We start from the raw sequence: 72,089 nt of genomic DNA, 5'->3' as shown, positions 1-72,089 counted from the left end.
TTCTGTACATTATCATTTGTTCAATTAAACTAAACTCCTTCATTGTAAATAACTCGGAAAAATATATCCTATCCCTAACAATTTCTATTTGCCTGATTGAATTAAAACCAATTTAAAAACGAGAAGGAAAAAAATCTGGTTTTTCGGTGAGATATCCACATGGATACCAGGAGATGATCCTCCCGCAGCTACTCCTTGGACTTTCTTAGGCAGCATCGCAGTTCGATCGTGAAGGCAGCTTTTACTCTTTCTTCCGGATTTCCACCGTCTCTCTTTCGAGGCAAGAAGTCGTTTAAAAAGTTGACCACCAGAAGGGATAATAAGACCTCTAAAATCCTAGCTTCTTCGGAGAGATAAAGGTTTGTAAGCTTAAGGGATAAAGGGTCTATAGGATATAATCACGGTGGAAAAGTTATGTGTGAGCGTGGCTTCACAAACATCTATGAAAGCCCTTGGGATATATTTGGCAATGGAATGGAAGGATTTGGGAGTTTTTCAAGCCCAAAGGAAAAGTTGAAAAATAACATAAGGGTTTATAGTTGGGGAAAAAGGGGTGTACGGGGTCTAGAAAGGGCTTAGGAGTGTACAAAAGAAAAAGAAAATATGAGGGTAAAACACGGGGTCAAACACAAGACGGGACTTATGGTTTTAGGCACGGGGATTAAGGGTTTTCTCTTCCTAGAGTAAGGTGATTTTTAAGGGACTTGGCTTTAATGCACCCCGAAAAAGGTTTAAGTCTACCCCGGAAAAGGGGTTAATGCACCACGGGAAAGGGGGCTTGGAAGGAGGCCTTTAGAAGTTTCTAGAAGCTTCTAAAGCTTTTGGTTACAGTTGTGGCAGGGAGAGGAGATGGGATGATGACATCCAACGTGGCCAGGCGGACGTGACCTCAACGGCACATGTGGCGGCTCTTCGTGCCAACGGCAGCTCTAGGCATCATCGGGGGCGACGGGAGCCCACGTTCGGTCCTCCTCTCGGCCTTCCACTCACGACACGGCCCGCGGAGTTCCTCCTTGTCCCTGCCTGCGTGGATGCATCCACTCAGCGATCGATCCACCAGCCTTTCACCACGACCCTCTTTCCTTCTCACCCCTTAGAGGGGGTATTTATAGGAAGGGATAAGGCCTTCCCTTCCCCCCACGTGTTTGGCCGCATGTAGACTCTCCCCTCCACCTCATTCACTCTCCCATTTTAGTACCATTCCCTTCCCTCAGCCACGATTCGGGTGGGGGAAGGTACTAAAAAAATTTGCATTAAATCAATATTTATCCCTTATCCTCCCCCCAAGAGGAGGTTCCCATGAGAAATGCGGGGTTTTGCTAAGCTATGTCTCAATTGGGCTCGGTGGCGAGTGTATTGGATTAACCCATCCCAATGTAACATTGTCACTTTCTCGAGACTTCACCTGGCCTTTATAATATATATATATATATATATATATATATATATATATATAACAAGAATATTACATTCTCTCCCCCTTAGAGGAATCGAGATGTCCTCATCTCGAGATAAACTAGGGATATTGATGGTTGAGAGCGCCTTCATCTACCCAAGTGGCATCCTCCTCGGGATAATCTTTCCACTGGACGAGATATTCTCTCAAGGTTTTGGATCTTAACTGTCTCTCCCTAACATCTAAGATCCTATCCGGCCTTAGTTCAAGGATTCCTTGACTAGGCATTACAATTTGTTGGTCATCAAGTACATGGTTAGGGTTGGGTACATATTTTTTTAATAGGATGATATGGAATACATTGTGAACCTTTAGGTTCTCAAGGAGTTGTAATCTATAAGCATTGGATCCTAGGCATTTGAGGACTTTGTACGGCCCACAATACCTTGGACTTAGCTTCTTGCAATCTCCTAGGGATAGGATTAGGGTTAGGTCAACAACCCCCTTGGTTAGGGTTAGGTAGGCAGTCGGGGGTAACTGAACTGCCTCTCCCTTCACGATTTCAACCTGAAGTATAGGTATTCATTTAATTTGTAATTCTAAATCAAACAATACTCTAAAATCTCTAGCAAGCACAAACATTTCCATTAATCGACCTTGTTGTTTGGCAAACTGCTAAGGAATTATTCTTTCCTTTTGAATGTATCAACACTCGTTCAAAAGTGTCTTGCAACTTGGCAAGATCCTTTATATTCTGGGTTAGGGTGTACCTTATTAGCCCAACTTGGTCAACCCTAATTTCATTGGGTACTTTAGTTTCCAGTTTATAACTTTCCTTATTTAGAAGGATATCCAAGAATACATCCTTTTGCAAGATAACTTGCATAAGGTTCTACCATCCTTGTTGAGGGTATTTACCCTTTCTTCTTGTGACTCAATCACAAGAATATACGACTTCGTACTTGTTGTGCAAGTCCTGCGATGAAATAATCCGTTTTAGCTTTTTTAAGTTGATGTATGTTGGATCTAGGGTCTCTTTTTAAGAACCTCAGGAACAAACCCTAGCTCTTTTATCTTTATGAATTTATTGACCCTACAATCAGGGAAAGTAGTCAAGTGCTTAAGGTATAAACATTTCTTTGGTCTTTAAATCATTTCCGAGGCGTATTTTTCTCTTCAGCATGGTATTTCTAAGTTTAGATTGGTTTAGTTATCTTTTGGAAGGTAATATTGATCACCTCATCACGATTTGTTATCCTTGTGACAATTGATTTTTCAGTCGATGAATTCAATTTAATCTTCATTTTTCCTTGCAAACGAAACTCATGCCAAATAACAATCTTTTCCTTGCTAAGATATGTAATTAGCAATGATAACTTCCTAGTAATTTGAGTAACGAAAAAAAAAACCTCTCATGAATTTCATGATGAATCGTTGCTAAAGGAATAGGGTTAATGGTGCAAGATACAATTTTTATACCTTCAGGATTTAACTGAAATATACTACTATAGTAAGTAGATAATCTTGCTCGTGATTCGTTATAATGCAAGATGCTATTCGAAGGAAACTATGTTCTGTACATTATCATTTGTTCAATTAAACTAAACTCCTTCATTGTAAATAACTCGGAAAAATATATCCTATCCCTAACAATTTCTATTTGCCTGATTGAATTAAAACCAATTTAAAAACGAGAAGGAAAAAAATCTGGTTTTTCGGTGAGATATCCACATGGATACCAGGAGATGATCCTCCCGCAGCTACTCCTTGGACTTTCTTAGGCAGCATCGCAGTTCGATCGTGAAGGCAGCTTTTACTCTTTCTTCCGGATTTCCACCGTCTCTCTTTCGAGGCAAGAAGTCGTTTAAAAAGTTGACCACCAGAAGGGATAATAAGACCTCTAAAATCCTAGCTTCTTCGGAGAGATAAAGGTTTGTAAGCTTAAGGGATAAAGGGTCTATAGGATATAATCACGGTGGAAAAGTTATGTGTGAGCGTGGCTTCACAAACATCTATGAAAGCCCTTGGGATATATTTGGCAATGGAATGGAAGGATTTGGGAGTTTTTCAAGCCCAAAGGAAAAGTTGAAAAATAACATAAGGGTTTATAGTTGGGGAAAAAGGGGTGTACGGGGTCTAGAAAGGGCTTAGGAGTGTACAAAAGAAAAAGAAAATATGAGGGTAAAACACGGGGTCAAACACAAGACGGGACTTATGGTTTTAGGCACGGGGATTAAGGGTTTTCTCTTCCTAGAGTAAGGTGATTTTTAAGGGACTTGGCTTTAATGCACCCCGAAAAAGGTTTAAGTCTACCCCGGAAAAGGGGTTAATGCACCACGGGAAAGGGGGCTTGGAAGGAGGCCTTTAGAAGTTTCTAGAAGCTTCTAAAGCTTTTGGTTACAGTTGTGGCAGGGAGAGGAGATGGGATGATGACATCCAACGTGGCCAGGCGGACGTGACCTCAACGGCACATGTGGCGGCTCTTCGTGCCAACGGCAGCTCTAGGCATCATCGGGGGCGACGGGAGCCCACGTTCGGTCCTCCTCTCGGCCTTCCACTCACGACACGGCCCGCGGAGTTCCTCCTTGTCCCTGCCTGCGTGGATGCATCCACTCAGCGATCGATCCACCAGCCTTTCACCACGACCCTCTTTCCTTCTCACCCCTTAGAGGGGGTATTTATAGGAAGGGATAAGGCCTTCCCTTCCCCCCACGTGTTTGGCCGCATGTAGACTCTCCCCTCCACCTCATTCACTCTCCCATTTTAGTACCATTCCCTTCCCTCAGCCACGATTCGGGTGGGGGAAGGTACTAAAAAAATTTGCATTAAATCAATATTTATCCCTTATCCTCCCCCCAAGAGGAGGTTCCCATGAGAAATGCGGGGTTTTGCTAAGCTATGTCTCAATTGGGCTCGGTGGCGAGTGTATTGGATTAACCCATCCCAATGTAACATTGTCACTTTCTCGAGACTTCACCTGGCCTTTATAATATATATATATATATATATATATATATATATATATATAACAAGAATATTACATTCTCTCCCCCTTAGAGGAATCGAGATGTCCTCATCTCGAGATAAACTAGGGATATTGATGGTTGAGAGCGCCTTCATCTACCCAAGTGGCATCCTCCTCGGGATAATCTTTCCACTGGACGAGATATTCTCTCAAGGTTTTGGATCTTAACTGTCTCTCCCTAACATCTAAGATCCTATCCGGCCTTAGTTCAAGGATTCCTTGACTAGGCATTACAATTTGTTGGTCATCAAGTACATGGTTAGGGTTGGGTACATATTTTTTTAATAGGATGATATGGAATACATTGTGAACCTTTAGGTTCTCAAGGAGTTGTAATCTATAAGCATTGGATCCTAGGCATTTGAGGACTTTGTACGGCCCACAATACCTTGGACTTAGCTTCTTGCAATCTCCTAGGGATAGGATTAGGGTTAGGTCAACAACCCCCTTGGTTAGGGTTAGGTAGGCAGTCGGGGGTAACTGAACTGCCTCTCCCTTCACGATTTCAACCTGAAGTATAGGTATTCATTTAATTTGTAATTCTAAATCAAACAATACTCTAAAATCTCTAGCAAGCACAAACATTTCCATTAATCGACCTTGTTGTTTGGCAAACTGCTAAGGAATTATTCTTTCCTTTTGAATGTATCAACACTCGTTCAAAAGTGTCTTGCAACTTGGCAAGATCCTTTATATTCTGGGTTAGGGTGTACCTTATTAGCCCAACTTGGTCAACCCTAATTTCATTGGGTACTTTAGTTTCCAGTTTATAACTTTCCTTATTTAGAAGGATATCCAAGAATACATCCTTTTGCAAGATAACTTGCATAAGGTTCTACCATCCTTGTTGAGGGTATTTACCCTTTCTTCTTGTGACTCAATCACAAGAATATACGACTTCGTACTTGTTGTGCAAGTCCTGCGATGAAATAATCCGTTTTAGCTTTTTTAAGTTGATGTATGTTGGATCTAGGGTCTCTTTTTAAGAACCTCAGGAACAAACCCTAGCTCTTTTATCTTTATGAATTTATTGACCCTACAATCAGGGAAAGTAGTCAAGTGCTTAAGGTATAAACATTTCTTTGGTCTTTAAATCATTTCCGAGGCGTATTTTTATCTTCAGCATGGTATTTCTAAGTTTAGATTGGTTTAGTTATCTTTTGGAAGGTAATATTGATCACCTCGTCACAATTTGTTATCCTTGTGAAAATTAATTTTTCAGTCGGTGAATTCAATTTAATCTTCCTTTTTCCTTGCAAACAAAACTCATGCCAAATAACAATATTTTCCTTGCTAAGATATGCAATTAGCAATGATAACTTCCTAGTAATTTGAGTAACGAAAAAAAAACCTCTCATGAATTTCATGATGAATCGTTGCTAAAGGAATAGGGTTAATGGTGCAAGATACAATTTTTATACCTTCAGGATTTAACTGAAATATACTACTATAGTAAGTAGATAATCTTGCTCGTGATTCGTTATAATGCAAGATGCTATTCGAAGGAAACTATGTTCTGTACATTATCATTTGTTCAATTAAACTAAACTCCTTCATTGTAAATAACTCAAAAAAAAATATCCTATCCCTAACAATTTCTCTTTGCCTGATTGAATTAAAACCATTTAAGATCGAGAAGAAAAAAAAAACCTTGTTTTTTGGTGAGATATTCACATGGATACCAAGAGATGATCCTCCCGCAGCTACTCCTTGGACTTTCTTAGGCGGCATCACAGTTCGATTGTGAAGGCAGCTTTTACTCTTTCTTCCGGATTTCCACCATCTCTCTTTTGAGGCAAGAAGTCGTTCAAAAAGTTGACCACCAGAAGGGATAATAAGACCTCTAAAATCCTAGCTTCTTCGGAGAGATAAAGGTTTGTAAGCTTAAGGGATAAAGGATCTATAGGATATAATCACAGTGGAAAAATTATGTGTGAGCGTGGCTTCACAAACATCTATGAAAGCCCTTAGGATATTTTTGGCAATGGAATGGTTGGATTTGGGAATTTTTCAAACCCAAAGGAAAAGTTGAAAAATAACACAAGGGTTTATAGTTGGGGAAAAAGGCGTGTACCGGGTTTAGAAAGGGCTTAGGAGTGTACAAAAGAAAAAGAAAATATGAGGGTAAAACACGGGGTCAAACACAAGATGGGACTTATGGTTTTAGGCACGAGGATTAAGGGTTTTCTCTTCCTAGAGTAAGGTGAATTTTAAGGGACTTGGCTTTAATGCACCCTGGAAAAGGTTTAAGTCTACCGCGGAAAAGGGGTTAATGCACCACAAGAAAGGGGGCTTGGGAGGAGGCCTTTAGAAGTTACTAGAAGCTTCTAAAGCTTCTAGTTATAGTCATGGTAGGGAGAGGAGATGGGATGATGACGTCCAACGTGGCTAGGCGGATGTGACCTCAACGGTGCATCTGGTGGCTCTTCGTGCCAGCAGCAGCTCTAGGCATCAGCGGCGACGGCAGCCCACGTTCGGTCCTCCTCTTGGCCTTCCACTCACGACACGGCCCGCGGTGTTCTTCCTTGTCCCTGCGTGCGTGGATGCCTCCACTCAGTGAGATGGATCCACCAGCCTTTCACCACGACCCTCTTTCCGTCTCACCCCTTAGAGGGGGTATTTATAGGAAGGGATAAGGCCTTCCCTTCCCCCCACATGTTTGGCCGCATGTAGACTCTCCCCTCCACCTCATTCACTCTCCCATTTTAGTACCATTCCCTTCCCTCAGCCATGCTTCAGATGGGGAAAGTTACTATAAAAATTTTCATTAAATCAATATTTATCCCTTATCCTCCCCCCAAGAGGAGGTTCCCATGAGAAATACGGGGTTTTGCTAAGCTATGTCTCAATTGGGCTCGGTGGCGAGTGTATTGGAGTAACCCATCCCAATGTAACATTGTCACTTCCATGAGACTTCACCTAGCCTTTATAATATATATATATTTATTTATTTAATAAGAATATTACAGAGGGGTATCCTTCTCTCTACCTTGTGCCCCCCATGCCTCATATTTATAGTGAATTAGAGAAGAGGGGTTGTGGCCGAGAAAAAGAGTTCTTTGTGGACGGGATCTTGGAGAAGTCAGTGATCTGATGCTCAAATCATAAATCTGATGCTTCCATTAGCTCCGAAAGGGGGAGTAAAACCCTAAGACACTTAGTTAGAAATCTTTTAGATCACTCCTTCCTTTTCTCCGTGTTCGAAGTGTTGTTCACTACTTGTAGACTGTGATCGTGGCGCACACGATTTCGCAAAGCTCTATTTTTTTGTATTAAATCTCCAAAACTAGCTAGAAATCACTTGCTTTTTTATGGCATCCTGCTCTAGAAATTTCCATATCTTTTTATAATATTTACAATAATTAATATCTAAAATATACTAGTTTTTACCCAAAAATCTAATATTTTTGGAGCATCCATACTATACATATTAATACTAGTGATTAATATAGCTCGTAACTCTCATTCAAGTTGTAACTTGTCTAAAGGATAGCTATGGTCCTTGTTAATTTGGAAAAAATATCGGATTACGACTCGGTTTTTTTAAAACATATATTTTTAATTAAATAAAAATAGTTAGTTAGTTTTTACTTTAGCTAGTCTTTAGTTAGTAATCTTACTAACTTATTAATTGACTAACTACTTTTAAAATAGCCAACTAGCTTTTAATTGCGTGGAACTATTACATCCTCCTCCACTTAGAGAAATTGAGATGTCCTCATCTTGAGAGAAACGAGGATATCATTTTGGAATCTAGGCTTTCATTGCACTACTCTGATCACTCATAAGTATGCAGTCTTTTGAAACAACAAGCTATTGTATTTGATATACCCGAGTCTAGCCAACTAACTTAAGTTTGGCTATCATTGCTTGATTGGTAGCAATAGTTTCGGAAGCAGAGAAATAATCATCCATTGACTCAATCCATATCTCCGTCTTGGCTGCGACATGTATTCCTTCTCCATCAAACTCAGGTGCCTTAATTTACTTGAGAATAAATTTATTCTCTTGCATATTAGCATTCGTGGGTGCAGAAGGTGCTTGATAATCAAGTCATACCTCTTAGGTTACTCTATTTAGAATATGCCTACGAACCTTACATTAATCAATCATGCATCATTACGAAGTTTTGCTCTGATACCAACTGTAATGTACCTACCTATCGGCTGTCCAAGAATGTTTTAGAGGTCCATGGAGAAACAAATCTAAGCGTCATTGTCCGGCACTCCCATGGAATATTCTAGGTTTTTCCACCTAGGGTTTTCCAAATCCGCCTCACAACAGAACATTCGTGTGGCTGAACCCACTAGTATCAACCTGAAATCTAGGCTCCTAGTGGCCAAGATCTCCTAATAGCATTCTAGCGTTGGGTCCTAGACATCCTACTTTACACAAAGATACCCACGCCAAAGCTGACCCATACCACACTTGGCTCAAAGAGAATGGGAAACGAGAGGGATGCACTGCTCGACCTCTTTGCTCGTAGGGCATAGTCCCATTCCGATCCCCTAAAATGGTATGAACCGGGGTTCAATCCTTACAATTTCCCAGTTCTCTAGGACCACCGTGCTATACGACAGACTCATCGAGGGTTTCGCCTACTCGCTTCCCTCAATAGTCATTCTTTAGTTATCTAATTAGGTCCTACCACATTTATGGTGACATTTAAAATTAGTTTTCTTAATTAAGCCTTTTAGGAAATGGGGTTCGTTTGTGTAATTTACAGCACATACAAGAATACAGAGCAAGCAATCTATTGGCAACAAGTTCACACAAGTTCCTTAACTTATCTTCAAGTTAATCTTTGTCTCTTGCCCATAAAGGAGAAATTATGTATCCCTTTTGCCCAATAGAAGTAACTATTTCAAATCACATGGCACCACAAATCCTATCCTTTATCTAGAATAGGATCTCCCAACATGCCCAGATGTTGGGGCCATGGAGTTCTTCAACTTCATTCTAGACCTAGCAAGGGATGTCCAGAGCTCCACTTGACTCGCAAGCTGTCTAGGAGTGAAACATCATTCCCATGGTTGGCCTTTTCACCACTCGACCTTTGGCCCATGAATCGAGCAGTGCCCTCCTCGGGTTAATCCGTGGTGTGATCATGGAGATGATCCACCCGTGCAAATTATCCTTTCTTAATTAATCCAGTTAAGAATCAAGCACAAACAAGGAATTCAACCCTAATATCATTTATCCAAGAAAATATTTATTTATTTCCATGGCAACTTGTCATCATAGAACCTCGCCACGCATTTATCATAAATCACAAGCACTTGGAATAATCATCCAAACAACAAATCAACAACCATTTGAATGTAAAATAATTTTGGATGTTGTTCAATCAACCAACAAAAAACCAATTTGTATTCTTCCCAAACAATGCAAGAATAGTTGCGATAACATTTCCATCGCATATTTGCTCTTTCCCTTGAGATCAAAGAGCGATTCTATGTAAAAGTTACTTAACAGTTGTATGTACAATTTAATGTCATTATTTTTACGATTATGCCATTCGTAACCCTTGACCGATTCTCCCTTGTAATTGATTTATCAAGGAATAAGCCATATGCAACTAGGTGCAATTAACTTCCCTTGATACATGGACTTTGCAAGCTCCATCTTTCAAATGTATGAGACGAAATTTATCATTTCCGATGATCTACACTCATGCATCATAGTATGGGGCCTAAGGTATCTCATATGAGAATCAAAGCAATCATCTATTAATTTGGAAATACATTACTTACGACTAGTACCGTATTTGGATTGACAGTGATACCTTCACCCAAATCTTTGTTGCTGGTTGTAGGATAGCCATCCCCATGTGACATTCTTTGCTTGTGGGCCATTATCCGTAAGTAGATTCAAGAGATAAGGAAGGAATGGATTTTGAGATGGAATAACGTAAGAGAAGATGGCTTAGTCGAAGATCAAGAATAGGGAAAATTGAGCTAACTCTCTCCCTTGCAGCCTCTCGGGGTAACTCTTCTCTCTCTCTCTCTCTCTCTCTCTCTCTCTCTCTCTCTCTCTCTCTCTCTCTCTCTCTCTCTCTCTCTTGTTCTTTCTCACAATCTCTTGGAGGGGTATCCTTCTCTCTACCTCTCTCTCATAGTCTCAATGGATCTCCTTGTGCTTCCTTGTGCCTCCCATGCCTCATATTTATAGTGAATTAGAGAAGAGGGGTTGTGGTTGACAAAAAGAGTTCTTTGTGAAGGGGATCTTGGAAAAGTCAGTGATCTGATGCTCAAATCATAAATTTGATGGTTCCTTCAAAAGGGGGTAAAACCCTAAGACACTTAGTTAGAAATCAATTAGGTCACTCCTTCTTTTTCTCCCTGTTCAAAGTGTTGTTCACTACTTGTAAACTGCGATCGCAGCGTACGCGATTTCACAAATCCCTCTTTTTTTGTATTAAATCTCCAAAACTAACTATCAAATTACTTTTTTTTCATAACATCCTATTCTAGAAATTTTCATATCTTGTTAGGATATTTACAATAAATAATATCTAACATATCTAAAAGATGCTAGTTTTTGCAAAAAAACCTAATATTTTTGGACCATCCATACTATACACATTATATACTAGTGATTAATATAGCTCTTAGCTCTCGTTTATGTTGTAAATTCTGTGAAGGGTGGCTATGGTACTTGTTAATTTGAAAAAATATCAAATTACGAGTCTTGGTTTTTTAAATATATATTTCAATTAAATAAAAATTGTTAGTTATTAAGGTTAGTTAGTTTTTACCTTATGTAATCTTACTAACTTATTAATTGACTAATTACTTTAAACTTAACCAACTAACTTTTAATTACATCGAAATATTACATCCTAGGAAAGTGGCTCTAGATGCAAAACTTCGGACCAGTGGGCTACATGCATTTTTTTCCAAAAAAAATAATTTCGGCTCTTGGCCACCTAGGAAGTGCACATGTGAAGTTTCATTACATTCCGATAAAATGTTATGGATTTACGATCACACGATGGATAGTATGTATGAAGCTGCATTAACCCGGTTTTGGAATTTAAAAGGATTAAAAGTTCAATTTTCTTCTCATTTTCACAACTTGGTTTCTTTGCTTCCTCCATTCTCACACTCCCAACCTCTATCTCTTCTCCATCTTGCCCTCCTCGAGCTTGCATAATGGCACCTACTACTAAGCAAGCATATCATTGTTTAGACCCTAGGAAGACCTCATGCCAAGACCTGCCACCTGAAGCACAAGGTGGAGCCTCCTCTAATGCAGCACAACAGCACAATGACCACCACAAAAGAAGAGGAGATGGAAACTAGGCATTGTCGTTCTTTAGGAGATAATGAGAATCCAACGTGGATATAAGCTTCTCATCTTGAAAAGATATTTTCATAAGGTTGTTTGGGAAGTCATGCAAGACTTGGAGAGCTAAAAGGGATGGGAGGATTTTGGGCATGAGTGCGGGATGGCCCACCAGCAGGACAGTGGACTGCTCCAGCTATGGAGGCCCTACAAACAGTTGTAGAGGAGTTTCTCATCGACTTGTTTGATGATACACAACTAGCGGCCATCCATGCAAAGCGTGTCACAATCAAAGATAAAGACATGAACTTTATCATTCGGCTTCGACACGGCAAGGGGACTCCTCCATAAGTTATGAGATTAATGATGCAAGGTTTTATAATGAGTGTTACAGTACCATAGCATCTTGGAAGGTCAAAATTTTTTGTATACTTTTCCATATTTGAATATTTATTTATATATACATAATATCTCATGCGATGTGTACTGAATTCAAATAATTGAGTAAAGTTGTTTTATTTTGTTTCTTAAAACGCACAACTCTTAATTTATGTTTAACGTACAAACACATCAAAAGTAGTCATATGTACAGATATGAGTCACGTTATTACTTATGCACAATTGCAAGTACAGTACTACGCATTGACATAATTAAATTGGATTACGTTAACGTATGCGAATGTGTCATTCACTTATGACATATTATCATCACACTTACATGAACCACACATTTATTCAATAAATATTTATTTATAGGGACAAAGTAAAATATCTTATATTAATCAAGAAAAATACATGGGATGGCTAATAGTGATGGCAGATACAAAAAGTCCATAGCCAACAAGAACTCTCAATTGTTCCTTGGCTTTTTAATTAGTGGAGAGGAGGGGCTAGCTTCTGATGAAAAAATAAGTTCCTACTTTGCCTCAAAAATTATGTGCTCCCCCTTCAGCTCTTTCTCTAGGAGAAGTGGATCTGAAACTTTAGCAAGGTTACCTAATGTAGCAAGCACACACATTGCTCCACCACAAATTTGATCAAACAAGTAAAGAAGCTTTGACCGCTTGATTAGCACCACCTTCTCCAAGCTAGATGTCACATGTATCACTCGAAAAGGTCCAAAATTGGTCAAAGCTTGAATTTTCATGATTATTTATTGTCCTCGTGCTGAGCATTTCTTATGGAAGACCACCAAGTATAAAAACAAGGTTGTCAATGTATTCGCTGAGAGCTGAATCCTTTCGTCAATTCGCATGCCGAGCTTTTGTAGGCATCATTTTTTGCCAAGATGTCACCGGTGGACTCCTGGGGACCCGATGCACTCTACCATTAAGTTTTGTCGGATAAAAATATATGGTAGCTAGAAATTTCACGTTCTCTGGATCATCTTGTATCTTCATTCGCAGGACGGACCCAGGGTCACATCCACCGCACTTTCATCGGGTTTCTTTAGTTATCTAATTACCTACCACATTTAGTTTGACAAGCAAAAACAACTTCCTTAATTAACCAAATTAATCATTGGTTCCTTCATGTAACTTATGTACTGACACAGAAAACAATGTCAAGCAAGTTCCTTTTCAATATTTGATTTTTATTTGTCTATCTTTGGAATACATCAAATAAACGTGCCCGAAGGCTATTCCAACAATCCTCAAGGATTGCTATTTCAAGTTCCGCCGGTTAACTAGTATGTGGGCCTCGAGATCCCATCTCGAGTCATGTCGGCCTCTTGTGCAGGACTGGCACCCAAGCGTCCTCCTACTCCAAGTAGCACCCACGGATAGACCTCTCGTGGCGGGTTCGGTCCACATACTTGGCGCTGCTAACAACCCCCTTGGATAGGGTCAGGCAAACAGTCGGAGGTAACTGGTACTACCTCTAGGCTCCAGGCCTTCAACCTGAAGCATTAGTTATTTTTCCTAAATTAGTTCCTTGAGCAAAGAAGTACACAGAGTGCACCTAAGTGTACAATCACAAGCATTCGAGTGGCTATTTGTACAGCCAACTGCTAAGGTATAATTCCTTCTCCTTGAATGCTTGCAGCATTCGATCCTGGATCAATCGCGACTTGGCAAGTTCCCAAGGGTTTCGTAAGCTGAGTTGCTTGTTTACCCTCTTTCCTTGGGTTAGGGTTTATAACCTGTTGACCAAAATTGTCAATACCTTAGGTTTCCTTATATTAAGGTCAATAAATCCTCGTCAACCTCGTCGCCCTAACTTGGTTGATAAACTGCTTTCTTGGCAATTCATTACTACCCTAGCTTGGCAAATCACTCCCAAGGAAGAGTGTTGTAGCAGGATGGCTACTCAATTCATAGGAAATTTAACTTGCAATTAGAACTCACCAAACTTGGTCTAAGGTGTAGGGGTTCGATTTAGTGATTTAGACACAAGCGCATATGACGTTGCAGCTTGTTGCACGAGATAGGTGTCAATACCTAGCTTGTGCGGATTATATATTTATTCGTATGGTATTTTATTATCAAGAATACATTTGATCAAGATAAGGGCTTGGGAGTCCTCTTGACCCATTCCAAACCCTAACCCTACTTAGGCCGATAGTTGTTTTGGCCCTAGGGTTCCTAGTTTCCTTGCGGAAGTCTAGCATTTGGTCAACTGATCCTTAGGGTGAGGACACTAGATCGTTCTTGCACGGGTGATTAGATAGTCCTAACATTTCGAGAATGTGGGTAGGATCTTTGCGATCAGAAATATTAGATCGGCATCCCAAGTGCAATACTAAGCAGAATTTTAACATAGCTTAACTCTACCTAGCACATTGAGGTGATCGTCATATGCTAACTAATCATACCTTTATGATTCTCATGTAAGCTACTCAGTTATATGTGAATTACTTAGTTGATCTAACCAACCCACGATTTTAAGATGATCTTCCCCTTAAAGATGCAAATACTTTCTTCTAAACTTGCAAGTACTTTCCCTGAAGGATGTAAGTGACTGCAAGACGTGTGAGATGTATCATTCCATGCAATTTCACGACCATAGACCTTTTTTGCCTTTATGTAACTAAAGGATTGACATTCAGAGCTAACTCTTATAAACCTTACGTTGATGCATCGAATTCAAAGCTTTAATATTTTAATGAAGATGCATTCAAACTTTGATAAAAGAACTCCACATGTGAGTGAATGCCATGAGTCCATCATTGATTTAATCCTTCATTTAGCACTTAACCCAACCTAAAATGTAACTATCATGGCATGCAATTTGCAAAGTTCATAAATCCGTTCCATGCATTGGGACTATTTGAATATCATTTAATGACCGTCTACGATTATCTTCTACATGAGCCACAACCAAGAATTTATTTCATAAGTGCATTATGAGACATAAGCCCTATCCTTTGCGCGATGCAACAAGGATGCCTTTGCACAATTCCGTGTTTTTACTTATGCATCATACGTTGAGAATTTCAACTACCCTTGACCATGGAAGTGCAAGCAAGTGCAAATACACGACATGCAACTAAACTTGTAGATCGAATGAGTATACAAATTTCCCAATGTGTTTAAACTTGCCTACGAGAATTAAACATGCTTAATGCATCCTTCCCATGCGGAATTAATTTTTGCAACGTGGGCATTCAAAGTTGGGGCGTTATCCACTCTCGTACTCGGGTTGGAAGCTCTCGCATGTGCTCCTCTCGACTTTTGCTTAGGAGCCATCGATGACATAGATCTCGACTCAGCAAACTCTCCTTTCCCTTTATCCCATTTCTAGAACTCCCTACTGCCCGAGAATTCTTTCCTTGCGCAGAAATTTGGGCCTTGCAAGACACGGTTTTAAGAAAAACCGGAAGCATGGGGTGAACAAGGCATAGGGAAGCTTCCAATAGAAGCTTCCAAGCTTCTATACACAGGCAGATGATGCGGAAGGTGGGGATAATGATGGTGAAGATGATGATGACGCTGATGGTGAAGAAGATGATGATGGTAATGATGATGACGAAGATGACGGGGGGGCGGGTGCAGCCTAGCGGCGTGGGAGTATGGCGACAGTAGGCAAAAGGCGGCGGGTGGCTCTCTAGCAGGCAGCAGCTTCATGACGACGGGTAGCTCCACCATGGCCCCTCCAAGCTTGGGGGGGGTTATATGCTAAAGGTGGGGGGGTGGCCACACAAGTGGCAATGCATGCTTCCCTCCCCCATAACACCTACTCCCACATACTCATACTCCCTCTCCCCGCCATGCAACGGCTGAAGGGGAGGGGGTTTAATAAAAAAATTTACACTTAATTCATTATCTTTTTGTCCCATGAAGGGGTGTTCCCGCAGAGGCCTACGATGGCTTGCGGTTTTTCGAGCCACGGTTGCATATGCACTACGTGGAAATGGTATTCTAAATGCACAATGCTGGAGCACTTAGGCCAGTGTATCTTTATTCCGGGAGATTACTTTGGGTTGTTTTTTGCATGGGGTGTGTGGGGTCTAGGGTTGTTAATATTTTGCTACAGAAATATTACATTGTGCTGCTATGATGGCACTCACAGTATCTAAGCTTGTGCCATCATATCTTCCAATCTCTGCCATTGTCAGATGCACATCCATGTAATCATAGTCGATCAAGTCTTCCGTCGAATCCATGACTAGGATTGGGAATAACTCTTCTTCCTTCATTTCTAAGTATTGCAGCACATCTGATAGAAGCAAGTATTGTACATCATCTACTTCAATGGGCGTCAATGAGGCAAGGTTGGGTTAGTCGACTTGTGGTTGTTCTGAAGAAGATGGCACCATGAGAGTCAACCCTTGCTTTGCACCACCCAATGTTCCTTTTCAACATTTATGAGCTCTTCAATTAGTTTTTCTCCCATGTATGTGATAACAACAACCTGTGGAGTTGTATCTTCATTGCTCTCCTCCTCTAGGGGTGTATCCAATGCGATGAGGTAAATTGCCAATGTGCAATCACACTCCACGAGATCAAAAGGTGTTGTACCTGGTGCATTGCCCATGGGAATAGTGCATACTTTATGTGAAGGATCCATGTGGGCTAGATACATATTCACCACTTTTTGGTGATTCTTCCATGCTTGAAATACCATGAGTTGTTTGAGAGGCACCCAAGTCATGTCCGATCCCTCGATGGAGTATGTGCATGTAGCAATGGTGCTCAAAAAGTCTTCCAAAACCTGAAGGGGGGAATCTAGTGATGAGAGCACGCTTTCATGGTTGAAGTTCTTAGAGAAAACCTGAAATATCTCATCACCCTAGCTGACAAAGATAGTCTTGTGGATCCACTTATCGATGTGTGCGCGAGCATCCATCGTAGCACGTAGGAGGGAAAGTGTGAAATGAAACAATGAAACAAGAACTAAACTAGTTCTACCTTAAAAACCTTAAGTTTTAAACTATTAAGGGTTGTTCGCATATGATATTTAGTTATGTATTTACGTACGTCTTTGCAAAGTTTACATGCATACGTAAATGTGTTGATGTGGAAAGTGTATAACAAGTTTATGATTTTGCATAAATACCATAATTTTTAAATATTACAAGTTTACAAGCGACAATATTCTATTGACCAAAAAAATCAAAAAGTTTATAGATGTTGGATACTACAACTTGTGATGTTGGGATTTTTAGGGTACAATTTCTAAAATATGTAGAGCCGGTAACAGTATCCTCAACTTGGCTTTGAATTTTCATACCATCCAGTTTAAAATAGAAGTTAACATGTGGATTCTACATTAATAGTATAATTATCTAGCATATTATACCCAAGGATTTTCCATTTGCAACACTTCGGGCTCGCGGCCCTCACAAATGATAGTAACATCCACACTTGTACTTTCACTCATGTCTTGATCTAGGCACAACCATTTACCTTTGAGCATCCTCCATCTATGATTCTTGAACACTAAGCATAAAGTCTGTTGTGTGACAAAGTACCTGTAATTGGAAAGGAAAGTTAGCCGATTCATCCTAAAGTAAGATAATAGTCAACTAAGAGAGAAAATTTTTACCTAAAAGCCATGTCCCTTGTTGTGACTCGACACTACACTGTGTCAGGACTGTGAGTCATTTTTTATGTCCAAGATTTTCCTAGAATCCTTGTTACATAATCCTCTAATACACTTTTTATGATGTACGTGCTTTTGGTACGTCTCAAACCCTTACATTCCTTGAACATGTGTGCAAAAATTACAATCGGTATGAACTAGCTTAGTTGTACATTCTTTGAGTCGGTGCTTGGCTTCATGGAATTCAATATGCCTACTAAAATTTTTGTGCTACACATGTGCAAGATGTTGCTACTACACAAAGGTCATTCTATGCTATTGAGATTAGATATGTGGATAGACTCAAGGGTTCCATATTCTTGACCCCCCTTGGGAAATATGTACTTGGAGTCATAGAAAAAAAATAAGGTCCTTTGTGAGTTGCTTAGCTATACGCCCCTCAAAGAGTAATCTACCAATTTTGAGGTGGTATCACTTACACTAGAAGAGAAAGGCCCTATAGACGTGCACTGTACATGCGAAATAGCGGGCGCATTTATAAGCGCGTGTATCAGTGCGTCTATTCACGCTTGTATGTAGAACGCGTCTATATACCCGTGTTTATAAACACGTCTATATATGCAAAAATAAACATACACATTTTTCATTTCTCATAAAGTCCCTAAATATGACCAAACACCTTAACAGCTAGTATTTGTTTGAATACATTACCAACTTTACTTCTTTCTGAGTATTACAAATATACATCCAATCATTCAAAGCTAATTATATATGCTAAATGAATGATCAATCTCATCTTCAATGAGATTGGCCCTTGCTAGACTATCTACCTCTAGGTCTATGTTACCAATAGGCAATAAAACAAATAAGTCTATCCCACTATCAGATATATTGCTATGCTCAATTTCTTCATCATCATCTACAACCATATTGTTATCCTCTTCTGCGCTTCCTTGAGCATCCTCGCAGGAATCATGTTGCATTGCATCATGTATATCATCGATCATGGCATCATCATGTGCATCATCATTGATTGTTGGATTGTCATCAATTATCTCTATGTTGGTAGCATTGCCATATATTGGTTTTGAACGATTAGATATGGAGATGACATGCCACCATTGGTTCTTTTTTACCATTGGGTGATACACAATCTGCATTTAAAAAACAAAAAGTAATTAGCAACTTATATATTTATTGTATTTTGAGAATGTATCAAGAAGTAATATATATAAAAATAAATAGCTTCTAATATACCTGCTCACATTGTTGAGGTAGTACGAATGTGTCATTCTTGCCTTGGTGAAATTTTGTAGAGTCAATCACTACAAAACCACTTGGATGACGTCTAATTGTACAATACTCACCCGTTGTTACTACTTCTTTAAACCACTTCACATCTAGCACATAGATAAAAAATCGCCTAAAGTCAAGCTTCAAAATATCTTGGATCAAGCTACAATAACCTTCCATGGTGCCATTGGTATCCTGGAAGTTTGCAAGGATACCACAATCCTGGGTATTTCTCTTATCATCTATATGTTGAGTTCAAAAATGTTTGCCTTCACACCAAATAGCATTGAACAATGTACACTAGTAGTACATTGTTGAGATCATATTAATAATTTAGTTAAAGATGAAACATGTGAAATTATTATATCATATATAACTAAAGATAATTTAATTATAAGTATGTCTCACCTTTGATAAGCAACCTTGTGCGTATTCCCACTCCTCTTGCGATATATCCATCGCCTCCTCTTTTTCCATATTCTCCATTTCTTCATGTAGCCAATCTATATCAATATGGCATGGAAGTGCACTTAAATGTTCTGGATATGGAACATTACGTCCATGTCTAGCACGAAATGCTTGCCTTTCGCTTACTCTTCTTGCCCTTGCTTCTTTATATAGTGTCACCCATTTACTCATTACTTCGCTGTTAAGCACACAAAATACATTTAACTTACGAAGTTCCTCTTTCATTAGCACTTTGCTCCTTCCTTTTCCTTGAGGTACTATAGAGGTCATCCTCAAATCTTCATCATCTTTCCATAGTCGTGGTAAAGAGGAGTCCAATTTAGTAAGATATTCAGAGATTTGTACAAGGGATGATTGCACTAACCAACCCTCAGCCATGCTTCCCTTGGGCCGTGCATTTTGCCTTACAAAATCTTTTAGGGTTTTCATAAAGCGCTCTAGAAAAAACATCCACCTTGCATGAATTACCCCACAAATTGCGATCTCATCAATCAGATGTACGAGTAAGTGTACTTGAGTAGTCGAAATGGAGCGAGGAACAATTTCCTCCACCAAACAAACCACCTCAATGGACAATACTCGAGCCTCTTGCAACGTATTTGGATCGATTTCCTTCAAACTCACAAATCTACCAACATGCAATTGAGAATGATGATTAGTTTTGTCCATAAATTCAAGCGGGTTTACCATGTGATGTACGTAATATGTAAACTAAAAAATATATATAAAGTATATATACCCCACGAGCTCACCCATCTTGTAAATGATATCACTCATATCTTTCGAAACACAATGGGATATGCTAGTAGGAAGGATGAACTGTATGTAAATATTCATACATTGTTAATTAGTCTACATAGTTACTCCACTAATTAATATATTTATGGCTATGAAAATCCTTACCTGAATCATTTTCTGCCAATCATGAGACTTTAAATTGGATAGTTGCTCCACACCTCTTTTCTTTTTCTTTATGAAGGCTCCCTTGAGGCATCTCATATATCCTGTGGGAGTTCGAAAGCTACATATTTGCTACTTCACCATCTTTTCTTCGATCTTCGACAACATTTCCTCTGGGTCTGATGTGTGGCCAAGCTCGTCTCATACGTCCAATGCTACGTAAATCCTCCCTTACATACATTGACAGAATCACGAGCCCCGATTAAGTGATCCCATAACGTAGAGGCAACATTCTTGAATATATGCATGGGGTCCAACAGGTGATTGATCTTGAGTTCAGTCCAATATGGGAGATGAAAAAATATAGAGAATCTAAGGCACAAACAATATATTATTTCTTGTTCTCATAATGGAGTGTACTTTAAAGATAAACAAAAGAAGTAAACTAGTTACCGACTCATTCCGAGTGGAGGATGATCATTGGCATATGTCCAAGTGGCCTTCCAATCTTGAATGGTCAGAGATTGTGGAGTTCTTCCATTAGTAGGGGGTGCATATTTGGGGTGGTCAATAGGAAGAAAATGATGATGATTGTCATAGATAACCTTCTTCAAGCGTGTCGGTCTGGAAGAAACCAGAGAGGGACCGCAAATTGGACATGCATGATATCTTGATGTAGTTAAACCTATAAAAATAAGTGGATTAATGATGACATATATTTGATTAAGGGTAAGAATGAATAAAATAGAGTACGCAACTACCTAAACACTCTCCATAGCCTAGAAAGTCATGCATGGTCCACAACAATATGCCCTTTAAAGTGAAATCTCTAGAGGACAATGATGCACTCACATCTTGCACCTCAATACCTCTCCACAGCATTTCTAGCTCCTTGATCAAAGGCTCTAAGTAAACATCCATGTTTTTTACTTTGTGTTTTCTAGGAATCAAAAGGGACAACATTACATGTCCTTTTTTTATTGCCATGGACGGAGGGATATTATAGTTCACCAATACCACTAGCCATACACTATATGAGGCGCTTTTGATGCCAAATGGATTTATTCCATCTAATCCTAGACCAAATCTCAAATTTCCGGGCTCTTCTTTGAAAGTAGGCCACAAATTATCTACGTGTTGCCAAGGTGGTGTGTCTGAAGGAATTCTCCACTTTCCATCACTTGAATGGTGACTAACATGCCATGACATGAGTCTCGCAATAGATTCACACTTAAACATAAGTTGAATACGTGAAATAATAGGGAAATGTCGCAAAAACTTACGAGGCACATCCATTGATTTCATCTCCTGGTTGTATCTTGGTTCACCACAAATAAGACACTGTTGTGCAGATGCATGATCCCCACGAAACAAGATGCAATCATTGACACATGCATGGATTTTAATGTAATCAAGACCTCCAAGAGATGTCAGGAAATGCCTTTCTTGCTCCATCCACCATCCATAAATGGTTTGTAAGTTCAGTATCTCGAGAGATGCACGTAGAATGGAGTAGGTGCAACCTTCGTACAATGGAGTTTTTGACGCTATGTGTAGCGGGTCATGTGTCTCTCTAGTGGCACCCTCCCCCCGAACCTCATGGGAAAATAAATCGTGCACCATGTTGTCCAAAATCTCTTCCTCCAAAACTTGATGGGGCATTTGAAGAGAGCTGCTATCGTTATCATCAGTCTCTACTCTTCTTGAGGACTCCACCTCCTCGCGTTGACGCTTCGCAGCCTCTCGACGCCCTGGAGGGACCATTTAAGGATGTGGTACCACATCCTACTCAATTAAAAAAATGAGGTTTTGTTTAATGGTGAAGACGCAACATAGACCAATAATATTTGTGCAAATAAAGCAAAAAAATTTACTGGGTCTTTTTCTTGGTCCCACTCTCCGTACATGCTGAGGTGTGACATTGTGATTTGACGTGCTCGAAAAAAACATCCTTGACAACGATCGCACATACATTTGATTTTCCGTCGTAGCCAAGCGTCTTGATTGTGAAGACTCAATGTCTCATCCTCACTGGAGGATGTACTATTTAGACTCAGCATGTCCCATACTAGTAGAAGATGATGACATAATTACACCTGGATCATAAGGACAAATGTAATTTCATTTGGTATATCTGTCATATTCCCTAAATGCATGCATTGATACTTACAACATGGAGGCAAACATTTTGATATTGAAAGACTAGGAAAGTCATGTCATGTTGATCCAAAAACAACCAAAAGCTAGCATCTAATCAGTTTAATTGTTACTGCGCGTCTATCAACGTATTATCTACGCATATACACACGCAATTACACACGCTTACAGACGCGCCACACAAATATTAAAAAAATTTAAAAAAAATTGTGGCTTTCTTTTCAAACCAGTGCTTTCCTACGTTTTTTACGAGTTTTCTGCAGTTCGAGCTCGACATCACTAATCATGTTTATCTATCACTTCAAGCTCGACATCACTAATCATGTCTATCTATCACTTCACGAAGACAATGAGGGAAGTAAATAAGAATAAAAAGAGGACAGGAGGAAGGAAGAGCCAAAGAGTAAAGAACAAGAGCCAAACAGCAAGGAAGAGAAGAAGATTCAAGCAACTTACCAAGGGAAGGGAGAAGGAGGACAAGGAGCTTGCAACCTAGCCGCCACCCGTCGGAACAAGCAAACAAGGTGAGTTCTTATTCTCTCTCTCAATCTTGTTTGCTTTCTCTGTCTGTTTGTCTCTCTCTCTCTCTCTCTTTACATGCTATAGACTATCATCTATGGAGGTTTTTTTGCACATTTTTTAACCAAGTTTGAAAAAAATGGTCCGATAGTGCACGTTCGTCAGCGCGTCTAGATGATAGTGTAGACGCAGGTATAGACACGAAAATAGACGCGTTGACACACGCACACAAAGATGTAGAGAGAGACACAGATATACACACAGCATGTAATATGTTTTATGTGCACAAGGTAATATGATTTTTCTTGTGTAGATGTGGAATCCTGGATCTTCCAACATTGATTCTGAGTTGGAACGCATGAACAACACCTTAGCAAAGTTTTCTAGAGGTGTTAGTAGATTTTTTGGAGGTTTTCCAAACAAGGAGCAATTCATGGGGGAGATGACCAATTATCTTGGTTGCCCTCTCACTGTAGAGGAGGTTTTCAGTGTGATGTCTAGGACACCTATCACATCTTTGCCTAGCACTGCCGCACAAACACCAAACCTTGGTACACCTCTACTAACAGGTACTCCACGCACTATGCATACACACAGATCAGCTGATGCATAGGGATTAGTTTAAGTACATGGATTGGCCAAAGCACATGTATTTGTAGAAGCACGTGCATCGAGTGAGGTAGAGGGTAGTGCACGTCGAGGGAGGAGGGAGAGTCGTGCGGGAGGACGAGGAGGTCGAGGGCTTTGTGGGGGTTGCCTAGGAGGTGGCTCTCGATCACCCTCACCGGAAAATGAGAGAGGTGAGCCTCCACAAATGTACTACTCTATCACTGATGTTGGTGGTATCTTGCATGACTCTGAGGGGAGGGAAGTGATAGCCTACTTGAGGAGTGTCGTGCAAGCCACATACAAAAATTACATGATTCCCTTCAAGCACCAAAAAATGGTTTGTGGCAAGAGGTGCTGCGGGCAGTACATAGAAGGTACCCTAGTTCCGAGAATTCACGATTCTCAGATGATTGGGGACGGTCAAAAATGAGAGACACACTTCATAACAAGAGGTCTCACCTTATGACGTGCGCCAAGGAGTCACTGTGGAGACAAGAGCAGGGGCGCCCTGGATATGGCCAACCACCCAATTGCCACCGTAGGGAGTGGAAAGAGACCAAGAAGAGAGCAGTAGAGAAAAGGACAAGTCGCTAGCATGCAGAGGTGCGACGTATCCAGATGGCAACCATGGGATCGTTCATTATGGATCGGGTGGCAGGGAGTCATGGGAGGATGAGTTTGTAAGTATTATTTGATTTTTAAAAAAAATGAAATTTTGTAATTTGTTTCACTTCATTATGTAGTGTGTTCTAATACATTGTATGTTCAAATTTTTTTGTAGTATCATATCGTTGGTAGGATGCCTACTCCTAGAGAGGTAGGCTACCATCGAGGTCATAACCGAGCGTCCACTTAGCAACATTTCTACGAGGAGGGACTCATCACGGAGGAGCAATATAATCGTGCCATGAGGATTCCACAACCAGAAGAGGTATGTTTTATTTTTTACATGAAAAGTATAGGTAACTCTAATTTATTGTTTGTAATGGTATTTATATACCTTAATCCTTTGTGTGGGCGAACCCTGATGCAGTTGAGGATAGCGAAGGGGGGACTAGCAGTAGTGGTGGCGGCAGCGGCAGTGGCACAGGCAGCGGTAGTGGTAGCGACGATGATGCCTCTTCTGAGGAGATGTAGAGGAGCCCCATGCATGCATGCCTCCCCTTGGCTTGTAGTTTTCATTTTTGATATGTATTACTTTCAGCTAGTGCTTGCGACCATGACCATGCTTGAGGTCACAAGCACTAGAACTCATCATGTAAAAACGTTTCATCTATATATATGAAATTTCATGTTCTGCATACATTGTTTTGTTTTCAGTACAAAAATCTTCGAAATAATCTTTCTCTGTTTTTTCTAAGCATAAAATTTGATGTTGATGGGGGGGGGAAAAACCAGAGAGTCAATACGTGCGTCTATATGTGTGTCTATATGGGCGTGTAACTCTCACTATAAGCGCGCTTTTAGATGTGAAATTTTAGACACAGCAGTAGATGCGGTAATAAATGTGCCCGACATTTTTTAACACAGTTCAAATATTACGTCTACCAGCGCGTCTATGGAGTCTTTTTGTTGTAGTGTTAAAAGAACTTGTGAAACTCTTAACATTTTTCCACTCACAGCAATTCGAAGGGTATACTTATGTAAATACGAGACAAGTAGTTACATAGATATCATGAAATTTCTCATTCTCAATGAGTTGCAAATACTTACTGTTTGCAATGTTTCATTCAAAGGGCACAATATTAGGCGCAATATATATTTTGTTTTTACATTAATATATGTTGTACAAGCTCCTCTGTTACAAGGTGAGAATAAACATTCCTTTGATTAAGAGCTAAAAGTTTACCCTTCCAGTGCTTTGATACATCTCCAATTGTAGATGCTTTCAACCTGAAAGCTCCCTTCATACTTGGACGCATATGTATGCAAGATGAGCAATGATATGTATCAGTGATCCAGTTCCCTTTATATTTTTTGTTACGTACTTCTATCAAGAGGATACTTGTTCTTCTCTCAGGCAATATAACATATGCATTAGATGTAAAGAAGTATGTATTAACCCCTAAATAATAAGCATTTTAAGTTTGTCTAGTAATCACCAATATGCCATACAAATCAAAATGGCATTAAGAGATGTTTACACTTTTGTAAAAAAACACAAACATCGATATTGAAATGCATGTGGATATATACATCGACACAAAGATTCAATTTCAAGGCATCACTTTAATCATACCATTTACATGAAATATAATGAAAAGAACTATGAGAATTTTACCAATTTTTTTAAAATTATAATGATATTTTATAATGACTGATTTGACTCAATACATTGTATGAAACGTGGGTATGATAGAGTAGTTGTTACAAGGATAGATGCCACACATGGCATGCAAATCTTAATAGGCACATTGGATTGATACCTGAGATATTCTATGACTCAATACATTGTGCATTATATGGATGATATAATACAAGAGTTGCATGGATCATTGCCAATTGGCATGGAGATCTGAATGGATATATATGACCAATAAAGCAGAGGATTTTTGAATCATGGACTTCTAACAGATCCATATAATCCAACACAAAGGAATCACTCACCACATCAAAAAAGTCAATCGAGAATTATGTGCTTCATCTAGATCTTATACAATATGTGCAAGAAAATACATGCATGAATCTCTTTTAATAAAAATACTTGCATGAATCCCTTTTCACAAAAAATATCTAGATAACTGTATGAATAGAAGCAATACAATATAGGGCCAATTTACCTATAAGCTGATCTGTTGAAGATAAGATTGAATCGTTTTGCTGATCAAAACCCATTGCAAATGATGGATATAAGAAAACATCAACCCATCAAACATAAAAGTCACTAATTAAATGAATAAATTTTGACACCACAAAATATGGTAGATTTATCCGTAAATTGAGATACAAAATCTCTACTCTACCTTGTATTAAGTGCTGCAACAACAATTGATCCTTAAGTTAGAACTAGCATTAGACCCTATTGTAAATATAATAGAAATGGGATAATGCAGAGGCGAAGAAAGAGAGAGTGTGTGAGTATGTGGGAGAGAGAAAAAAATGAGCACCTATCCAATCTTGCCAAAATTGATCTCTGCAAAAGACAATAACAGGAGTTAGTATTTACATGAAGGTATACTGAAAAAATAGTAGAAAAGAGAAAACATGGACAGAGAAAGAGGGCGGGAGAGAGAGATGAGCACTTATGCAATGTCACCCAAAATGATATCTACAATAAAACAACAACAAGGATTAGAACTAACATCATGTTGTATTGAAAAGATAGCAGCAAAAAAAAACCAAACAGAGAGAGAGAGAGATTAACACCTTTGTCTCTTGCTCCAAATAAACTCTGCAAGAAAACAATAGTTAAAACCAACATCAAATTCTATTGAAAACACAACATAAACAAGAAACAACATGTCATAGACAGAGGGGGGAAACAAAGGAGAGAGAGAGAGAGAGAGAGAGAGAGAGAGAGAGAGAGAGAGAGAGAGAGAGAGAGAGAGAGAGAGAGAGAGAGAGAGAGAGAGAGCGCCTCTGCCTCCTACCCAAAACAATCTCTGTAATAAAATAACAATAATTGTAAGAAATGACATCAAACCCTATTGAAAAAATAGCAAACAAGAGAAAATGCAAAGAGACACTTGTGTTTTGCCCAAAATTTGCAGCTGTGTGGAGAAGAAATTGCAAAGGTAAGAAGAACACTCAAGAACCTAATGAGAGCAGAATTTTGGTGCCGAGAAGTGCTTAAAAATAGGTAAAAATTATGAATATCAAGGGGAAAATATTCAATGTCGAAGGCGGCAGCTCGATCTAGGATGATTTTAAGCGCCAATGTGCTTTAAAGACGCTCGAGCAACACTTGTTGATTTTTCATAAATTTTCAAACTATCGTGCAAGTTGACAAGAGTTACTGGCCAATGCGGGATGCCAAGAGGGACGCCCAGGATTTTTCAGAGCTCAATTCCGAGTTCGGACGGGGAAATGGCCAAGAAATGGTCAAGATTTGAAAGGGTGGCCACAACATGGACCAAAGGGGGGGTGCCCTTTGGGGGAATTTTAACCCCCCAACCAAAAGGCATGCAAATGAAAGAGAAGAAAATCGTGGAGAGAGAGGAGAAGAAGGCGCCATCAACAGGCGTCGAAAAATGCGCCATCGATGGGAGGAGGCAATCTTCAGCCTCAATGCAACCCACATCACTGATCTCACTGCCCTTGCTTCCCTCCTAGATGCCAATCATATCGCCGCCTCTCGCCCGAGAAATGGTGGTCTTTGCGAAGAATTCTGATTTCAGTCTTTCTCTCTCCTCCCTCTCTCTCATCTAAGGGCAGATTCATGTGGTGAAGAAGAAGAAGAAGAATGGATGAGGGATGCTTGTCCAATGAAGACCGGATTGCTCCGTGGTTCAAGAAGAATGAAGATTGTTGATTGTGGACTATCATGAGCATTAATGGTGGCTGGAAATCAGTCGCGAGATATGGCAAATAAAAACCCACAACCCGCAACCCGCAAAGAACGGTAATCTCATTTTTACAAAGGAAATTGATGTTTTATGCAATTTGCTTCATGAATATTTGTTCCCGTAGGATGATTATGCAGTATGATATTGTTTGCAATGTCTTCCAACTATTTGAAATCAGAAAATCAGAAAATCATAAGTGTTGTGGATGAAATTAATAGTGTAAAACCCGTAAAACACGAGAAATATGGGGAAATTGGGTGTTTTTGATATATTAATGGAAAATATAATAAGACACACCAACTAAACTTGTGTTTTTTCTGCAAATGAACCTAAGGGCCACAGCCCATAAATCATTTTGAATTTTTAGTCATTTAATATTGCAAAAAATATAAGAAAAATAGAAAAAATATGGGAAAAATGGATTTTGAGTGCCGAAAATTAAGGAAAAATAAGAACCATGTTTCTGGATGTATGGGGGGTCTGAAGTATGAGGTTTAGTCTCAGTTCAGTCCTATCTTTATGTTTTAGTGAGTTTTTATGGCTTTTTATACAATAAAAATGTGGAAGATGAAACCTAAACCTATGCACCATGCACAACCTAAACGGGTCAGGGGGTAGAGTGTATAAAAGGTGTCTAAATGCTGAATGAAATGATGAAAAGCTTTCTGGTTTTACGCATACCATTTAGGTTGGTCGATGATTAAAAATTAAGAACCTAGTAGTACGAGGGTTTCTCGGTGCTAGGTTTATGCAACGCCGCATACGAGCAATAGTCAAATCCATTGAAAGAAATGTTTTCCATATGTGCACCAATGCTGATTTTCTTAATTGTTTGAGCACGTGGGCATTCACAATTTGCATGAAGCATAAAATGATAAAAGGTATCATACAATATCTCCTGGATGCATGGCAATTGCTTTCTAGAGAAATATGACCAACGTTGAGTGAGTAAGGTTGTCCAAGTTGTAGGCTAGGCGTTGGGTCTAAGGGAAGGAAAATGAGATATGGTACATTTCTGGATACGATCAATTGGATACCTTGAGTGGAAGTATGTGTGATATTGTCTTATATATGTTTAGCGATGCATCGAGGGGCCAATCCCCAAGATGTAGGAGAGTCACAGTGAGGTAGCAGTAGTCAGCCGTGGGAGGACCTCCTATGTTTGTGCTTTGTGCTATTTGGCAATGTGCTAGGGACTCCCTCTGAGGAGTGTTAATTGGGTTAGAGTTGGACTAGAAGACATGATACAAACACAAGATGTTTAGGAAGATGATGTATGTGTCATCCACGCTCCTGGCCGCGAGGCCGTGGGGTTGTTGAGCGCATGATAGATGTCCGGCTAGTGCATGAGCCAATGTTGGCCTGTTTGAGGTCCCATCAGTGGTGCGTTTGCCAAGAGCCACTTAGAAGTGGCGGTCCTCGAATCCTGGTTGTCTAGGGACCAATTAGCAGTTTATGCCAAAGGATACTGAGATTGATAAGTTATTCATCGATAAGCATCGTCTAGCCGAAATCCAAAAGCAAGAGAGAGAAGAAAGAGCTAGGCGACGTGCTGAAATTATTAGGAGGTATTCCCCTAAGCGTAGCGCTATTGAATCCTTAAGAGGGAGTGGATCTAGTGGTGTTGGTGCCACAAGCAGTAAGTTAGGAGAAGGTGGAAGCTCTAGTGCTCCCCTTCCTTCCATAAGGCAGTCTACATTAAGTGTGGGAGGTGTAACCTTACTTTCCCCTATACCTAGTGAAAATCCAATTCTCGTCATGGCGCAGCCTATTGCAATTCCTACAGGAACGACGGATTTTCCGGCTCTAGGTTACCCACCACCCATTTTTAATGGGCTAGTTAAGGAAGATGCGGAACTCCACATCAGGGAGTTTCAAAAGCTGATGTTTAACTGTCGCATCCAAGAAGAAGGACATTTAATGATGTTCTTCAACATGACTCTCAAAGGAAGAGCTAATATATGGTATCATGGTTTAGAAGCCGAAACCCTATTGAATATTGATGCATTTTATGGAGCTTTTCGAAGGGAGTTTGCTCCTGAAAGGGGTGGGCAATATTGGTTGCGTGTACTTAACGTGACCCACCAAGAACCACACGAGGATATTCGTGCTTATGCGAAGAAACTAAAAGAGGTTTTCTGTAAGTTGGACACCTCTATTCCTATCCCCGTAGCTGCCCATTTGCAATATTTTCTACATGGTTTGGACTTTAATATCCAGTTGCAGTTGAGTAGTGTCCCTTTGGGGGATATAGATACTGCCATTACACGAGCACAAGAAGTGGAATCCCGACTACAAGCAGCCTATGCCTCTCGAGGCAATTCGAGTATGGGTCTAGCATTGGAAAATAACATGGCGATGGACAATGGCAGTAGTAGCCAAGGGATAGCGATGGCTAATTTTAATGGGAGAGGAAACATGATGCAGAATGTGCCTTTATTACCAGCTCCCCCTAGCATATCGATGCCTACGGGCAATCAAATGGCTCCAAATGGTGGAGGCCAGGCAATTAATCCTAATACCATGCTTGTGGCTCAACAACCAATGCCTAATCGAATTGTTAGGCCGATGGAATGACAGGGGTAATGATCAAGGCTACGAGTCGAGCGCTTCCAATGTTCTTGGCAAGGTTAAGGACATGATGAAGCATTATACCGACATGATTACGAAGCAGTATCGACAAATAGCCGTTGATGTTAACTTTCTTAAAAAACAACAGAATTTGATAGGAAGTAGATACCCAGATGAGGGTGCACCTTCGAGGTTTAGCTGCAAATGGTGTGATGGGCAACATTATCCACGAAATTGTCCAAATGTCAAGTGCAAAATCTGTGGAAAATCCGGCCGTTTAGCAGCCACTTGCTGGAGTAAGATTAGTTCCCTCCAGCGAGGCAGTCGGCAACCAGGGCCTGTTAATCATCGTGCGCAAGGAAATGATTCCCAGCGAGAAGACGGACCTAAAGAAATACTCCAACGACCAAAGACTACAATAGAGGAGCTGCCTAGTGGTAGTGGGGTTAGTTTGATTGAGGCTGTGCGCGTTAATGATGCTGAAACCTCTAATCTGCGAGCTATCCTTACAAGAGGTCAAAAGGATAGAGAGGCCGACAAGGATAAGCTTGTCAACGGAAACCCTAAACAAGGCGACAAAGGGACGCAAGTTCTGGATCCTGCCATGGAAGGGGGACCTCTGAAGCCCGTGGAGAGTGAAGCCGATGTTAAGAAGGATAAGGAACCACCGAGGAAGAAGGTGAAAGTTAAAAAAGAGGCAATAAAGCCGGTTTAGCGACCTAAAGAACGGATGGTTTGGCGTGAAAAGCGAACTCTACCGAACTATCATGAATTCAATTTGGCGAGCTCTCTTTGCGAAGTCAAGCCGAATGTGAACCTTTTACAGCTTATTAAGCTTTCCCCAGGAGTACGCAAGGAATTTAGAAAGATCCTGTGTACCAGGTATATCATGGACCCTTTAGGTATTGCGTGAGTTGGTGATGACTAGTTCGAGCATGCTGAGAAGCATTGCCCAAGGGTTGCAACCTATGTCGATGGGATATTAGTAGATTATGCCATTGTCGACACGGGATCATCTGTTAACATTATGAGTTCTGAACTGATGGAAAGGTTGGGTCTTGCGATCCAGAAAGATACCTCCAAAATTCTCAGAATGGCAGATGATAGTTTGAGACAACCAAAAGGCTGCATTACTAAGGTCCATGTCACTGTTGCAAATGTAGAATGCCTGTTGGACTTTAGGATAATTCATTTTGCAGGGCATCCAAGTTACCAAGTATTACTTGGACGACCTTGGATCTTGCAAGCGGATTGTCAAGTGGATATACCCGTCTTTCGGCTGATATTCGACAGAGGTGCTCAATGCATGGTGATTGATGCCTATCCTGAGTCCCTGCAGAGTGAGAGAGCTCCTCTATCTTCTACAGAATTGGAGACATTAGAGGATTTATCTGCCAGTGAGACATCATCGAGTGATGAGTCCAAAGAGGGATCCACCACGGAAGACATCTATCAGATCACTTTGAACGAGCCGATAGAGGCCCAAGATTGTATAAGAGATGCATATGTTATCAAGTTAGACCTTGGTACGCGTGATGAGTCGCGACCAATCAAATTAGGTTCTATGCTCAGCTCAGCAGAAAGGGAGGACTATGTGTCCTTGATTCAAGAGTTCCGCGATATCTTTGCCTGGAGTTATGATGAGTTGAGAGGCATTCCTCCCAGCCTGGCTACTCATATTATTCCTGTAAAGGAAGGAAGCCGCCCTATATGACAAAAAGTAAGGTGTATGCCTTCGGAATTGAGGGACGGGCTGTTTGAAGAGTTACAGAAGCTTCGAAGAGCGGGTTTGATTTTTCCTGTGCAACACATAGAATGGTGTTCACCAGTTGTTATCACGAAGAAGAAAAATAATCAAATCTGATTATGTGTGGATTTTAGAGAGCTGAATAAGCAGACAGTTAAGGATTACTACCCGCTGCCATTCATTGACCAGATTTTGGATCAATTAGCGGGTAGGGAGATATATTCGTTTATGGATTGCTTTGCAGGATATAACCAGATGGCAATTGCAGAAGAGGACAAGTGAAAAACAACTTTTATTACTGTCTTTGGTAATTTTGCGTACCATGTGATGGCCTTTGGTTTATGAAATGTGCATGGTTTGTGGCAACAAGCAGCAGATAAGACATTCGGTGACATATCCCCTAAAGAGTTGAAGGTGTTTATTGATGACTTAGGGGCCGCCATCGTGAGAGAAAGGTAGTTGATCATTTTAAGAAAATGCTTTGAGTGCTGTAGGCAATTTCGTATCGCTCTAAACCCACGGAAGTGTGATTTTGGCGTACCTTATGGTCTATTGCTGGGCCATGTGGTGAGTTCGGTAGGAATTACGACAAATCCTGAGAAGGTCAAAGTCATAGTTGCCATGGGTCCACCACACACTCTGAAAGAAGTTCATAGCTTTCTATCTTCGGTTGGTTATTACCGTAGATTCATAAACGCCTTGGCAGAAAGAACGTTGCCGCTTACAAATTTATTGTCCTTTAGCTGTTTGTTTGTATGTAGTGACCCCTGTAAGGTAGCTTTTGAGGATGTGAAGCAGGACCTAGTAAAAGCTCTAGTTTTAAAAGTACCTAAAAGCGGTGAGATGTTCTATATATTTTCAGCAGCCACCATGCATAGTATTAGCTGTTGTTTAGCCCAAATTTGGGAAGAAAAGTGGTATCACCCGATTGCTTTTGCTAGCCAAAAGCTGGGGGTATCAGAGATCAATTATACCTACATGGAGAAGTTGTGTATTATGATGGTCTTTGGGACCAAGAAATTCAGGCATTATATTCTCTATGAGAAAGTTGTGCTTTATACGAAGGTGGAGGGGCTTCGATTATTGATGAATAAGCTGCAGCCGCCTGATCGTCTAGCGAAGTGGTTAATCACTTTGCAGGAGTTTGATTATGTAATCAGGAGTAAGCCACCAAGATTACAGGGTATTGTGGAATGTCTTGTGGACTTTGGGGAGCCGAAAGAATCTGGGGCTAAAGGTAGTGACATAGAGATGTTATTTAAAATAGATACGTCGTCTATTCCCTCCTGGTATGCTGCAATAACGCATTATTTATCGATAGGAGAGGCTGGATCCGAACTATCTAAAGCTCAGAGAAGGAAAATTAAGCAGCAAGCATTAAAGTTTGCTTTGATCACATGTACATTATATCGGCAAGGGGTTGATGACATCTATCGCCGATGTGTGATACTTGACGAGGTGCCATTCATTTTGGAAGAGTGCCATGACTCCACTTGCAGAGGTCATTTTGTCGAACGACTTATAGCACAAAAGGCTTTAAGAGTAGATTACTGGTGGCTTGCCATTTTCCAGGATGCGTTCGCGTATGTTAAGAGATGCAATATTTGTCAACGACATGATAGTCGAGAGAATAGGAAAAGACCACTCACCCCTATTATGGCAATACTTCCATTTGAGAAGTGGGAAATAGACTTTGTGGGTCCTATTACTCCGTTGTCGACTATGCAAAAGAGGTATATTATTGTAGCAATTGACTACTTCACAAAGTGGTCAGAAGCACGTGCAATAAGGAAAGATAATGCTACAAAAACTGCTAGTTTCCTTTTAGAATAGATAATATGCCATTTTGGTCCCCCAAAAGAGTTAGTGTCAGACCGTGGAACCCATTTCCTGAATAAGGTGATCAAAAGCTTGACTGAGGCTTGGCAAATCAAGCACAATAAAATGACTCCTTATAATCTGCAGGCAAATGGGGAGGTTGAAAGTACCAACAAGCAGCTTGTGGGTATCCTATTGAAAGTCGTATTTGAAAAGAAAAGCGACTGGGATAAGAAGCTATATGTGGCAGTATGGGCATATAATACCACGCTCAAGCGAGCCACTGGCCACATGCCGTTCAAACTAGTTTATGGTGAAGAGTGCGTTTTACCCTTAGAAATTGAGTTGCCTACTATTAGATTCGCAATAAACCATTCTTTGGGTAGTGAAGATGCCCTATTAGAGCGATTTACGACCTTAGCACACCTAGATGAAATTAAGTTGCAAAGTCTATTACATCAAGAGGTGGCTAAACGTCGCATGAAACAGTTGCATGACCTAAAAGCGAAGAAGTATACCTTTAAGAAAGGACAACTGGTTTTGTATTACGATGCACGTAGGGAGCTTTTCCCAGGAAAACTGGAGCCTAAATGAGATGGGCCCTACAAGATTGTCAGGTTAGGGAAGAACAGGTCTACAACCCTATTACCTGATCTACAGGGAGTAGAGTTTAAGAATAAGTTTAATCTTAATAAGATTAAACCTTATTACTTCTAAGTATGCTAATACAAAGAAAATGCATTGCAGGTCCATGCTAGGGATGATTTGAGACCTGCGGAAAAGAGCTTAAAAGACGGTTGATGGGTTGGTTAATCCCTTATTTGGAGCACCCATATCTAGAGCGAAGATACCATCAGGGGAAACTTATCTGGTGGAGCAAAGGATATAAAGTGATTGAGCAAGAAGACGGAACCTTTGTGTGGGAGATTAAAGTCTTTTGTCATCACTGCTTACGATTGTTGATGAGTATCCCTGTTGACTACAATGAAGAAGGTGGGATGGAGCCGTCAGTTCATCCTCTCAATATACTAAACTTTGATTACCATAATTACAAATAGAGGAGTTTGTGATGGCCGACTGTGTAAACCCATTGTGGACGTATACACTATATTTTAATGGAGCGTCCAGGGGCCCTAATAAAAAAGGAAGTGTTGGAGTAGTAATCCGCGACCCCTGAAGCAGAGTGCGATGAAGTTAGCTGCTTATCTCGGGGTAGGATTTACTAACAATATGGTGGAGTATAAAGCCTTGATTATGGGATTGTATATTGCCAAGCAAGGTGGTATTCATCGACTGTTAGTAAAAGTGGATTCCCAGTTGATCCTGAATCAGCTAGATGGGACATACACAGTGCGGAATCCCATTCTTTGTATGTATCATCGAACTGTTATGACCCTACTTGAGGAGTTTGAGAGAGTGTCTTTTCAGCTGATCCCACGTTACTGGAATCATTTTGCGGATTCATTGGCAAATCTTGCTTATGAAGAAGACCTCTTCTTTAATTGTGGTCCTAGTCTAGATATTGTTATCAATGATGAAACAGGACCTGGTCACTTGTGGGGTATTTTATCAGAACATGCAATATATGGTAGACGATGGTTGATATGGGTGATGCAAAGAGTAGCTGAGACCAATCTACCGTTATTATCTGGGACCCATAGGTTGATTAGACAACATATTATGCGTATGCCTCTTGCTATCTATGAAGGAGGGATGGGTCATAACCTTATGCATTTAGTCTAGGGCTACGAGCCTGTTTTTCCTCCTTGGAAGGGAGCGTATTATTGTATGTCTGGATTCTTCCAAGGAAGGATGTGTAGGTGCTATTCTGTTTGATCTCGTTAGGCCAAGAGGGCCAATGTTGCGAGGTTTTGAATGCTTTATTTCATTAGGCCAAGAGGGCCGATTTAGTTTTGTAGTGAAGTGTTTTATTTCATTAGGCCAAGAGGGCCAGTTGTCTATTTAGTGCAGGTGCAGTTAATGGTTTCTTGTTTGAGTTCTATGCTAGACAGGTTTGAAGAAGTGCTTGGAAGGAGCCTTTTGTTGCGTGGGAGCTTCTTGTGGGCCTCTCCAGGTGATATCTTTCCTTTATGAGTATTGTGGTTTTTCTGTTATATGTGTTTGTGTACTTGTTAAGGGGGTTTTCCATTTCTTGTTAGGGACCGGCGTCCAAGGCATGAAGTCCCGAGGTTTAGGTTCAGTATGTTTGAGGGAGGTCCAAGTAGTTGTTGCCTCCTAAAGACATTGTCAAGCACCAGAAGACCTGTTTTAGAAGGGAGTCCTAGTGACCCTGTTCTGCTAGCCTGCTAGGCAGCCGTTCTAGGAGTTCTTGTTAGTTGTGAGGCTGTTAGAGAAGCCTACCCGAAGGAAAATAATGCTGATAAAGGGAAATAAAACCCTGAACATCTGACAAGATAATAAATATATACAAACGTGTGTAAAAAGGGGTTCTAACCCCTATAAAAATAGAAAAGCAAAGAAAGAAAAATGTATACGCAGTTGATCATTGCCTAGTGAAGGCCTGGTAGGTTCCTGGGAACGAGTCAGACCCGGGGCCGATGCCTTGTCTTCCTAGGGGTGGCATCTTGCTGGAAAAGAAGAAATTAAGAAAGGTTGGAGTGAAAATAAAAGTGAGCGTCAGAAAAGGATTAAGTGTCGCCTTGCGAGGGCTTGGTAGATTCTTAGGTACCGAGACAGGACCTGAGGCCGATGCCCTGTTCTCCTTAGGTCACTATGCTTAGCTCCCTCATTTTTACATACCTGAGTATGAAACATAAAACCCTAAATAAAGAGATGTACTATAAGAAAATACTTCTTGATCAAGCTATAGGAGTCCTCGCCTAGTACGAACTCCTAGTTGTGTTGTCCTTAGTTAGGTAGGTTGTTCAGACCACCACTTAGGGCAACCTCTTTGATAGTTCTTTTTAGTTTGGCCGTGTTGGAGCAGTTGGTTAGTGACTAGCTTCGAAACCTTTTATCAGATTATGCTAGGCCTACTCCTTGTGGATTTCATGCCTTGGTTCTGTCAGGGGGTAGGGTGAGCATTGTGCTGTGTTTAATATGTATCTATTTTGTATCAGCTTGATGCTTCCTTTGGTTGTTTTGTGCAGATCTATTGTGGGATTCGACGGGCTGAGTCGCCCTATCCCATGGTCGCCAATCAGAGTGGAATTTTGGTGCCGAGAAGTGCTTAAAAATAGCTAAAAATTACGAATATCAGGGGGAAAATATTCAACGTCGAAGGTGGCAGCTCGATCTAGGACAATTTTAAGCGCCAAAGTGCTTTAAAGACGCCCGAGCGACACTTGTTGATTTTTCATAATTTTTCAGACTATTGTGTGGGTTGACAAGAGTTACCGCCAATACGGGATGCCAAGCGGGACGCCCAAGATTTTTCAGAGCTCAATTCCGAGTCCGGACGGGGAAATGGCCAAGAAATGGTCAAGATTTCAAAGGGTGGCCACAACATGGACCAAAGGGGGGGTGCCCTTTGGGGGAATTTTAACCCCCCAACCAAAAGGCATGCAAACGAAGGTGAGGAAAATTGTGGAGAGAGAGGAGAAGAAGGCGCCATCAACAGGCGCCGAAAAATGCAACCCACATCACTGATCACTGCCCTTGCTTCCCTCCTGGATGCCAATCATATCGCCGCCTCTCGCTCGAGAAATGGTGGTCTCTGTGAAGAATTCTGATTTCAGTATTTCTCTCTCCTCCCTCTCTCTCATCTAAGGGCAGATTCATGTGGTGAAGAAGAAGAAGAAGAATGGATGAGGGATGCTTGTCCAATGAAGACCGGATTGCTCCGTGGTTCAAGAAGAATGAAGATTGCTGATTGTGGATTGTCATGAGCATTAATGGTGGCTGGAAATCAATCGCGAGATATGGCAAATAAAAACCCGCAACCCGCAAAGAACCGTAATCTCATTTTTACAAAGGAAATTGATGTTTTATGCAATTTGCTTCATGAATATTTGTTCCCGCAGGATGATTATGCATTATGATGTTGTTTGCAATGTCTTCCAACTGTTTGAAATCAGAAAATCAGAAAATCATAAGTGTTGTGGATGAAATTAATAGTGTAAAACCCGTAAAACACGCGAAATATGGAAAAATTGGGTGTTTTTTATATATCAATGGAAAATATAATAAGACACACCAACTAAACTTGTGTTTTTTTTGCAAATTAACCTAAGGGGCATAGCCCATAACTCATTTTGAATTTTTAGTCATTTAATATTGTAAAAATACAAGAAAAATAGGAAAAATAGGGAAAAAATGGATTTTGAGTGCCGAAAATTAAGGAAAAATAAGAACCATGTTTGTGGATGTATGGGGGATCTGAAGTATGAGGTTTATTCTTAGTTCAGCCCTATCTTTATGTTTTAGTGAGCTTTTATGGCTTTTTATACAATAAAAATGTGGAAGTTGAACCCTAAACCTATGCACCATGCACAATCTAAACGGGTCAAGGGGTAGAGTGTATAAAAGGTGTCTAAATGCTGAATGAAATGATGAAAAGCTTGCTGGTTTTTATGCATACCATTCAGGTTGGTCGATAATTAAAAATTAAGAACCTAGTAGTACGAGGGTTTCTCGGTGCTAGGTTCATGCAACACTGCATACGAGCAATAGTCAAATCCATTGAAAGAAATGTTTTTCATATGTGTACCAATGCTGATTTTCTTAATTGTTTGAGCACGTGGGCATTCACAATTTGCATGAAGCTAAAATGATAAAAGGTATCATACAATATCTCTTGGATGCATGGCAATTGCTTTCTAGAGAAATATGACCAACGTTGAGTGAGTAAGGTTGTCCAAGTTGTAGGCTAGGCATTGGGTCTAAGGGAAGGAAAGTGAAATATGGTACATTTCTGGATACGATCAGTTGGTACCTTGAGTGGAAGTATGTGCGATATTGTGTTATATATGTTTAGCGACGCATCGAGGAGGCCAATCCCCAAGATGTAGGAGAGTCGCAGAGAGGTAGCGGCAGTCAGCCGTGGGAGGACCTCCTATGTTTGTGCTTCGTGCTATTTGGCAATGTGCTAGGGACTCCCTCTGAGGAGTGTTAATTGGGTTAGAGTTGGACTAGAAGAAGTGATACAAACGCAAGATGTTTAGGAAGATGATGTATGTGTCATCCACGCTCCTGGCCGCGAGGCCGTGGGGTTGTTGAGCGCATGATAGAGGTCTGGCTAGTGCATGAGCTAGTGCCGGCCCGTTTGAGGTCCCATCACCTAATTACTCTTAGTAGGGGTGGAGACAAAAACTCATGAGTATAGAGAAGAGAGGAAAAGTGATCTGTTGCTCAACTTTTGGGTCAAATTGATTTCATGAGAGGGAAAAAAATTGAAATTGAAAATTTTCAAAAAAAGAGAGAAAAATACGAGGTGAGAGAAACTCAAATCTTTTACACTATTTATTCTCCTTTTTTTAAACTCTCCCACTATCCCTTTTTTTAATAGAAAACCCAAGATTTGAAGAGAGAAGATTCACCCTCCATGAATGTCAATATCTAGCCTTCCTATTTTACAATCCCAAAGGCCCACATCTTAAACTATATTATTTTTAAGAGCCAATTTGTGTGTTCATTTTTTTCCTAATAGAAACACGATTTTTAGTATAAGCAATATTGTAAAAAAATAAGCAAGAAGAAAAAAAGAAAGCCTTACAAAGTCCTCCACATAAGTCTTGTGGCCGCCACTCCTAAGATGATGGACCACTCCTACATCGAGTCGTTCCCTTACTGCCTTGCGCTGTTGTCTCCAATGTCCTGGAGAATTTTTAGCCTCCTCCCTGAGTTGGCGCCAGTCATCTACATCTAGCCACTCGAGCTTTGAGGCCTCACTATTAAGTGCCTTGCATGCGTCCGGATCATTTGTGTGACATGCATGCATGTATGCACTGCATCATCTAGCCTGTGGAAAACCTATCTATTGTGGTGGGTATGGGAAACTCCTCATGCAAGGATGCTACTATGTAGTCCTTGCTCCCCTCTAGTATGTTCTTCCAATGATCCAAGATGTTGTGCCAAAAAACTTGTTGGCACAACTCTCTCATACGAGCCATCACCCTCCTCCCCTCATCATTCATGATGATGGCTCATGTCCTATCATCTACAAGGTATCCATACCCCTCTGGGGTATGTCTAAGATGTGTCCTCTCCCACCTGCAAATGCACTCTTGGGCATATCCAAGAGACCTCTCTACATCTGATGTACCCACGGGGGTCATATCTCTCAAAGTAGCACCCATAGGTATCCATACCCCTTTGGGATATGTCTAAGATGTGTCCTCTCCCACCTATGACCGTGCTCTTGGGCATATCGAGGAGACCCATATACATCTGGTGGTGTATCCACGAGGGTGGTATCTCTCAGAGTAGCACCCACAAGGGTGCCACTTGTGGATAGCTGAGCAAAAGCTGGAGTGATTGGAGTAGACGTCGCCACAAGTGTGACAAATCCCACATCTGATGCAACTCCAGCAGAATGACAAGACAAAAACACTGCATCGGTACCTCCACAACAACCACTTGAGCCACCCTCTCTCCAACCTACACAAGAGCAAGGAGTAGTACTTTTATCTCGATCCATCCACAAGCTCATCACATCCACGTCTCCACAGCATCCCCTAGAACTTCCTCCATCTAGCCCAAGTTTGGAGCATCAACCTCTTCTATTGAAAATCAAAGCATCAGAGCATGCTAGAGTAGATCTAATGAAATAACATGATGGTATTTGAGATAGCTCCACCATATCTTTGAATTGAGCCATCTGATCTAGAGACATATGTGTGAAGATCTTCTGTAGCTCCTCGTCGCTCATCCCTTGACTTATTGTACTATTCAAATATCCACAAAGGTCACCTGCATAGATAAGAATTGATGTTATCATAATCAATATAAGGATTTAAGAGAAGCACCGTAATATAACTCAAAAATAATAATCTTACGTAAAATGCATATTCTAGAGTACCCTTATAAGCGATTCATCAACGAATTGAGTAGGTGGATGCTCCAAGTATGACGTAGCCTATGGTCCCATATCAAACTCTTGACACAACTCCGCATATATTGGAAGGTCGATAGAAAGGTCACCGCAAAAGGATGAGTCCACCTATTTCTCAAAGAATTTCCGGCCTCCTTTCTTTCCATCATTGTTACCCAATTCTTCCTCCTCTACATGCTCCAAGCTTTGGGTGACCTCCACCCCTTGCAATATCAACCCCTCTATCTACATATTGTCCTCATTGACACTAGAAGCATTGCTTTCATCATATACTCTCACACTTCGGGGAGTTGAAGGTACAACATACCACCATTAAGGTTGTCGAGGATTTGGATAGAAAATTATCTATTCAAAATCACATACAATAGAGATTTAAAATTTGTGATATATACCATGTCGTAATAAAATTTTAAAAAACATGAGTTCATGCACCTATTCACAATGGATCGGCAATACAAACGTGTTGCAAAAATTCGTCCACCTTTTTTTCGAATATATTTCAAAAATCTGGATGGACCTCATCGAACAATTTCCTCGACTCCTTCCAATACTACTTTGAACCACTACACATTGAATAACATCATGGAGAAGCTACGGTGATCCACCATGATAATATTTTGCAAGTTTCTAAAATACTCCATCTCATCTATAATGGTGTTTGAATCCATGGCTCGCCGTTGGCTCTCTTGCTCAAACTTTGCCATGATACCACAATCCGTTGTGGAGCGCATTTTGTCGATACGCTCTATGCGGAAATGTTCTCCGCACAACCACACCACACTATATATTTTGTATTGTGCATTGAAATAGTTATCTAGTTGTCACATATAGAATATAGATACAACAGCTTATAAAACATGTGGTCACCTTTGGACTATATCCCCACCAGAATTCCCACTCCTTAGTTGAGACCTCCACCCCTTTGTGAGAGGCTATGATCAAAAAGCTCCATGTAACCATTGCATTGACATAAACTATGACATCTCCTCCATGCCCTAGGTATATCAAATTGGTTGATGGTGTGTATTGCGTCGAAATTTGTATCGTGCTTCTTCCTGATCTTTCCTGGCTTGCTCCATACTAAGCGAGCCACATCTCCATGGAGGAATGGTGCAACATACAAAAACGATTCACTTTCTCTTCCATTGCAGCATCCATCCTTTTTTCTATCCCATTTCCAACCACCACATCTCCAATCAGTCTATTATCGTCCTTTAGCAACCATAGCATATTATTGTCTGAATCCACCATTGGTAGCCACTGTGAAATATGCACTAATGCCTCAAACACCAACCAACCTTTAGCCATGCTACCTTTTGGTCGAGCTCGTTTTCACACAAAGCCTTTTAGGGTTTTCATGAAGCACTCCAAGAATAACATCCATTGCATATAGAAAGGTCCAATAATCTCCACTTTGTCTACAAGATACACCAAGAGGTGGATTTGTATTGTGAGCATACTAGTAGGCAGGTACTTCTTAAAGAGACAGACCGTCTCCACTGCTCCCTGCCTTGCGGATTTAATAGAGGATGTCTTGATCTCATTCTATGAGATCCATTGTACTAAATTTGACAACTTGTAAATTGCCCCACGTATTTCTAGAGTAAGACATCCTGCAATCGTAATCAGTAGTACAAACTTCCATAAATAAAGAAGCATTACGAACAATGACTACACTCCAAATAACAAAATACGTAGGCCACTTACAATCCATTCATAGTACAAACCTGACATATCTTATGCCAATCATGGGATTTTGGCCCTGATAATTGGTCATCTTTGGAAAATGCAGATCTAAGAGAACACTTCATACCCGTGGGTGCAGATAAACGTGATAATTTGCTTCACAAAGTGCTCTTTTTAGTGGATAAAACCTAAGGAGTGTGAGGTACTTACAAGCAACCACCATCAGCACTCGACTACGGCCAAAGCACCTCCATCTTGCCTACCTCCTTAAAATCCATTCGTGCCCTTGCAGTGTCTCTCTTTCTTGTGATGTGGTCCCATAGTAAGCTACGCACACTCTTGAAAATATGCATTGATCTGTAAATGGGTCCAATACGCCAACTCGTAAAAATTTGAGAACCACCACATTCCATTTGGATGCGACTCCATGTGGACCATTTTCAGCTCATACCAACTTTGGGCATTTATTCATGTTGGAGGTCGTCCAAGAAAACCTTCCCTTAGTTCATGACCCTCCTGAAAGAAAGCAGCGTGTCCTTGATATACCATATTCTTCATGGCTCATGACCTTCGGGAGTCTAACTCACTACAAGATAAAGGCCTTATAGCGATGTTAAAAGCGATGAAAATGTTCATAAATAAATTTACCTCCGTCATTGCAAAAAACATTGTTATTGGCGACGCCATAGAACAATTGGTATTAGCATCATTATCAACGTCGGTATCAGCATTGCAAATAGCAACGCTGATAATGACACTTTGTGACACATTTTGCAATGCTAATAGCGACATGTGCAGTAAATTTGCGACGCTAATAGCGACAGTAATAACAGGGAAAAAAAATTTGGTGGATAAAGACAAAGTGTACTTAAATCATAACACTGATGCATGAAATAAATACATGATCGCATAATGAAAGCAACCACTATAATTATGGCAAAATACTACTACTATATGGAAAATGTCTACACAAATCACGTGACCAAAAAAGAAGGGTATGTGAGCTCCAGGGATCCAAGGACAAGCTATAGATCCTCACCATCTGAAACCTTGTCTGGCCACAAAGAAGCATCAAATGGACTCTGCAAAAAAAAAGAAACAACTATACATCAATTCACCATACAATAATGCATTCTAATTAAACTTAGTAACTACGGATAAGAAAGATGAGTGACTTACAGGGCCGCCATGTCCATACAATCAGTTGATCAATGCAGTGAGACTGTTCCTCTCTATATATTGATATCCAGCCGGTAGAAAATCTATCTACTGCGGCTGGTACTGGAAACTCCTCATGCAAGGATGCTACTATGTAGTCCTTGCTCCCCTCCGGTATGTTCTTCCAATGATCCAGGACGTTGTGCTGAAAAACTTGTTGGCACAACTCTCTCATGTGAGCCATCACCCTCCTCTCCTCATCGTTCATGATGATGGCTCTTGACCTATCATCTACAAGGTAGGCACACCCCTCTGGGGTATGCCTAAGATGGGTCATCTCTTACCTGTGACCATGCTCCTGGGCATATTTAGGAAACCCTTGTACATCTGGTGTATCTACTAGGATAGTATCTCTTAGAGTAGCACCCATAGGGGTGCCACTTGCAGTCGATTGAGCAAAAGCCGGAGTGACTAGAGTAGATGTCTCCACAGGTGTGACAAATCCTGTAGATGATGCAACTCTAGTAGAACGATGAGATAGAGACACTGTGTCGATACCTCCACAACAACCACTAGAGCCATACTAACTGCCACGAGAGCGAGGAGTAGCATCTGTATCTCGAGCCGACCTGTGGACTCACTGCATCCGGATCTTCGCAGTATCCCCCTGAACCACTAACTCTGTCTGGTCCAAGTCTAGAGCATCGACCTTGTCTACTAGAAACTAAAGCATCAGAGCACGCTGAAGTAGATCTAATAGAGCAGCTTGATGGTGTCCGAGATAGCTCTTGGTCTACCATATCTCTGAATCTCCACATCTAATCTGGAGACATATGCGTAAGGATCTCCTGTCTTGGTCCGCCATATCTCTAAATCTCTCCATATGATCTGGAGACATACATGTAAAGATCTCCTGTAGCTCCTCGTCTCTCATCCCTCAACTCATCATGATGATCTAAATATCCACAAATGTCACTTGCACACAGAGAAAAAATGATGTTAGCATAATCAATATGAATCATACAAAGCACGATAATATAAATTTTAAGAAAATGATCTTACTTAAAATGCATATCTTATGTTCCCTTATAAGCGATTCATAAAAAAATTGAGTAGGTGGATGCTCCAAGTATGAAGTACCCTATGGTCCATGTCAATCTCCTAGCACAACTCCACATACACTGGAAGTTCGATAGACATGTCACCACAAAAGGATGAGTCGACCTCGTTCTCAAAGAATTCTTGGACTCCTGTATTTCCATCATTGTTACTCGATGCTAGCTCCTCTACATGCTCCAAGCTTTTGGTGGCCTCACCCCTTGTAATATCGACCCCTCTATTTGCATATTGTCCTCATCTATGCTCAGAACATCGCTTTGATCATATACTCTGGCACTTCAGGGAGCTGAAGGTATAACGTACCACCATCGAGGTTTTCGGGGGATTGCATATAAAATTACATGTTTGCAATCATGTACAAGAGAGATTTAACTATTGTGACATGTACCATGTCGTAATACAATTAAAAAACACACGAATTCATGCACATGTTCATAATGGGCCGGCAACACAAACATGTCACGCAAATCCGTCCATTTTTTTTCAGAATCTATTTCGAGAAATCCAGATGGACCTCATCGAACTGTTGCTCTAGCTCCTTCAAGTACCACTTTGAACCATTGCATATCGAATAGGATCATGGAGAAGCTACGGTAATCCACCATGATAATAATTTGCAAGTTCTCAAAATACTCCATCTCATCTACAACCGTGTCTGGATCCGTTGCTCATCGTCGGCTCTCTTGCTCAAACCTTGCCATGATACCACAATCTATTGTGGAGCGCATTTTGTCAATATGCTCCATGCGAAAATGTTGTCCCCATGACCATGCCACACTATATATGTTGTACTGTACATTGAAACACTCAATTAGTTGTCGCATATAAAATATAGATACGACAAACCCTAAACACGTCATCACCTTTAGACTACATCCTCTCGAGAATTTCCACTCCTTGGTTGAGACCTGCACCCCTTCGCGAGATGCTAGGGTCAAAGCTCCATGCAACCATCGTGTTGACATAAACCGCGGCATCTTCTCCATGTCCTCGGGATATTGAATTGGTCGATGGAGCGTACTATGTCAAAATTCAGATCCTGCTTCCTCTCGATCTTTCCTACCTTGCTAGTACCTAGCGAGCCACCTCTCCATAGAGGCATGGTGCAACATACAAAAGCGATTCACTTTCTCCTCCATTGTAGTATCCATTCTTTTTTCTATCCCATTTTCAACCACCATGTCTCCGATCAGTCTATCATCATCCTTCAGCGACCATAGCATAATGCTGTCTGAATCCACCATTGGTAGCCATTGTGAAATATGCACTAGCGCCTCAGACACCAACCAACCTTTAGCCATGCTACCTTCTGGCCAAGCCCGTTGTCGCAAAAAGTTTTTTAGGGTTTTCATGAAGTGCTCTAAGAAGAACATCCATCGCATATGGACAGGTCCAACAATCTCCACTTCATCTACAAGATGCACAAGAAGGTGGATTTGTATCGTGAGCATGCTGGTAAGTAGGTATTTCTCAAAGAGACAGATCGTCTCCACTACTACCTACCTCGCAGGCTCAATAGATGACATCTTAATCTCCTTTTGTGAGATCCATTGCACTAAAGTTGACAACCTGTAAATCGCCTTGCATATTTTTGGAGTAAGGCATCCTGCGATTGTGATCGGTAGTAAGCATTATGAACAATGACTACACTCCAAATAGAAAAATACACAGGCCACTTACAATCCATTCGTAGTACAAACCTGACATATCTTATGCCAATCATGGGATTTTAGCCCTGATAATTGGTCGTTTTTAGAAAATGCGGACATGAGAGAATGCATCATACCCATTGGAGTGCGGATATACTTGACTATTTTCTTCACAATGCATTCTTCGTTATTAGTGGACAAAACCCAAGGAGCGCGAGGTAGCTACAAGCCGCCATCAGCACTCGACTGTGGCCAAAGCACCTCCACCTTGCCTACCTCCTTCAAATCAATTTGTGCCCCTATAGTGTCTCTCTTTCCTGTGATGTGATCCCATAACAAGCTTTCCATGTTCTTGAAAATATGCATGGGATCCAACAAGTGGTTGATCTGTAAGTGGGTCCAATATGGCAACTCGTAGAAAACTAAGAACTGTTGCATTATGTTTGGATGTGACTCCGTGTGGACCATTTTCAACTCATACCAGCTTTGGGCATTCATACATGCTAGAGGTCATCCAAGAAAACCTTCCATGAGTTCATGACCCTCTACCAAGAAAGCGGCATGTCCTTGATATACCATCTTCTTCATGGTTCGTGACCTTTGAGAGTCTAACTGTGGCCTACACAATGGACATGCATGATAACCTAAGGTAACTAGACCTGTCCCAACACCTCTATTCAGTGAATACAAACTTGAACGAGCTATGATAGATATTACCAACAAGAATGGAAGCCTACTTACTTGCACTCTCCGAATCCCAGAAAGTCATGCATGGTCCACATGAGAATGGCTCCAATATTGGCAGATTGTCAACCATTACGCTTGCTCATATCTTGCGCAGTGACCCCTCCTCCCACAAAATCTTAAGCTCATCGACTAATGGACGAATATAAACGTCCATATTTTTGACTTTGTAGCAGCCGGGAATGAGCAAGCTAAGGATGAGATGTCCTTTCTTTGTAGAAAGCCATGGGGGGATTTTGTAGTTGACAAGGACTATAAGCCACACACTATAAGAAGTTGAGCGTAAACCGAATGGGTTCACGCCATCCATAGCAAGACCAAGCCAAATATTCCTTGGCTCTCATGCAAAGTCTAGGAAGGTAGAGTCAATGTGGCTCCATTGTGCGTGAATCCGCTGATATTTGTTGAACTCCATCTATGGACCTATTCTGCACATGTCACATTGTCAAGCTTGCCATGCCGGATGTAGGAAACATGTGATGTATACGAGAGATAAGCAGAAAGTGTCTAAGAACTTTTTGAGGGATGGTTTTCCTTTGCAAGCCCTGTCGATACCTGTGAGCACCACACTTTGGACATGTCTCCATAGTCTCGTATTCTCCTCAAAACAGTATGCAATCATTGATACATGTATGGATGTTGTTGTAGTCCATGCCAAGCTTTCGTAAAACATGTCACACATCATCACGAGACTCAGGCATGGTATTTACAAGTGGTAATATATGATAGTTCAGTAACTTGAAAAAAAATCATAAAACACCTTGAAAAAGTACAAATGTTTTTAATGATAGTGCTGAAAAGAAATCAATGAAGCGTACATACAAGGTACTTGAACAACTCAGTCACACTCACATCGCTCCACCCGTATTTTGCTTGCACACTTAGGAGTGCAAGCATCGTCTTCAGGTGAGATACTCGACACCCATCATATAATCGTATGGATGCTTCCTCTCTAAGTGGATCAGAAGTCTCGATATCCATGGGCATCAATTTATTGATCATTACCTCCATCTCAGGCTCCAAGATTCTAGGTAAGTATGGAAGGCTGCTTGTCTCCTCTGGTATTGACGGTATAGATTGGGTAGTACCTTCCAAGTGGTGGATTGGCTCAGGTACTCCATCCATGGCATGCCCACAAACTCTTCTAACTTGCCCCAAAAGGTGCACTCCTCCTTGGGACGAGATGTCACCTCCTTGGATAGAAAATTTGCCAGCCACTCCCAATGTTTTTGTATATGGTATTCAATTAGCTTGCGAATACAATGCATTATTGATATACACTTTTTTTACCATTTGTTCAAAATCTAAGATCGCATGATCAATGATCTTAGATTGAAAATCGCCGAAGCATCGTACGTGTTCTATAAACAATCGACGTTTTCATCTAATTGCCAGCTTACATTGAGAGCAAGGACATGGGACACATTGATTAAGATATGCCTTGCGATCTTGAACATCACGACCTTCATTGTTCTCCATTTGGTCTACGTTACGACAAACAATTTGTTTTTGTTATCATTCTTTTTTTTTCTTAAATTGTTTGAGAAGGGATTTCTTCTCTTGTAACTTAACAAAATTAGCATATGTAAAGTCTCCACCCACCCACAAATTAACGTATATCGGAGTGTTTCCGGTCTCGTGGTATTGTATCAGACCTCGCCACCACTCTCTCTTTTTTTTAATCCATTCATTCTCTTCTCTCCTTCCATCTCTCTCTCTCTTTCTCTTTCTTTATTATGTTATATGTTTATTCCCTCTCTCTCGTTCCTTCTTCATTTTTCTCTTCCTCTCCCTCTCTCATTTCCTTTAACAAAACATCTCTCTCTCTCTACCACTACCACTACCACTACAATAAACAAGAAAAGAAGAAAAGAAAAAAAAAACAACAACAACAACAACTACTACTGCAAAAAAGAAGAAGAAGCAAAAACTACTACTACTACCACTACAATAACAACAACAACAAATAAGAAAACTAAATAATAGTAAATAAGAAAACAAAAAAAACTACTACTACTACAACAACAATAACAACAACAACAAATAAGAAAACCACTACCACTACCACTATAATAAACAAGAAAATAAGAAAAAACAACAACAACAACAACTACTACTACAATAACAACAAATAAGAAAAGAAGAAAAAACTACTACTACTACTACCAAAAAAAAAACTACTACTACTACTACAACAAACAAGAAAAGTACTATTATTACTACTAGTACTACTAATACAATCACAACTACGATGACTACGACCATGACTATGACTACCACAACAATGACAAACAAGAAAAGAAGAAATTAAACAACAACTACTGCTACTATCACTACCACTACCACTACCACTACTACTACTACTACGACTATTACAACAACAACAAACAAGAAAATAAGAAATTAAACAATAATCACTACCACTACCACTACCACAACAACAACAAACAAGGAAAAAAGAAAAGAAATAAAACAAAAACAACAATAACAACAACCTCTCCCTCTCTCTCTCTCTCTCCCTTTGTCCCTCTCCCTCTCTTTCTCTCTTTCCCTATTATGTTTAATGTTTTCTCCCTTTCTCTCTCGTTCCTTCTTTCCTTTTCTCTCTTCCTCTCCCTCTCTCATTTCCTCTCTTTCTCTCTCAATATACTTGCTTTTTAACAAAAACAAGTAAAAGAAAATGAGAAAAAATAAAAACAAAGCAAGAAGGAACAATGTACTCACCGCAAAGGCCCGAGGATGGATTCGGCAGCTCCTCTTCACCCTCCGTACACTTCCTCCTCTTCTTTGCAAATGGTGGCGGCGGCGGTGAAAAGCTTTCCTTCTCCCTCTTTCTCTCCCTCTCCCTCTCAAATGCAAGATGGAGTTCACTCTCCCTTTTACTGGTTTGCGCAAAATAATGCGCTCGGATTTTGGCCCGTATTTTTTCGTTTGAGCACCGTCGCTATTTGTGTCGCTATTTGTGATGCAAATAGTGATGCCGCTATTTTGCGTCAGAAAGCGTCGTTGCTATGCCTCTGTATCCTTGTAGTGATTATGGCCCACACAATAGACATGCATGATAACCTGAGGTAACCAAACTTGTCCCAACATCTCTATCCTATGAATACAAACTTGAACAAGCTATAACAGATATTAGCGACGAGAACGGAAGCCTACTTACTTGAGTAATCCCTGAATCCCAAAAAGTCATGCATGGTCTGCATGAGAATGGATCGTATATTGGCAGACCATCAACCATCACACTTGCTCATATCTTCCACCACGATCCCCTCCTCCCACAAAATCTTAAGTTCATCAATTAATGAATGGAGATAGATATCCATATGCTTGACTTTGTAGTGGCCAGGAACGAGCAAGCTAAGGATCAGGTGTCCTTTCTTTGTAGAAAGGTATGGTGGGATATTGTAGTTAACAAGAACTATAGGCCACACACTGTAAGAAGTTGAGCAGAGACCAAATGGGTTCACGCCATCCATAGCAAGACCAAGCTGAAGATTCCTTGGCTCTTGTGCGTATCACTCCACCCGTATTTTTCTTGCACACTTAGGAGTGCAAGTAGCGTCTTCAGGCAAGATACTTGACACCCATCATATGATGGCATGGATGCTTCCTCTCTAAGCAGATTAGATGTCTCGGCATCCATGGGCATCAATGCATCGAACATTGCCTCCATCTCAAGCTCCAAGATTGTAGGAAAGTCTGAAAGGCTGCCTGTCTCCTCTAGTGTAGACTGGGTAGTGCCTTCCAAGTAGTGGATTGGCTCAAGCATTGCATCCATTGGATGCCCATGAACTCTTCTAACTAGTCGCAATAGGTGCACTCATCCTTGGGATGAGACATCTCCAATAAATTTTACAGCCACATCCAATGTTTTTGTATATGATATTTAATTAGTTTATGAATACAATGCATGATTGATATACACTTTTCTTATCATTTGCTCAAAGTATTAGATCACCTAATCAATGATCTCTAATTGAAACTCGTTGAAGTATCATACGTGTTCTATAGACAACTGAGTTTTTCATCTAATTGCCAACTTGCATTGAGAGTAAGGACACATGACATGCTGATTAAGATACTCCTCGTGATCTTGAACATCATGACCTTCATTGTTTTCCATTTGGTCTACGTTACGACAAATAACTTGATTTGGTTCTCATTCTCTTTTTATTTCTTAAATTGTTTGAGAAGAGATTTCTTCTCTTGCAACTTAACAAAATTAACATCAACTAAAGTCTTGGTTTTCTCCCCCTTTCTTTGCACCTTTCTTTGTGCTCTTCGTTTCATGTTCTCTCCCCTTTCTCTTTCATGTTTTCTTTGTCTTTCATGTTTATTCTCTCTTCCTCTTCCTTTCTTCTTCACCCTCTCTTATTTTCTGTTTTTCTTTCTCTCTCTCTCTCTCTCTCTCTCTTTGTTGCCCCTCTCTTTGTTTCTCTCCACCCCCTTATAGGCGGTCCTACAGTATGTAAAGTCTAATATGCTATGCGTGGGGGCAAGGAATGTCGGAGTGTTCCCCGTTTTGTGGTATTGCACTGGATGTCGCCACCTTTTTTCCCTTGTGTGTGACTTGATAAGCAGAGCATAGGAGGAGGTAGCGCAAAGCATGTAAAGAAAACCATCCATTCATCTCTAAGTCCAATCTCTCTTTCGCTTTATCGGGCCTAGAGACACAAGCCTTCCATGCCTTCCCAAAGCGTCGAACACACCCAAGGTGCACCTTTAACAAAACTTCTCTCTCTCTCTACTACTACTACTACTACTACTACTACTGCTACTGCTACTGCTACTGCTACTGCTACTGCTACTGCTACTGCTACTGCTACTGCTACTGCTACTGCTACTGCTACTGCTACTGCTACTGCTACTGCTACTGCTACTGCTACTGCTACTGCTACTGCTACTGCTACTGCTACTGCTACTGCTACTGCTACTGCTGCTGCTGCTGCTGCTGCTGCTGCTATAGCCACCATTCCACCTTTCATATATTGCTCAATATTGGCTTCAGAACACAAGAGTACATCACATGTGAGGGCCATTTCTCTCTTCCTCTTCCTTTCTTCTTCTCCCTCTCTTATTTTCTATATTTCTCTCTCTCTCTCTCTCTCTTTCTTTGTTTCTCTCCACCCCCTTATGTTTTCTCACTCATTCTCCTCTTTCCCTCCCTCTCTGTCTCTGTCTCTCTCTTTCCCCATTTCTTTGTTATCTTTCATGTTTATTCTCTCTCTCTCTCTCTCTCTCTCTCTCTTGTTATCTCTTCCTTTTCCTCTCTTTTTCTCCCTCTCTCGTTTCCTATCATTCTCCCTCAATGCACCACATTCTCCACCCTCTCTCATTTCTTCTCTTTCTCCCTCAATGCACATAATTGTAAAAAAAAAGAAAAATAAGAAAAGAAAAAATCATAGAACAAGAACAAACCCTCTCTTTTTTTTAATCTACCCCCTCGTCTTTTCTCATTCATTCACCTCTCTCTCTCTCTCTCTCTCTCTCTCTCTCTCTCTATTTCTTCATTATGTTTCATGTTTACTCCCTCTCTATCTTGCTCTTTCTTCCTTTTTCTTTCTTCTTATCCCTCTTTCATTTCCTCTCTTTCTCCATCAACGCACATCATTGAAAAAAGTGAGAGGAAGAAATTAAAGAACAAGAACAAACCCTCTCTTTGTTTTTCTCTATTCCCTCGTGTTTTCTCATTCATTCTCCTCTCTCCCTCCCTCTCTCTCTATTTTTATCTTTCTTTATTATGTTTCATGTTTATTCTCTCTCTCTCTCTCTCGTTCTTTCTTCATTTTTTATTTCTTCTTCTCCCTCTCTCATTTCCTCTCTTTCTCCCTTAATGCACCTCATTCTCAACAAAAACAAAGAAAAGAAAAAGAGAAAGAACAAGAACAAGCCAAGAGGGAGCAATGCACTCACCGCAAAGGCCCAAGTATGGATTCTTCGTCTCCTCTTCGTGATGGCGGCTTCTCTTCACCCTTCATGCAATTCTTTCTCTTCTTTGCAAACAATGGCAGCGACAGTGGTGAGAAGCTCTCATTCTCTCTCTTTCTCTCCCTCAACACAATATTAGTAAGTTTGTAAATTCCCATTTTTTGAATACTAAAAAGGTGGCACCCAGATAACATGCCCATAAGTTTCTCAAAACCATATGATGTGACCTATCATTGGAAAGTGTTGGAATGTATTGAGCTATAGAGGGCTCGATTTGGAGTTACAATGTTCAAGTTATGACAAATCCAAAGTTTTGACCGCGTGTCCCAAATTATTAGAAATTTCCATATTCCCCGATATGGTGTTCCTCTCTCTCCCAAATGCATGATCTATTTCACTCTCTCTTTCATTCTTTGTGGCAAAATGTCGCTCTTGGCCTATTTTTCTTGTCTGATTACCGTCATTATTTGTGTCACAAATAGCGACACCGCTAATATGCATTGGAATTTCATGCCGCTATTCCCCTATATCCTTGGAGTGATTATTTTAACCAAGCAAACAAACGGAGATGCATAAAATCTATCAAGCTTAATCATAGTTTAATGCATATTCTTGAAAATTTTCATATATATATATATATATATATATATATATATATATATATATATATATGCATGAAGTTTTCATGTAATTTAATGGCTTTTAAGTGCAATTTTAATTGATCACCTAAGATGAATGCAATGAAGAAATTTTTCCTAGTATGCTCATTATCTTGAAACATGCTCAATTAAAGTATGGTAATTAATTTAAATGTTATTTTATCCCAATTTCTTTTCCCTAATAAAACGGGGTGCACCTGATTTATAAGAGATGTGTTTCTCATAGTTACGGTCCCTTGGTTTATGGTCCCATTGGTTGTGGTGGGAGTTTTAGTGTTTGGAGAAATCTTTCGCTTGGGGGCCATACTCCGCAAGTGGATTTGAGAGATAAAGGAGGAATGGATTTGAGATGGAAAAGTGTAAGAGAAGATGGCTTAGTCGAAGATCGAGATAGGGGAAATTGAGCTAACTCTCTCCCTCAGCCTCTCGGGGTAACCTCTCTCTCTCTCTCTCTCTCTCTCTCTCTCTCTCTCTCTCTCTCTCTCTCTCTCAAGCTCCTTCTCCAATGTCTTGGAGGGGTATCCTTCTACCTCACTCTCTCTACCTCTCTCTCGCAACCTCTCGGGGTCTCCTTGTGCTTTCTAACTACTCTCCATGCCTCATATTTATAGCTAAACAAGAAAAGAAGGGTTGTGGCTGAGAGTAAGAGCTCTTTGTGGAGGGGATCTTGGAAAAATCAGTAATTTGATGCTCAAATCACAATTTTAATAGTTCAGTTGCCTCCAAAAGGGGGGTAAAACTCAAAGATACTCGATTAGAAATCTTCCAAATCACTCCTTTTTCTTTACCCTATTCGAAGTGTCATTTACTGCTTGTAAACTACGATCACGATGTGCATGATTTCGCCAATCCTTCTTTTTTGTATTAAATATCCAAAACAAGCTAAAAAAACCACTTGTCTTTTTTACATGACATCCTGTTTTAGAAATTTCTAGAGATTTTTAGGATATTTACAATAATTATTATCTAAAAAACACTAGTTTTGCCAAAAAATCTAATATTTTTGGGCCATACATACTATACACAATAACACTAGTGATTAATATGGCTCATAACTCTCATTCATGTTGTAACTTCCCTAAAGGGTGACTACAGCCCTTGTCAATCGGAGAAAAATGTCGGATTATGGCTCCCATTTTTTAATATTTTTAATAAAATAAAAATTGTTAGTTATCAATGTTAGTTAGTTTTTACTTTGGTTAGTCTTTAGTCAGTAACCTTAGTAACTTATTAATTGACTAACTTTTAAACTAACAAACAATTTTTTAATTGCGTGAAAGTATTACAATGAACCTCAAGCTAATAGAATAGAAAGTGAAAAGATTTACCTTGATCTTAGTACTTAAAAATAGAACATCTTCATTATATTGTGTTGAAATGTCAACTTTTAGCAAGCACTAATGGTGGATAAGAAGAATAATCATATCCACTTTAGAACTAATATTCAAGCATCATATCCACTTTTAGGACTAAGAGGATTTCATGTGTATATGATACTTCGAAGAATATGAAGGATACAACTTTTTACTTCATATTAACTCTTGGGAGTCCTTTTATTATCATACCCTCAATTGTTATTCTTAATAGCACTATCAAGTTTGAATATTCTCAACTATGATTCTTAATAGCACTATCAGATTTCAATATCTAAATGGTGGCTTGATGTCATGGGATGATACTACTCATGTTTTCCTATCCTTGGCAATCTCTTAAGACCTTGTTAAGCGAGCAGTGATCAAAGACTAGCCTCTCTTACAGCTCAAAAATGAGTCATTAAGGAGTGCTAATTAGGGAATTAACTTTGTCAAAGAATGATTCACAACATAACTTTTCAATATTTTACGAACACAACTTAAGCAACACACGAACTGAAACAACCATCTATTATCCTATAGCTTAAAAAATCATCGACAATATACAATGGGTAGAGCATCGAACACAAACTTCAAGAAAAAAACAATTGCAAATAATCCTCATGCCTTGTTCCAAGAAGTGATAACATTTAAATTATTTTGCATCCACTAACTCTTCAAATTACACAATAAGTCTTCACTTATTTGCATGTGACTCGTAATTCTCCTCTCACAAGATCAAATTTACATCCAAGAGAAGGGCAATGATCTTGACAAGAAATCATGCATGTTCTAAAATATTTGGCAAATTCCAAAAAACTCCAATTTCGATCTATAAAAAAAAGACTAATCTCAACCATGGCTATCTTTCGTCAAATATAATATATCTCATATTTTACAAAAATATGTCCATTAAAAAAATCATTGTGATTATATATCACCTTTACTCTATAGTATTCATGATTTTATTTATTTTTAAAAAATAATTTTAAAAGTATGATATGATATTATACAAAGTCTTCTACATGAAATAACATTAACTTTGGACAAGTGAATTGAGTTAAACAAATAGATCATTAGTAGTCATTTATACAATAATACTAACTTTTGATAAGTCAATGGAGTTTAATAAATAAGTTATTAGTAGTTAAATTCTTACAAGAAATCTATAATAATATATATAATTATTTAATATCTCATCAGTTTTTTTCTATAGCTCAAAATAATGGAATATATTTTTTAGCAAAGTTTAACTATATTCTATAACTCTTCAAAAAGATAGTCTCTCTAAAGTAAAATAAGTTAGTAAATTGATAAAATAATTAATAAAAATAGCAAAAATAATATCTTATCTTTAAAATATATAAATATTGAACACATCTTGTATATTTTTAGATCTCTTAAAGAAGTTAGAATTTATGTAGCAAAGATATACTAATTTAATATCTATTCAAAAATATAGTCCCTTTTGAATCTAAATTATATAATTATAAGTAGAAGAAATAGCAAATGCCTACTACAGAAATTTCTAAGCCTTATTATGCTTTGGATACTTTGAAAAAAGATCGATTTTTTTCAAAAAATATCAACAACTATATTTAAAATATTTTATTTTTCAAGGATTTTTAGCTTTAGAGTAATGGTCACTATTAGATTTAATTATGTAATAATGCTATGATCTTTATTTTAGTGAGACCTTATGCTTGCCAAAAAATAAATAAATATTTTTTATGAATATCTTGAACTTTAAAAAATACAATTTTTTTTTAACAATTTTGAGTTCATTTGCTAGTTTTAAAATTTTTAAAGGTTAAAAACAAGTCTAAAAATGACCACAATCCTAGTACTCATGCGGTTGCAGCATGTCCTAAAATTTTTTGTGATTTTTTAGTAAATTTTAAAGCTTATTTTCAGCCTTGAAACTATTTTAAAATAGCAAATGAGCTCAAAAAATTATATGAAAAATCTTTACTTTTTTTCGCATCCCAATATATTTATGAATTGAATTTTTTTTATAAGGTCTCACTAAAAATAAAGATCATAGCATTATCGCATAGCAAAAGTTAATAGATGATAAATATATTTTTTAAAGTTAAAATTACTTTAAAAATAAATATTTCAAAAAACTCAATAAAATTATGAAATACACTTTAAGAATATATTATTATTTTATCTATTTATATATGTATACTCATGTCTTGTGACTTATGATGTCATAAAATACCTTGAATATATAAATCAAATATATTTTCAAGTATAAAATCACATTGAACTATATAAAGTTTTTTTTATAAATATTTCTTTACAATAAGTGCTAATGAGAAAGACCAAATTCTCAATGGTTTATATGTTTTTTGGTCTAGAAAATATCAAGACATATAAATATTCAACTCTTTTTTCAATGGTGTATACCATCAAGCTTAAGCATATATCGTGAAGTTATACTTTCTTATAAAAAACTTATAATGTGTTTACACTATTTAACTCAATCTTATATCTTTGTTTTGTTTTGTTTTGTGAGTCAAGTATGCACAACTAGGTTTTACAAGTGTATCAACATCCACCATTGGGAGTCTCCTATGGCGCAATCGCACCTCCACCAGTGCTTATCCAATAGTCACATCCACATGCTTTTGATATATTCCTTCAAAGAAAAATGTTGACCAGATTGTCCTAGATCTTCCCACAATGCCTCAAGAGATCCCCGTTGAAACTTTAGTTGAAGCCACATCTTCAAATGATAGTAAAACTCTAAGAGCATGGTAAGCCTTCTACTATACCAGTTGAGGAAGCTTCCAAACCAGCCCTAACCAAGAGGAAGGCAAGGTGGTTTTACATGTAGAGATACTTTAGAGAAATCAAGAAAGCCTAGAAAGTAACCAGCCATCTTATCCTAAAGGCCACATTTATTAGAGTGATCAAGGATATCTCAAATCCTTTGAGGCCCCAAAGGGCATGACTCTTCTCCCTTAAGTCATTTTCACACTCCCACTTGACCCTCCATGCCCGATCTTAGGCTACTTGGACATCTAGTGACCGAATTACAAACTGAAAATTTTTGTATGTTTGTCTCAAAGTCCTACATTGCTTGGAGCTTGTTGCACCATATTTTGGTGCCTTAAAAAATATGAAAAATCCAAGACCATTGTGAAGTCTATCTTTTGAAGTGATTTTAAATCATGTCTTCCACAGCCACTTTAAATTATCAAATAATCTGCATTTACCATTTTTATCAAGCTTTAATTTTTATTTCAAATTGACAGAATTTGGCACACTTTTTGGGTTTCAAGGGATCATAGAATCTTGCTCTCATTGGTGACCATGGGATAGGGTGACTCCACCATTCAAATCCACGGACTGCTTTGCACATATAGAAACCATAAAGATTATCAAGCTACTCTTAAAAAAAATACAAAACAAAATACAGACATAGCTCTCACCCTGCCCCCTGACAAAATCAAGGTATAAAGATCTACAAGGGATAGGCAAAGTATAGTCTAATACAAAGTCCAAATCTAGTTGATAACCAACTACTCCAACACAAACTGGCTAAAAAGAACCATCAAAAGGGACATCATCCTAAGTAGTGGTCTATCCTAGCTACCAGACATACGATAATGAGACCAGGAAATCCTACTAGGCAAGGACTCCTATATCCTGGTCTTTTATTTTTAGATATTTTTGATTTATCACTTTTTTATACTTCAAGACTTAATACTCGAGCTTGTAAAAAGGAGAAAGCTGAGTGTATTTTGACCCAAGGAGAATAGGGCATTAGTCTCAAGTCCTATCTCATTACCCAAGAACCTACCAAGCTCACACAAGGTGACACTAAATCCTTTTTCTTGCACTCACTTATATTTTCACTCCAACCATCCTTATTTATTACTCTACTATACGTCACCCCCAGGAAAACAAGGCATTGGGGCCCCAAGTCAAACTCATCCCCAGAAACCTACTAGGCCTTTGCAAGGCAATGATCATCTACACTTGGAATTTTTCTTTCTTGATTTTCTCATTTTAAGGGTTAGAACCTCCTTTTATGTAGCTCCATATTTATATAGGTTTTCTTAGATATAATCATACCTAACGTAATCTATGGCTACCTCATGTGAAGCCATATATTTTTTAGAGTGTCGATCAATGGCTTCACATAACATCCCTAGACATACCTAACCTAATCCTGGAACTTCATGCCTTGACTTGCGAATCCCCAAAAGAAGAGAATTCCCACAAAAACATATATATACATACATACATATATATATATATATATATATATATACATACATATATATATATATATATATATATACATACATATATATATATATATATATATATATATATATATATATATACATACATACATATATATATATATATACATACATACATATATATATATATATATATACATATATATATATATATATATATATATATATACATATATATATATATATATATATATATACATATACATATATATATATATATATATATATACATATACATATATATATATATATATATATATATATACACACACATACATATATATATATATATGTATATATATATATATATATATATATGTATATGTATATATATATATATATACATATAGCACAAAGAGAAAGAACTCATAAAGGAAGAATATCACTTGGACTTGGCCACAAGAAGCTTCTATGCAACAAGAGGCTTGCTCCAGATACTCCATCCAATCTATTTAGTATAACACTAAGGTAAGAAACCATTAACATTACCCACACCAAAAAAATATATGGCCCTCTTAGCCTAATGAAATCAACTAGTGCTCTAAAAAATAATGGCCCTCTTGGCCTAACGAAATCAAATAGTAAATCCAACAAGAATGGTCCTCTTAGCCTAATGAAATCAAACATTAAATCCAACCAAAATGGCTCTCTTGGCCTAATGAAAATATAGCTATAAACCACACCATTCAGTAACCTACTATTGAAAATAAACCCTTCGTCTCCACATAAATCATACTAAAATACAACACTAAACCAAGGGATGAGGCCCTCATACTCTATACTAAATGCATCAAATTATTAGCTAGCCCCTTGCATAAATGGAAAGGGGTGTTTAGTGAATATGTTGTTGAAGGATCCTATGTATCCATGAAAGAATAGAAAGATGGTCAATCGCTACTTGACTCATCACCCATATTAACCATCGGTGGCCATAACAAGACATGCCAACAAACAATCCCTAGTTTAGTCCTAGACTACTAATATCAGACAATTCCAATAATCCCTCAGAACTATAATTGAGATATACATCCTCAACAAAGGCATAATTTTCCAACGAATCTCCAAAGTAGCTCCACTCAAATAAGGAACTAGTTGACAAATCACTATCTTATAAATTTGAAGTATATCCAAAGCTGCATGATGATACATAAAAAAAATGGGATCCCTCACACTATAAATCCCATTCAATTGGTTGATCACTAATTTTGAATTGCCTTTTACCAATAAATGATACATACCACCACATCAGGCTATATTCAACCCCATGATTAAGGCTTTGTATTCTACCATGTTATTAGAAAAAGAGATGCCTAGATAAAATTCCATTTTCATAATGATTATACATCGGGGGTCTTTGATAACCGTACTGACACTCGCATGCTTAGTGAGCCCTCATGAAGCTGTGTCAAAATACAATGTATAGATCCATGCTTCATTGATAGGCCATGCCATACCAATCAACCTACTTGTACTTATGGTAGTCAAAGTTGAGCTGAGAGAGAGGGTGTATGACAAATATAATTCCTTCTTCCTCACTAAACTCAATAGGGATGCTAATAAGCACCCTATGACAATAGTGGCAGTAGACCTTAATATTCCACGAGAAAGATCCATCTTGCCACTCAATAATATGATAGGCCTTACTCTACTAGATCACTCGACCTTGGTGGTAATGCTTCTCTAAGTATGGATGTTTAAGATAAGGAATGACTTTTCCCATCTCACTGCCTTGACACCTACTGCAAGTTTACGTTGGATCTTGAAAGACCTGCAAAGGTACCAGTCTGACGTTGTCCCCTATACATAATAAGACTTCAATTTATTAAAGTTTACTTCAGTTTTAAACTCTACCCCCTGCAAATTGGCTAAGAGGACTGTAGAGCTACTTTCTGCTATATGGATTATCTTATAGGGGCCGTTCTAACCCTTCACTAATTTATATCGTTTAGCACAAAGGTGCCTGCAATCAAATCTCATCAAGATGTGCCAAGGAGGTCAACCTTTCTTGCAATGCCTCCCCTTTACCCAAAGAATAGTTCAACACAAATCTCATAGTGGGTAATTCAATTTCCAAGGGCAACATACACTCTTTCCCATATACCAATTTAAATGGGGTGTGGCATGTTGTTCTCTCGAACATAGTATTATAAGAGTAGATAGTCACATGAAGTTTCTTGTCTCAGTTGTGCATATCCTCAGATACAGTTTTGGATGAGGTCCTTGCAAGATGCTTGTTCTCTAGTTTTAAATTTTGTTTAGGATTATATGGGGTGGTTTTATTATGTTTAATTTGCATGGCTTCAATCAAGGCTTCTATGATCTTGTTTAGAAAGTGTGTTCCACAATCAGATACTAGTTCCTTAGGTGGACCGAAAAGGCAAACAACATGTTTCATAATAAATCTAGCTCTTTCCTTTCCATTGTCCTTCATCGGATCTTGAGGTTTAAACCATTTTGTAAAGTATTCCATCACCACAATGATATAATGCTTCCACATAGTAGAGGAAGGATGCACATGTCCAACAAAATCAATGCCCCATTTCTCAAAGGGCAAAGTCATAAAAATAAGGTTAAGTGGTTGCTTATGAATTTTCCCTAGCATCATGTCTCTAGCGGGAGACATCACAAAGCTTGACATATGCAAAAGCATCTTGGAATTGTGGGCCACCAATAGCTAGCACTAAAGCTTTCTGGGTAGTGAGCTATCCAACAAAATGGCCTCTACATGCTAAATTATGATATTTTTCTAGAATAAGGGATACCTCATCAATCACTACACAATGACAATAAATCTCTACCTTTCCTAATATAAGACACCTACCATTATTGAAAATAGAAGTGCTTGTTGCCTAATCTTCCTCTTCTTAGACTTAGAAAGAGTTTCCATGGGTTTGCTTATTGATAGATAATGCATAATAGACATATACCATAATGAAATAGAGGCTGCATTGATTTTGAATAAGTCCTTATAGTCACTAATATCAACCCAATCTTCCTTAATCTCATCAAAATCTACTAGACACTCTATGATACCCTATAGCTTCGATGGCTTGCTCTTAATCTCATAATCAAACTCCTACAAAGAAAACAACCACTTGGCTAGGTGATTAGGGGGTTAAAGCTTATTCAGTAATAAGCATAATCCCTATACCTTGGTAAAGAACACCACCTTCTCATAAAGAATGCAATGTATAAACTTCTTGGTTGGCAAAGACCATACCCAAGCACACCTTCTCTAAATAGCTATAATCAAGCTCTAGAATTTCCAACTTCCAGCTTGTGAATGCAATAGGATGATAAAGCCATGCCTTCGAGATTCAGGATAGGAAATAACTAATACTACGCTTTGTTGTAGTTGTGAATACATAGAAAACCTCACCCCTTTTTGGAGCTTTTAAAACCGGTGCCTTGGATGATTCCATTTTAACATTCTCAAATGCCACTCTACATGCTTCTATCCATTTAAGAAATATGGATGTGAGATAAAAGATTCGTCAAGCATAAAGAACATTTGACCAGTGCATTAATAAATCAATGATACTATCCCCTCGGATGAAACAAAACTATAAACTTTCCTAGGGAAAGTGGGTAAGCTTAGGGCTACAATAATAACCACCTTTTCATGGTTGGTAGCAATACCAGATGTACTCATAACATGACCCAATAGCAAACCATAAGGCACCCTGAATACATACTTCTGAGGATTTGATGCTATACAATACTCACAATATTACTCAAAGCATGCATGTAGAATAATCAATTGTCTATGATGGGTCATGATAGCTGCCCCCAAATCATCTATGAAAACCTTCAACTCTTAAGGGGATATATTTGCAAACATCTTATCAGATGCTCTTTGCCAAGACCCAAGAGAATTACATAGGCCAAAACCCATCATATAGTATGCAAAAGTATCAAAAAATGTAATGAACATCATTGTTAATTTATCCTCTTCAATTATGGACATTTGATTATAACCTGCAAAACAATCCAGGAAAGAGTATATCTTTCGCCTTACTAGCTAATCTAAAATTTGATCGATAAAGGGCAGAGGATAATAATCATTCATTGTTTGCTTGTTTAATTCCTTAAAATTGACATAGGTGAATTTGTTCTTTCTTTTTCTTTCTTATTACTATCAGTGAGCACCATTCTGTATGTTCAATGGGAAAGATGAGACTAGTCTTCCTTAAACACATCAATTCCTCAAAAAGAGGTTCTCTCAACTCAAAAGGCATACGTCTAACCTTCTGCTTCACTAGCTTATTACCTTCTTTCAATGGGATTGTATGCATAGTAACAAATGGGGGAATCCACTGTAGTTCATCATAACTCCATGCAAATATATCCCTAAACTCCAATAGAAGTGCCACATAATTCACTTGATCATCAACAGATATTATAGTTCCAAGTTTAATGAGCCAAGGATCATTAGGAGTCCCAATATCCAACTCTATCACATCAGCATTAGGAATCATGTTCTTTGTCTCTATCGGTTCATTCAAACATACTTGGTAATCCTTCGTCATACAACCCTCTTCAAAATCACTAGAACTTGAGGTTCTAACATCTGAAGTTCCCTTGAGTGCCTCCTATTCTATAGTGGGAGGTAATGTCCTTTCATCCAATGGACACTCAATGTATGCATCCAAAATTATTCTTTTTAACCCACACCCAAAAATCACGCGAACAGCTGGGGTATCCACCAAACAATCACAATGTAATATCCATGAACATTATATTGGGTAATTTGGGAATTTCCATGCACTTTAGGAACCCCCAATACCTTTATTATTTGACCACATGGTCAAATCTTGTTGTCTTACTCAAAGGTGAAGTCTATCCTAAATACTATAAGCTACCTTCCCAAGTAACACTTTCAAATATGGATCATGATTTAGCCACGTGGTCAAATATTCTATAGTTATTTAAAAATTAAAACTCAAAAAATTCCCAAATTCTCTAATATGGTGTTCAGAGACGTCCAAGCAATAACTGATAGCTTAGTCTCCTAGCAACTTGGATAACACGGAAGTCAAGGATGCACTCAATATTAATGACCTCACATGTACTTGCATTACCATTCCTTTCGATTGTCTTAGACTGTTATCAACCATTTCTAAAATCATCATGATATCCTTTTGGATTTGTTGATCTAGTCTCCCCAATATATCCATAATCATAATATTTATGGATCAGCCAAGGTCCACCACTACATTGTCTATCATGATTCCATCGATATATGCATGCACCTTTGGGCAATGCTTCTCTACATGATTCCACCATTCACTACCCACTCGATGGACAGAAGAAGGTTCTACGACATAACCCATTCATAGGATTTTCTTAAACTCAAAAACATTCGGTGGTAGTTGGATTAGTTGTAGAAAATTCATATCCACTTCACAAAGTGTGTTTGCTAGGTCGTCAAAGTCACGAGAGTTTGTCAGTACTCTCTTCTCTTTTAACACTAGCCCCTTGTTTGGATTCTTGATAATCTTAGTACCCTCCTTTTCTTTTAATTTATGTTTTCTTTTGACCACATGAAACTCTAAAACACCATCATTTTTAAGAGGACCTGCCTAGGCATCCAACACCTTCTTATCATTCCTACTAGATTTAGGGTTTACTTTGCTTGTAATAGGGTCATCTTTCGAAGCATCTTTCAATTTTTGACCCTCATTACCACCCTAACATTGTTAGGAGATAAACTCTCATTGATTGGCAAAGTTTCAACCAAACTTACCCCACTAGGCATTTCCTTGAGTGTGGCTTTTTCACTTTGCAACATTTTCTTAGGGCCCTCTTCTTTAGTATTATTGTTATTTGCTTGATGGTTCATAGGCCTAAGTTGTTGAATACCTTGCTCGAGAGAACTAACCCTACTCCAATAGGTAGTCCTCAAGTGACAAGACTTTGTGCATATATCACATTTGACATTAGCACAATTACGAGGGAAATGCTACCCATCACACCACTTACAAATGAATCGTGATGGCCCCCGTCATCGGGCTTTCTAGTACCCATCAAATTTTGCTGAAGCTTTAAGAAATTAACATCTACAGTGATCTGGTGTTATTGCTCACTGATTATATCTGTATAATGTTCCATCATATCTTTTAGTTACTCTACAATGTTTGATGCAGAGAACTCATAACTAATGGCTTCAAAATCTACCCTTTCACTAGGTTGCAAAACTTGCAAAGGGGCCACTACCTATACTGACCTCGGTTTACAAGAGATATTTAGCTAACTGTCAGTTTAATGATATTTAGAGGAGGTGATAATAAATGCACATTTTGCATCAAGCTTCTTTTACCATTTGGGTTTGTCATAGGGATACTGATCGCACCTTGATCTCCACTAACCAATCCCAAATTATTTCTAAGACTAAGGCTTGAATTTAAATTTACCCTCGAGGCATGCGCTACTTGTAAACACAACTCTACTTCCTTTTCTTGGGTTACAACACTATTATATCTATATCCACTAGAGAGACACTACTCAACTGTAATTAGATATTGAAGTCCAATCCATGCAAGAAATATTGCAATTGCATAGCGAGTGGGATGGGGACGAAGACTTGCAACTTATAAAAGACCTATTTCATCTTCTTGGCATATGCTTGGGTATTTTCATTGGGCTCTTGATGTGTCACATTTAGAATATGCAGCCAATATTAAGTACCTCTCTAAGGGGCAAAATCTCTTTGAGAGGCTACAAAGAATAAATCAATTCTGCTTATGGTATCGGCTTCTAAGTTGTGATACCACATTGCAGCCCTCCCTTTTAGGGTCATGTTGAAAAACATCATGAAATGTCCATCTTGAATTTGGCAATTAAACATAGCTTTTTGGAGCTCACTAATGTGAAGTTCTGCATCCTTCTCTGCTAACCTATAAAAAATGGATAGAGGGTAACCTAAAGCTAACAACTCGGACATTCCTACAGGAATCACAATAGGTTGCACCATAATGACAACCAAATTTGTTATAGGAGTTTGTAAGAGCATGACTACAAACCTACTTTAAGTAGACTAGCTTATTGGGAAAAGGAGAGCACTCAAGATTCCTCATCCTCCTAATGGATTGTTTAAGGCACTAGGGTCACTAAGACCTCTCCCTCGTAGGGGTATTGGGCTATTACATTGAGAAGAATACACCCTAAGGATTTTAGCCCGCCATCACTACCTTTATGCCCTTTCTTATTTTTTGGATCTCGACTTGACGGTATTTATTGGGAAATAGTGGGTCTACCTCGATAATCTTGGGCATAGACTGATTTACTAGTCCTTAATTAACCAAGATTAGAGAACCACCACTTATTAGTCATCCTTGGAAAATACACTACCTATCAGGACCAAAAAATGGGTCCAACACTAGCTCTAGGGCTTTATTTGGGTCTCCTAAACTCACCTAAACAACCCCACTGCCTCACGAACAAGAGCATATAGATAGTATGAATTGATTTATCCAAATAATGAATTTGTAGATACTATCTTTAGATTGTAGTACAATGTGATGCCCTTCCTAACTCCAAGTAAAATAAGTATCCAAACATATTGGTGGCTAGCACCTTGTAATATAAACGAAGGGAGCACCCCCCAACTTATCACTTTGGTCCCACTATAGCTCTCATATATCCCATCTCAACATAAAGCACATATGCAACATAAGTCTCTCTTTTGATAAAACATTCTAAGAGATAATACAATCCTTACCACATTAGTCCCCCAAGAAGACAATAATACTAGATCTATGGCTAAAGGGGTCCTCACACTCAAAGTGTGTTAATAATTCAAAATCAAGTGTTATGTATCCATGAGATAATTTTATTGATACCACATATAAAAATGAAAATGAAAGGTGAATTGCATATGTGGATGCTACTACCCTTTCATGATTTCACTCTAGCGTATTACTTTATTGCTAAGGCAACACCAAGATAGTCCATGATACTACCCTTTTTAGACTTAAATGAAATGAATCCTATATGCTAGAATATGCATAAAATCATAATTTAAATGATACTTAACTCCCACAATTGCCTTTACCCTACTGTCTAAGATTTTGCATTCGATAGGCAGGTTAAAAGGGTATTTCATGTACATTTTTAAATGTAAAAAGTGATAAATACACAATAGAATATACAAAAAAGGGTAATCTAAATTTTCATAATTTTTCAAATGTAATAATTATTTTTCTCATTTTTTTCTTATTTTCATTTTGTAAAATGTTATATTTTCTTATTTTTGCTATTGAAGAAACTAACTCACACCCTGATCCATCATCACATTTAATTTTATCCCATATGAACATGATTTGATTGCGTAAAACTAATAAAAACATCATTTTTCCTCTTAAAATATGCATTTTAAATTTAAAAAAAATAAATGACACATGTAGGGACACACATCTGCATTTTATGATTCAAAGCCCTAAAACACATTGCAGCCAAGTTTCAAACAAATTTTCATTGCATATGAATAAGATTTGCACCATGATTTATTTAAAAAAATCCGAATTTCTATTAAAAAGAGGTTTGCTACCATTTTTCAAGTTTCATGCCTCAAGAACTGATTTTTGGGGTAGCCATTGAACCCGCCATTAATATTCTTAAAATAGTGCTGCTTATTACTCCTAGTGTCGGCATGGTCTCATATCAATCTAGATCAAGCCTAACAACTGATCTTCATGTCGATCTTCTCTGATTCATTCTCGCATGAATAGTCCTCAAGAGGAGAGAGAAAAATTGATTTTCAATCTCCATGATAAGGCCACTAATTTCAGATCCATCACTAGCAAAATGGAGTGAGAAATTCATGATGTAATCAGAATATAGGCTTCTCTTATGCTCCATAGCCCCTATTCTCAATTTTTTATTACCCCATGGAGGATCTTGATTTTTTTTTTGCTGAAAAAAAATAGCCCCCCCCCCCCCATTCAAAAAATTTTGCGGTCTTTGAGCCTCCAAGGGGTAGGACTCTTCTCCCTTAAGTCATTTTCACACTCCCACTTGATCCTCTATGCCTAGCATTTAGCTACTTTGGCATCTAATGCAACCAAATTATGAACTAAAATGTTTGCATGTTTGTCTCAAAGTCCCACACTACCTAGAGCTTGTTCCACCTCATTCCAACACCTGGAAAAATGATGAAAAATTCAAAACCATTGCAAAGTCCACTTTCAAAGAGATTTTAAATCCCATCTTCCATGGTTGCTTAAAATTGTTGAATCTACATCTGCCACTTCCATTGAGCTTCGAATTCTGCTTCAAATTGACAAAAATTAGCACATTTTTGGCTTCCATCAATTCATAAAATCTCACTCTCAAAGAGAGAGAGAGAGAGAGAGAGAGAGAGAGAGAGAGAGAGAGAGAGAAAAAATTACACTATTTGTGTGAAATTTAAGTTTTCGGAGCCTTGCAAAGTCTAGGGAGGTTTACCTTATACATAAGCTAGTGGATAGACTAAAGTATATTACATTGAATAACACCCCACCACCCACATCACACAATGAACAATGAATCGGCTAGGTAGAGGCTATAATTAGTTTGTTGGCCACAAAAATGCACAAGAAAACACTCCTTTTCACACCAAGAACTCATCTCTCAAAACACACAACAAGATGGCACACAAAATATTGAGAAATGCTTCCATCCTCACCCTCTTTCTCTTCCTCACTCTCCATAGGATATTGCAAAACAAGCATAAGAGAGAAACAAGGACAAGAAGGCAAGTGTTGTGCCAAAATGAGAGAGAGAGAGAGAAATGAAGCATGAAAGGAGAAGATAAAGGAAGGCAGAGGTTGTAACCACCTCAACCTCCCACCTCCTCAAATCACATGACAAGTCTCTTCCTTTTCCTTTCTTGATATTATAAAATTTGGTTGCATACATTTGGAATGGAACAAAAGGTGTTGGCCCATCCCTTTTCTTTTCACATTTTAAATTGTGAGACTTTAGACCCACATTTTTACATTGCTTCATAAATTATTTTTGACAAGATGATACAAAAGAAAAATGTATTTTTACAAAAGATATTTCAATGTTGAGCACATTTTTGTAACTATGTTTGCACATATTTCCTATTTATCACACTTAGGTGTGAAGCATCCCCATGAACAAATTGGAAGAACCATGATCAACACTTGGAAAAATGTACATCTTTATCATCAGTCTAATTCATTTCTTGATTGATCTCTGAATTGCCATTGGATTGGAAGAAAATAACACAGAAAAGAAAGATGCATAACTAGGACGTTTAGCCTAGGTTACAAACACACCAAATAAAAGCACATATAGGACACAAAAGATAGGGCTTTTTAGCAATTTGTAGACAAGAGCAACATCACACTCGATATAGGTTGAAAGACAACCACACAAGGAAGCACAAATAGAAACTTGCTAAAGATATGGAATCAGTACATGCTTACTAAGGATTTCACAATAGAGTTTTCCCTGGCTTTTGTTTTGAAAGAAAAATGAAAGGTAAGCTTTATTAAAGGAGGAACAAGGAAAACAAAAACATGAAGTCCTCGGGTGTTTTGGAGGATAGCCTTGGTGAAAGGAAGCATGAGTTGAGAATTGAAGAGGATGTGCATATGAGTAATCATTAAAAGGGATACCAAGAAAATGGGTTCTTTTATTTTAAAGTATCTAATACTAAGATTAAACGTGAATACTAATTTTGTCTATTTTTTAAGGCATCTCAAAATGAGTCAATGCCACTTCACGTGAATGGATAAGGCCAAGGTGGGAAAAGTGTGCTACAACTACCATGAATATTGGGTCATTGATCTTATTGCACAAAAGGAGAGGAGCACCACTGTACCTGCAATGATGAAAGGTGGAGGAGCTTCTCCCTATACGATAGAGCCATGGGTTGACGGGAGAGGGTTGGGGAAAGGGAGGAGGCAAAGGATTGGATGGCTGCCGCATGGTGGACAACGATGGGTCTCGAACTATGGCAAGACAGAGAGAGAGAGAGTAGGTTGACTAGTGGACAAAAGAATAGTGGTAAGGAAGGAATCATGGAGAAATGGAAGGTTACTATAGAGAGGAAGTAGTTTTTATTTTCTTTTCGATAAGAAATGAAAACCACATGGGGTTTTGTGCTACAGATGGAAGATGAAAGGATTCTTGAAAGGAAGCATGGGTGGTTTAGTAGAGGCGGGTTTAGAGCTAGGGAGGCTTAAGGGGGTGGTAAGATTGGGGTGAAAGGAGGAAAGGCAGAACTAGGGTAGAAATAAAGCAGAACTAAATGAGGGGTAGGAAGGTGTAGGTTGGAGCAAGCCCAACATATGCAAAGAGGAGTAAAGAGAGCCTAGGGAGTCGACCTTATGGAACATGTAAGATACCACATGAGTTAAAAAGAAAGGGTATATATTTAATAAAATTTACAAGGTTATATTTATAAAAGGGGTTTTTAAATCACAATTTGAAAAAAATTAGTAAGATTCATAAAGTAAAAGGGATTGTTTTAAGACCTTATAGCATGTAAAGAAAGGGTATTTCTTAATTATATCCTTCGAATGCATGTTATATAGATTATTTCTTATAGGTGGACTCCTCGGGAGAGAGAGAAGCATGAAGAATGGGCACATGTGACCTACATCAATTGGACAAATCCTTTGAGAGCACCCCAATATCTCTTGAACCTTCTCCATTTTTCCATGAGATATTTCCCTTTTAATTCTTGAATAGCCATTGATGAGCTTTCTTCCTTCTTGCAAGCTCCATAGCCACCCCACCTCTTTCTCAACTAGTGCACCAAAGGAACAACAACCTACCACAACACACAATGAATCACAAACTGGCTAGGTAGAGGTTCCAAATAGCTTGCTGGCCATGACAATGTGCAAGAAAAACACTCATTCTCATGAAGAACTCATCTCTCAAAACACACAACAAGATGGCACACAAAATATTGGGAAATCCTTCCATCCTCACCCTCTTCCTCTTCCTCACTCTCGATAGGATATTGCAATATAAGTACAAGAGAAATGAAGCATGAAAGGAGAAGATAAAGGAAGAGAGAGGTTGTAACACCTCAACCTCCTACCTCCTCAAATCACCTAACAAGTCTCTTCCTTTTCCTTTTTTCATATATAAAATTGGGTTGCATACATTTTGGCTAAGATGAGAGAGAGAGAGAGAGAGAGAGGTCAGTCTAGACAGACCTCTATAGAACCAAGAAACAAGGATCATGTGGTCATATTG

The sequence above is a fragment of the Lygodium microphyllum genome, chromosome 26, assembly GCF_053477565.2.
Source record: "Lygodium microphyllum isolate KBCC chromosome 26, Lygodium_microphyllum_v1.1.10, whole genome shotgun sequence".
Lineage (NCBI taxonomy): Eukaryota > Viridiplantae > Streptophyta > Polypodiopsida > Schizaeales > Lygodiaceae > Lygodium > Lygodium microphyllum.
Note: the sequence above shows the minus strand (reverse complement) of the source record.